Genomic DNA, 72089 nt, shown 5'->3' with positions numbered 1-72089 from the left:
TATAAACGGCAAATATGAAACAATATGCGGTAAAGGGTTAATACTTTTTGTAATTTAGATTTTTAATCTACACAAGGATTACAATGAGTATTCCATATTTCATGATTTTTGTTACTAAAGTCATCTTTTGTTGTAAATGTTTATCTTTTGATTAGTTTTTGTTGGAGTAATTTATTGCAAAAATGTTTTCTTATTTAAAACGTATTCACCACCAAAGATGTTATTCAAAGACAAGTATTTGGCACGTATGAATTGCATATTATGCCTTTTGGGTTACTTGAAGCATCATTACCACAACCCAAACAATACATTTTTTTAAGTCGAAATAGCTATAATTTTCTGATATTACATTTTATTTGCCAATCTTAACCTTAACTAAGTTATTTATTTGTTATCGCACGTATTGGCGAACCAAAAATTTCATCAATTCTCATCTGAGCGCCCCTCAGGGTCCCAATATTTCCCAATACCCGGTAATCGGCGTTTACTGTCTTGCTAACATGAATTAATATGGGGAGGGGGTGTTAATAAGGGGGTATTGTTATTGGTACACACGTGGGTGGGGAGATAAAAGTTTGTCTTGTGTTTATTATAAGTTCTTACGCACATGCAGTAGTCGAATCAACTTACTTAGTGACATGTCGGATTGTCGGAGTACAGAATTATTTGATTAGTTTGGAATATTACCATTTGATAAGTACATTTTACGCATCATAATTATTGTACAATAAATATTGACTGGTTTTTGAATATTAAATGAGACAGAATTATACTATTTTATCCAAATTCCCTACCTATGTATTATACCTACTTAAGAATGATTCACACTGGAACGGGACGGACCGGAACGGTGTCCTTTTTGTATGGAAAGACTACGTCATCACGGGCGCTTCGATTTAGCCCGCGCCGGCAACGTGCCGAAGGTGTGACGGATAGCCCGTCACGTTTTCTTGCTAGTCGGCCACGGTTAGCCCGGACTCGGGCGGGTGAGTGAACGGACGGCGCCTACGATCACCCCGGTCACTCCGTTCTTCTCTTCGCAATATGCATACCGGAATGTATTTGGCAAATTATAAAGGTTACAAAACGTCATAAATTAGTTTGCAAAATATGGTGGTATAGCTGATTCGTTAATTGATCGGTTTATATTAGTTGGTGCAAAGAGAAATTATCAATAAAGACTGTCACTCTTTATACATTTTTAGACAACATCAAAGAAAGCTCACACAGTTTGAATAGATGTAATAATGAACAAAATTAATATACTATATATATATATATATATATGTGTGTGTGTGTGTGTGTGTATATACAGTTTATTAATTAACTATAACGTTTTAAACATGTTTAAAGGGTTAATGCTATTCAATTTATTGACAGTACCGAGTAATTCTTATACTAAAATTATATAATTATGGGAAAGTGTGTTTGTCCATCTTTCACGGCAAAACGGAGCGACGAATTGACGTGATGTTTTAGGTGGAGATAGTTGAAGGGATGGAGAGGGACATAGGCTACTTTTTGTCTTTTTCTAACGCGGGCAACAGCTAGTATTAATATAATTAATAAAGATTCACAGACCAACCCCTATAGACATCTATTACAAGACGACTCGCGGTGGCCAGCCTTCCTAGTATTTGCACTGATATAAGCGCGGGCGCTCGCCGTGCCCGATCAGTATCGACCAAGTAACAGACCCGAAAGCAGCGCGTGTTTTTCGCACAAAAAAATTGGAAAAGGGTATTTTGATGCCTTAAAGATGTCCACCTGTAGTGTGAAATGATGTGGAAAGGTAACAAGAAGCTCAAATTTAAAAACAGACGGCATTACATTCCACAAATAAGTCTTATTTATAATTTATTCAGAGCCGGCATAGGTCAACTTACATTGGCCACTTACGCGTCAGTAGAGGGACAGTCATACTTCTGTCCCTTTTCATCTGGCGCGACTGCCCGCCGTCCTTGAAACGGCCAATCACAGCGCGCTTAACACATTCCCCGCCCGCTCCTCGCACCCCAAACACTGGTGACTCGTATCGCGAACCAAATATACAAGACTGCCACTCTATAGGAGGTTCTCTGTGTAAAGATTCTACAAACAACACTGCTATCCGTCAGTATCATCTACCTATATATCAGTCTTTATTATTTACTGCTCCATGTTAGGTGTTACCACATGAATGCTTCATTGCAGTACAGGCGACCCGGATTTATACGTCAAAATTATACAGGTTGAGGAATGTCTTGATTTATTTTGTTAAATATGGTGACGTTGCTAAAATATAATTTAGTCGGATTATAATAAATAAAAAACCTATCGGTGTTACTGCTTGTAAAAACATTCCATGAAAGACCATACAGGTTAATTTTATTATAATGAATATTGAGTAACTATTTTTTTTTTACAATTCGTACGAATTTCAGATGAAGTTTTATAAAATACCTCATTTCGATAAACCTATAAATTCTAACTCATATCCTGTCAATTTGCCTTCTCAGCCTTCAGTAGTAGATTGTGAAACTCGGGGCGTAATCTAAATATTGCAAACGACAGTATGATGAAATTACAACAGCCTACTGGAGCGATTCAAAGACTAATTTGCGATATTATTACGCTTCGAGTTACATTGTTTTTCATCACACTTGTGCAGTAAAAACTAAAGAACAAACTAGTGGCATTCGAAATTTCATAACTCCCTTGGGAAAATTACTTTTCTGCTACTCCCGCTACCCTTGGGAACAATGACACACTTACCGAGCAACTGTGATGAAAATATTAGATTACTGTATGACTGACCAAGATAACCTCCGTTGCATCTTATTGTCAATATTCTGAATTAGGCCTTGTGAACTTAACCCTTCGGCTGTGTCTGTCAAAAAATTGTCATAAAACAATTAACTTTGATATATTATTTTAAAGTCCAACGCCTTATGTTAGGATCCTTATCAAACACAGAAGCGTTAAGTACCTACATAATATACCTACTACATATAATTACTTTTTCCCCTCACTAGCTCGGAAACACGTGTTTTGTCCTTTTATACGAGCGGGTAAAAAAGCATTTTATCAACTAGTGGGTAAAGTAATTTGACCTTAAAATAAAGTCAAATCAACTGCTTTAAAATTTATAAAAGTAAGTGAATCTAGTAATAAAGATGATTTTCCTTTTGTGGAACTACTGGAAGCAGTGATAAACGCATTTTTTGCGTTGTAGTTCCCTTGCTATAGTGAGGGGAAAAGTTTTGTGTTTTATACCTACACGGGTCTAAATGTATTTTACTTCTCGTGTGTTAAAATACTCGCAAGTTCAGGATTCTATTCTCGAACCACTTGCTTCGCTCGTGGTTCAACTATAGAATCCTTTCACTTGCTCGTTTTTCAATTCCACACACAGCGTTAAAATACAACTTTGCCCACTGAAATAATACAACAGTATCTCTTTATATATTTTATTGAATTAATCTCTTTCCCTGGTTTCCCTCGTATTGTAATATGCTTGCCACAGGAGAGCATTCTCAGAGTGGGGCGGCGGCGACTGGCGTATAACGGCCTAGCCACGACATTGGTCTAAGCGCGGCAGCGGCGAGCGGCAGCCATACGTGCGAATGAAAAGTCCCATCGCTGTGTCTCGCTTCAATGTATGGCCGCCGCTCGCCGCTGTCGCGCTTAGACCAATGTCGACTCGGGGTCGTCTGCCGTCTACATCCCTGGGGCGGCCAGCACGCTGCATCTGTATCCCGCTATGTAGTAATACAGAGGGCATGTAATCCTCCACAGAATCTGTGGAGGATTACATGCCCTCTGTATTACTAACAACACATCTGGCCCCGTAGCCGAATGGCATTTCTCCGACGCCAAACGAAAGCGATACGCCGCTGGCTCTGTCGCGCCAATACGCAAGCGCGATAGAGATAGATATCTACTAGCGCTTCGTTTCGTGAGCGTTTCGTGAGCGATTGTGCCATTCGGCTAGCCACCCTGATGTGTTTGTGGTTGGCGAGGTTGCAAAGGAGTGCCGAAACGTGCTTGTGACCTCGTCTTCTAGCCCTGAGATGGCAGTCGAGGGGTTTTAGTGGGTAAACCATCGGTCACATTCACTAACCTGGATGGGTCTATCCATACTAATCCATACCAATATTATAAATGGGAAGTTGTGTGTGTCTGTTTGTTTGTCCGTCTTTCACGGCAAAACGGAGCGACGAATTGACCTGATTTTTCAAGTGGAGATAGTTGAAGAGATAGAGAGTGACATTTATGCTACTTTTGGTCTCTTTCTAACGCGACTACAGGTTTCCACTGAAAACGCCTACCATATATAACCGGTGGACACTATTTAATAATGCAAACATTGTAAAACATGAAAAGAATGGACCAGTTACATTTGCCTCACCTCACAGTCGAGATTTGCCCCGCTGCACGCTGTACCTTAAAGGAACTAAAGTGTGCATGCCGTGCATGCATTATATGGTACATTTTTTCTTGAGTGCACATTTAAAAGAAATTTTCTATTTTTAATAATCTATATGAATAAAACTACTTATAGCCCTTTACAAGGCAAATACAATTTGAAAACCGCTTAGTACCTACAATTACACTCATTTAGTCGACAATATTCCATAAACTCTCCTAATTTATAAAATACAATATTTAATTATATTTCCTCGCTTCATTGTTCGATATAACTATTAAGTTTACATTATTATAGTTTATTTAATCTACTGGCAACATATTGCACGAAAAAATAAAATGTAAACTTAATAATTATATCTTCCAATGAAGCGAGTCATATAATATCGATAGAACTTCGCTTTCGAAGCTCGTTTGATCATATATAAAATAACACACACACACTGCTAAACAAACTCACGTAACTAAGAACTTAAATTGGTCAAACAACCCACCCCGCATCGTTCCCGATGCAAAAGTTACCTATCACACTTGCCGCGTTCTCACGATGGATAACCTCTGCGCGAACAACGGACTTCGCATACCAGCACTCAGATGTCTCCACGGTAGGACTGCCGCCTGCTCAGCAGCTCATGCTGCCGCCCATACGGTACGATCAAGATGTATTGTGAGGCGACAAACATGCTAACACATGTGGCATCGGGTGGTACAAAAGGCTCTTACCCCGCTCGATCCAATGGCACCAGAGTTAAACCATCTGCCCTCTTGCCGTCAGAGCGGCTGTCGAGGTGGCTCCAGCACGCAGGGTGTCCGTCAGGATGGCGTTAGAGACGTTTGAATATTCACAAAATTTTGCACCAAACAACTGTATTTAAACTGTACTAAACTTTACCTATAGCGAAGAAAGCTGTACCTCAAGAAATTAAGCATTAAATAGATAATTACATAGACACGCCGTTCTGACGTCAGCTTGGCGCGCATAGCCGTGTATTGCCCCAACGTGTGGGAACTATGTTCTGAAACATATATCAATAAACTGTACCTAAACTGTACTCACTAAACTACCAATAATAACATTATAATCACACGAGATATCGGTCAAATCAACAACAATTTTTTTTACTGCTCTCATTTATTTAATGACATGTATGTTTGCCATAAATTTGCAACAGGCACTTATTTTCTCGTTATACATATAAAATTATTACAATATACATCATCATTAGGCCTTGTGCATCTTTATAGATGATTTAAGCAGCATCTCTGATCGAGCGACAGCGCCGCTTGTGGCTATATAATCCAATTTGCATGTGATCAGCGTAATTTACCACATCTGTCAATATTAAAACTAAAATGAGAGTTCGCACGAAAGCGATCCTCATTGTGCCTTACTGCCCGTTTTCGGGCTAAGTTTTGAAACCAGAACCTATCATGGGTTTAACGGCCTCTGAAAAGGCTGTACCTCCGCTCGTCGCAGTTTGCTGCTAGGTCTTCCCATGAGGCATAGTATAATAAAGAGTACTATCGTACAGTATGGCCACTCCCGCTCCCCGCTGAAAGTGCCACCCACCCTCTCTCGGTTACCTCACAGTTACCGCCTGTCAAAAACACGAACAGTCGACCTGTCATATTTCACTCATACAAGCATAGTACGCGTTCACCTACACGAGCTAAGACTGTGTGCTAGGAATGCGCCTCCTTCAATATATTTGATCGCCAGTGTCCGAGATGTGCATGAGGTGTAGTCAATGTTAAACGCTACCATTTCGCGTTTTACGCAGTCCTTAAAGCGGAGTAGTGGCCGTCCTACATTACGCTTGCCTAATGCGATTTGACTCAGCATGGTCCATCTGGGCAAACGAGCGCATTCCATACATGGCCCAGCCACCGCAAGCGCAGGTTTACACTTTCCAGCCGTCCATCTCGCTGGAAGGCGTACCCTTTGATGTAGTCGATAAGTTTTGCTACTTAGGGTCGACCGTGTCGAGCAACCTTTCCCTTGCCTGCCACATGCGCTGTCTTCGGAGTATACTCAACAATATAATAAATGCACATATAAACAGCAAAGAAAGATATGACTTATTTTTAATTAACAATTGTTCTTAATAGTCACTCCCTATTAGTAATAATTCCGGAGATATAGCCTACGGAAAGAAAGCGAACCACTGTCACAGTATAATAAAGAGTACTATCGTACAGTATGGCCGCTCCCGCTCACCGCTGAAAGTGTCTTCCACCCCCTCTCGGTTACCTCACAGTTACCGCCTGTCAAAAACGCGAACAGTTTACCTGTCATATTGCACTCACACAAGCATAGTACGCCTTCACCTACACGAGCTTAGACTTAGAGAGCAAACCTAGGAATGCGCCTCATTCATATATTTGATCGCCAGTGTCCGAGGTGTTCCACTGTCGACCTCTTCACCCTACAAAAGGATGCATAATTTAACAGTATTTTTCAGCGCGTGCGAAGACGCTTGCAAAAGCTAGTAATTATATATTGTGTTACGAGAAAACAAGCGCCTGTTGCAAATTGATGGCAAATATAGATACATGTCATTCAAGGATTAAATAAACCAGAGCAATAAAATTCGTTTTTCTTTTAACCCCTTGTTTGCCAGGAGTGGCCCTGAAGCTTTAGTGGTTTCATGTGCTCTGCCTACCCCTTTATGGGACACAGGCGTGATTGTATGTTGTTGTTAAACAAAAATTGGCAGTTTAGTGAGGTACAGTTTATTGATATATATATTATGTTCCAGAAATTTGGTTTCCACACGTTGGGGCGATACACGGCTATGCGCGCCAAGCTGACATCAGAACGGCGTATCTATGTAACTATCTATTTAATTTTTCATTGATTGAGGTACAGTTTTCTACGCTATAGGTACAGTTTATAGGTACAGTTATTTGGTGCAAATGTTTTGACTATTCAGTCATCTATCACGCCATCCTGATGGACACTATGGGTCTATGGGTATTGGGTACCTACTGGATCACATTATTATTAGAGATATTTAAATCGTGACTAATTATGCTATCCTGAAACTTCCCCTTTTGTTGGCATTTTACATTAAATGAGGATTTAGTACACAATTTATACTGAATTTGTATCACTCTAAATAATGTGTACCTTTTTAGTTCAAGAGTAAGTCTGGGCCTTACGAAGTTAGGGTTGCTATAAAGGTTTTTTTTTAATTAAAACCCTTTGCCATCGCTGTTCGTGCAGTGGTATGTTTTATACATCTGGAGTGACTGATGATTATGCTAAAGCCTGACAAGTTTTTATTTGACCCTCGCCACGTTGCGGATTTTCAGCTGAACTAATTTATTTTACTGGCAAGGATTAATATTTGACACCCGTCGTCAAAAGTCATTGAATGTCAGTGATGTAAACGAGAAGTAAATATTTTCAATTTTCTAACGGTTTCATCGCAAATTTGCCCAAAATAATATTTAAAAAAGTGAAAATAATTATACTGATAATTTAGTGATAATTTACTAACAACAAAAAAGGATGAAGGATTTCACAGTACATATTTCGATAACAATGTTCCGAAATCGTTTGTTGACATGTCCGGTACTGACAATTTATAGTGCGGTTGTCCTGTACTGATTATTTGGTTTCGATTTAGCTTAATTAATTTTTTGTTCCTAATTAAAGTGTCTGTAGCTCTGCCGTGAAAAATATTTATAGAAATAAGAAGGCCGTTACATCATTGACACCAGTATAAAAACAAGGTCCCACGCAAAAAGAAAATAAACATCGACGACTTCGATAAAGGCACAAGATTCATGGATTTTAGGCTGTGCGGAAACAAGTAGCGAGTATTTAAACCTTGCTTATTAAACTTTGATTCTCTAAAACCCTGTTTTCATTTTCTATAAATATTAAAGCGAAACCAGTACACGCTGTCCCCATTATATATGACGTCCGCACATTATTGCCATATGTAGCGACACTCTTTCAGGGTCAAATAAAATCTTGTCAGGCTTTACCTAAGTATTTAAACTCGTTCTATATTACTACTAATCCAGAATATAAACTATATTGTACGCCTGTACCTTTAATTACTACTAAGCCAGAATATAAACTATATTGTACGCCTCTCTGATGAGGCAGGACATGTAGACTATTGTACATACATTATAATAACATCTCTGTAACTCATGGCCAACGATAAATATTTTGATTGATTGATTTATTGAATTTTTCGAGGTAGGCGAGGTATTAGACGAGTAGAAATCTAGGTATTATCTTCACATTAGGTACCTATTTGATAGCACAAGAACGCCGTCATTGGACGATCTCCTTCTAACAGTTTCTCTGAAACAAATTATAACGAATGAACATCGAGAAAGATAGTAGTAGTAGTAAATAAGTCTATTAGCATCTTCTGGGCGAGCTCACTCCATCGTAGGCCACGTCTTTGCCTTTGGCTAGTCTGTGGTCAAGAGTAAGCCCATTTATAATTTAAAAAAAAAAGTAGTGAGTGCGGAGCTGGAGGGAGGGGGGGGGGGGCGCATCAGGTCCACTTTATGGCAATACTCGTTTTTGAGAGAAACTGCTCGAGTTGCTTAAGAAAACTCCGAATCACCATACATGTGCCTTTAAAATGTCAGTTCCCTCAACTCTTCATAGATCCCATCATCAGAACAGCTCCAGATTAATATGGGACTACTTTGGAGGTAGCTCATTTCAAAAAACAGAATTATTGTAATCTGACCACGGGTCTCGACGTAATCGGTGAACATACAGAACATACTATGAAACGTGGACAAATGTGAGCCCCAAATATGTTATATACCTACAACCTCCTACTTTTTCGGTAAAGAAGTCGGTTAATATAATTTAAAAAAAAAACCGCCGCCTTTGGGGTTCTGGTAAAAGATACTTGCGAATGTTGGATTATGTAGAAATGTGTAGGTATTTGTAAAAAACGGCTTTTAATACTTTCATTATTTGATGGCAACACAAATGAATATTATACGTATACCGTTAAGGTTTGAGGAGTTTCCTCAATTCCTCTTGAATCCGATTATAATAAATCGAAGCTTGACAAAATTTTCAATATTCTTAACAAACATATCTAAATAAATGTCACTGTTGCTATTCTTACAAAAATACCAAAGTAATAAGTGTGCCGTTTATACTCCAATTGCTAATTCGAGTCCAAAAAAACTACTACGATGTTGCCACTGCAATAAAATGTTTGTAAAGTAGTATAATCCTTTTTTATAAAAACACACGCCAAGATAAATTATTTATTATTTATTTCAATCCTTTGATTTATATATTTAATAGTCTTTTATTATTTACATAAATACTAGGTCGCTCGATTTTTTTTCTTTTTTTCCGTGATTTTTAGTTGTAAAGTTGGTATTGCGCTTGTATCACTTCAGGTATCAATAACATTTGGTGCTATATTTTGCGGTATAGAACAAACTATTGATGATATAGATATTGTGACCAATTTTTTATACATATATTTTACAATTAGCTAATCAGCGAAATAGTGTATAGTGGGCTTTATGGTTGCCACGGCCGCCATTGTTTTGGAAGCGGCCATGACACCATGGTCTGTCAAACTGTATTTGAATTTGAATGTTTTTTTGCTCCGTGGTGATGTTTTGCCTCGTTGAGTTTTTGTTTTTTGTTAAGTTTTTGTTTCCTGTTCAGTTACTGTTATTTCAAATGGTTGTTAAGATTGTGTTTTCTACGAGGACTTTGCGTGAGCGCAAGCGCAAAAGTACGAGTATGATGGAACCTGAACCAGGGCCTTCTCGTCAGGTGATTCTTTCCCCAAGAAAGAAACGCTGTACTCGTCCTCTGACCGTTAACGAAAAAACAATGGTAATGAACTGTTACAAATATGTCCAGAAGCATTCATCATTACCAACATTTATCATTAGTGGCGACCGGTGAAACTAATTTGACGTATGAGAATTAAAACAAAAAAACTAAAACGAATTTTCTTCACAATTTTATCATCAAGTATTCTTGGATTTCTTACGTACCAAATAAAGAATGTAGAAGGTTGGCGAAACCTGAAAAGTATTTTGACAGTGACATAAGTGACATTGACAGCTGTGACATTGACGTATCTGTCGTAGTTTTTTTGGACTCGAATTAGCAATTGGAGTATAGATTTAAGGAGTTCCGTTCTGACCTTCATCAGCAGGTTCCACTGCACCAAATGTCACTATTCTGGACGTAAGTGCATGCTGTTCTTATAAAAATACCAAAGTCACTAAAAGTGTGCCGTTCAGATTTGAGGAGTTCGGTTCTGACCATCAGCAGCAGTTCCGCTGCACTAAATGTCACTGTTCTGGACGTAAATGCATGCTGTTCCTTAAAAAACACAAAAATCACCATATATGTGCCTTTCAGATTTGAGGAGTTCCCTCGATTTCTCCAGGATCCCATCATCAGAACTGGGTTCTGAGGAAAATGGGACCAATCTGTATGCATATTGCATATACATTCGATCAAAATATTTTTTTTTTCAAATTCGGTCCAGTAACGACGGAGATATCGTGGAACAAACATTACAAAAAAAAAACCGGCCAAGAGCGTGTCGGGCCACGCTCAGTGTAGGGTTCCGTAGTTTTCCGTATTTTTCTCAAAAACTACTGAACCTATCAAGTTCAAAACAATTTTCCTAGAAAGTATTTATAAAGTTCTACTATTGTGATTTTTTTTTTAAATTTTTAAACACATGGTTTAAAAGTTAGAGGGGGGGGGGTACGCACTTTTTTTTCCTTTAGGAGCGATTATTTCCTGAAATATTAATATTATCAAAAAACGATCTTATTCATTTTTAAATACCTAATATCAGCCCCACTTTACATATAGGGGGGGTATCCTAATAAAACATTTTTTTTCATTTTTTATTTTTGCACTTTGTTGGCGTGATTGATATACATATTGGTACCAAATTTCAGCTTTCTAGTGCTAACGGCTACTGAGATTATCCGCGGACGGACGGACGGACGGACGGACGGACGGACAGACAGACAGACAGACAGACAGACAGACAGACAGACAGACAGACAGACAGACAGACAGACAGACAGACAGACAGACAGACAGACAGACAGACAGACAGACAGACAGACAGACAGACAGACAGACAGACAGACAGACAGACAGACAGACAGACAGACAGACAGACAGACAGACAGACAGACATGGCGAAACTATAAGGGTTCCTAGTTGACTACGGAACCCTAAAAAACCGACGATGAGGCGGCGGTTAAAAGGTATGACACACTTACCTATGATGATCTTATATATTTATTTCTCTGTCTTACAAAACATAAAATAATTAATCCATGATGTGCGTATCGTCAAAATTCTCGTTCCTTGCGATATACAAAAAGCGCGTTACAAAACACGGAGAAACTAAAAAGCAAAAAATAATAAACCTTTGAATTCAGATTTCTTATCGTATTGCAATAATCTAAACATCCAAATTATAAACAAATCCATTATTTTTGTAGTCGGTACCAGACCTGTTCGTCGCCTTGCTATTGCCTGTTTGCCCCACCCAACCATACGCAGGCTGGCACCGACTCCAAAAATAATTGATTTGTTTATAATTTGGATGTTTAGATTATTGCAATACGATAAGAAATCTGAATTCAAAGGTTTATTATTTTTTGCTTTTTAGTTTCTCCGTGTTTTGTAACGCGCTTTTTTTGAAGGCGGTTTTATTTTTTGTTAAAAAGTTAATTTATTTGTTGATTTTTAGTGATTCCTATTGATATTATATGTATCAGTCCGAATATATGTACACTAGTGAAAGAATTATCCTTTAACTCCTAACCATTGAGGAGTTGACCTTCCATCATCAGCTCAGCCACATAAAATTATTACCATCAGGCGTAAATACTGGTTTACCTTTGAAAAATACACTAAAAACATTACATGTGCCTATAACATTTGAAGAGTTCCCTCGATTTCTCCAGGATCCCATCATCAGACCCTGACTTGGTGCCAATGGGACCATCTCGGGGTTATACCCGTTCGATCAAAAAAAAAATTTTGAAAATCGGTCCACAATTCTCGGAGATATCGAGGAACATACATACAAAAAAAAAAAAAATAAAAAAAAAAACATTCAGTCGAATTGAGAACCTCCTCCTTTTTTGAAGTCGGTTAAAAATAATGGGCAAAGGTTACTAACATTGTAGTGCAGAGCATTAATATCAGCAGACACACGGCAGAGTTTCTGGGTGGGTATGAGGAGCAAGCAGCGACCGGAGAATCTGCCTGTGAGATTGAAATTACTTAGTAGGCTTTGAAAGTATTATAAATAAATATTAAGGTAAAAATATAAAGTACAACTTTGACTGCCTAAACCTACTTACTATCTACGGTAATATTACTAACAATTGGTTGACACTGTAGATTAGTTATCTATGTTTTATTATTTTCTGGCTCTCATCTAAAAATGAAAATTGCGTATACTTTACAATGCGATTTTTCTATGAGATGGCAGAAATAGTTATTGATAATTAGTAATAAGTTTCGTTACGGTGAACCTACATTGGTAATCCGGTTATCATGTAGTTTGTCAAAGCATAAGGAAACTAAATAAACCACCCATTTTGTATGTAGGTCTCTCCGTTTGTTTAAAAAAAACACTTACAAGATGTAGCGGGGTAATTAAAACTGGTCTCGATACTAAACAGTGATAGGAATTGTACTATACCTATTAGAAATATGTCGGTACTGTCCATAGATGATATACCGCGGACCCGCCCCCCCTGGCTTATTCTCTGTTCATAATCAGTACAATAGGGGCCTAAATGCTTAAAATAATCGATTATACACTATGACGTTCCATAAAATATAAATATATCCCTTTCCAGAGCCAGAACCGCTGTGTGTTATATTATTGTAATACTAGCTGTTGGATCTCCATAACCTAAAATAATGAAATAAATAAATCACGTATAAATATCGATGCAAAATCTTGAACCGAGTACATCACTACTTTTGTTGATTTTCATATAAAATATGGCGGGGCAATTAATACTACCAAATAGTCGACATTCGCTGCCATCGCAATTTGAGCGGAGTAATTTACTCGTAAAATAATATCAAAACATAAAAATCTCAAGATTGAGTTACAAATAAACATAGAATGGTGTATATGTATAATTATGCAACTAACTATAGAAAAAAATGTATTTTATAGAATGTTTGAGAGGCCGTCTTTCACGCGCATACAACCTATCTCGTCGAAAACTACACGAGCGTGTAGATCAAAGATCATTTGGTACTCGTATATCAAGGCCATCCACGCCACGGTGAAATTATCAAACAGCTTACACGCTATCTGGACATATATAGAAATACAGTGAATAATGTAAAATATGGAAGATATTCTGATTAGTTATTACTTCCCTGCAGTTACTATTGCCCGGCCTGGCCTTATAGCCATTATAGGTCTTCTTTTATAAATTATTTAAATACTTACATACTTACATAGAAAACATCCATGACTCAGGAACAAATATCTGTGCTCATCACACAAACAAATGCCCGTACCGGGATTCGAACCCAAATTATCATTGGTCTTATCTGTCTATCGCGTGCAACGTGAAACTTCTTTTTTGCTTTTGAGCTATTTTCCTATACTAATACGATATGAAACATGTCAAAATATATCAGGCCTAAGTGACCTGAAAAGGTAAATATGTATTGAAATCAGCCCTATAAAAAACCTTGGTGTCGCTTTTCTCTTATTGACTAGTGCTGTAAACCATGATGACTCATCACAATTTTTAGTCCCCTTACTCACACAACTCACTCATTACACACACAACTCACGCTCGTATTCCCAAAATGGATAAAAAGAGCACATCGACCTGCTCAAGTTTCATAGCCACACGTAGTAGTTAAGGGGTGGAAAGGAAATGAAGTCGTGAATCCTAGGGGCTGCCGGCTGATGCAGATGGACTGCAAATTGTATCTTAGGAACCGTACTTTCGTACAGACTCGAGTATTAGTGTGTGTAATTGTGTCATCCTCATCCCTCTGGCCACATGGTCCTACCGCCTTTTTCCGACCGTACATTATCGGGAGCGAGCCAGCGTCGATATTAAGCGGCCTATGATTGTCCAAGTTGTTGCTACAAAGAGATCGAACCCCACTCAAGGTATTTAATTTACTATTGATGTCACTACTAGATGCACGCATACGTACCCATTGTATATACCTACCTACGCACTTACTATATATTTTTGTACAGAACATACTTTATTCTTCATTAAAACTATACAAATCTAAAGGCGTGGTCTACGTTATTGCTGCTGATCCTGTTCCTCGGGCTACGAGCTGAACCCTGAGCCACATCTACACAGTGGTCGTATCGCTACAGTGGTCGATCAAATCTTTCTAAACCTAAGTCACTATAATACACACACGAGAACACAATGCATATAGAAAAAAATGCACTAGCATAACAAGCTTTTTCTTTTGATTGTTACTCTGCAAATAACAAATCTACAAAGCGGGTCTTCCTGATACAGGTATATTATAGTTAATAGGAAGCGCCAACCTTTAACTACAAATGTTTAATATTTATTACTGCAATTATTATTTTCACCTGCCAGCCTAGCAGAAGTGACAAATTGTTAACGCTACATGGCAAACAAAACGCAGTCTGGCTCTGTCGCGCCCCTACACAAGAGCGAAAGGAGAGCAGAGAGAAACAGGAGGCTAGAACAGTAACGCTCAGCTATATACATACATACATACACATACTTATACATATAAATAGGTATGCAATCCTGTATTCTCATAAGGGGCAGGTAGAGCACATGAAACTGCCTAAGTTTCAATACCACTCCTGGCAATCAAGGCATTGAAAGAACGCGATTGTGACTTCCATCATGTGGATTGTATGCCACCGACGTGGTATTTAAAAAAAAGACGACTCTATAGCTACATCACGATCCATTTACCGCCACCACTTACTTATGTCACGGCTTAATAAATAGTAAATACCTATAAACTTCATAGCCTAGAGCGCTTGTGGCCTAGCGGTAAGAGCGTGCGACTTTCGATCCGGAGGTCGCGGGTTCGAACCCGGCTCGTACCAATGAGTTTTTCTGAACTTATGTGCGAAATGTCATTTGATATTTGCCAGTCGCTTTTCGGTGAAGGAAAACATCGTGAGGAAACCGGACTAATTCCAATAAGGCCTAGTTACCCTTCGGGTTGGAAGGTCAGATGGCAGTCGCTTTCGTAAAAACTAGTGCCTACGCCAAATCTTGGGATTAGTTATCAAAGCGGACCCTAGGCATGAGCCGTGGCAAATGCCGGGATAACGCAAGGAGGATGATGAAACGTCATAGCCTAGACTTCTTGCGTATCGGGCCCCAGATATCTAACTTTACAACCTAACAACAAACTGAATACATTTTACTACGACGTAATTCACGTAATAGAACGTACGACCGAGTACGACGGGAATGACATCTACCTAGATAAACAAAGAAATATTTTAGTCATATACACGGTGTTTCCGGTATCACTCAAAACCTCAGACACCCCAACTGATTTTTATTTTTTTAAACTCATCTAGAGTATTCATCTTTTAATCTGATCGTTACTTTTTTTTTGATTGAATTTTTAATTTTCTGTACAGCTCTACTTGACTTTTAGCTCTACACTCAATAAAATAATTGCTAACTACCATCATAGACCATAAGACTATTTATTTGTGTACGTTACTGCAACGACATAAGGTTTACAAATAGACAGCTAAGATGTCACTGTAAAACACTTTAAAGCTTTGTCACAGTAAAGTTCAAATTGGACAGGTAATCGCAGTAAGCAAATAAACTCAATATTCAAAATGACAAGGTTGTAATTAGGTACGAGTTCAATTTGTTATGACTTATGATAAACATTAAGATTAAACTGACAAACAACGTCAAACTAGTAGCGGAAAAAATAATCTTCCAAGTAACCGGCCAGTATTAATACCCCTAAATACTGAAAAAAGGTAAACAACCTCTAGCAATGCGATATACACAATGTTGTATTACGAGTACAATAGAATGGGCACGTAAAAAGTAACTAATAATACTAATTTAAATAAAAATATTACCCCCATCAAGATATAGCTCAATCGATTCTACTCTCGATTCTGAACAAACTGTTTTCAGGTTTTTAGTGTTAAGTGAAACACGGTGTATTAAGGGTCGTATATACGAGTGTATACCTACCTACTTACTATACGTTCAAACTACGTACCTACTACTTTGTTTTACACATTCCAAACTGTAGGTACAACACAAACATATGGTGTTGAGGACGTCCATGGTTTCTGATCGCTTGCCTCTTATATGATAAAATTAAGGTCTGCATATAGTATGCTAAATTACTGTTTCTTTCGACATACTGTTATATTTAATGACATTACCTTGTTCGACGTCTTTTACGTAGGTATTATTTTATGTATAATGTTGAATTTAGAATTGATTTATGGAAATATCGCATAATTAGTGCGAAGACGTAGGTACCTAATGAACAAGGGCTGGAAAATTCCTAAGAAATACCAGTTCTCTAGCCATAACTACAAAATAATAAGCAACTTCCAGCCTCTCATAGTTGAACTATGGAATGAATTCTGACAAATACCAGACAAAACCAAAGATGTTCAACCTTAATTGTAAATATTCCTACCAAAAATCCAAGTTTACACACAAAAGCAATTACCTCAAAAAATGTGTGATATAAATCTAAAAAACCGGCCAAGTGCGAGTCGGACTCGCGCACCGAGGGTTCCGTACAAACCTAAGGTTTTCGGAATTTTTCCTTTATGTGTGCTATAAAACGTTACTTCATGCCAAATTTCAAGATTCTAGGTCGACTGGAAGTACCCTTTAGGTTTTGATTCCCTTGCGAGTACTTGCGAGTTTCAAAATATGCAGCTTAAATTGCTGTTTCTTTTGATTGCGTTGACATAGAAGTTTGATTTTGTTACAGCTTAAAGGTATTATAGACCTGAGTATTTGGTATGAATTTCAATTTAATACCTCTACGCGTTTATGAGGAAATGGGTAGTAAGGTTAAAATTATTAAAAAAAAATATATTATGTGATGTAACTAAAAATTTATGGTTTTCGTAATTTTTCCTTTATCTATGCTATAAGACGTTGCTTCGTACCAAATTTCAAGATTCTGAGTTCACGGGAAGCACCCTGTAGGTTTTGATTCCCTTGCAAGTGTCGAAAATTTGCGGCATAAACGGCTGTATCTTTTGATTGCGTTGGCTTAGAAGTTTGATTTTTTCACAGCTTCAAGGGACAGTAGACCTGAGTAATTGATATAAATTTCAGCTTCATACCTCCACGCGTTCCTGAGAAAAAGGGTCTTGACAGACGGACGGACGGACGGACAGACGGACAACAAAGTGATCCTATAAGGGTTCCGTTTTTTCCTTTTGAGGTACGGAACCCTAAAAACACAAATATAAAATAGACATACCATCAAGTTTTCATATTGACTACATATTTATTGCATCCATAATAATAATATAATAGCACTAGACCCTACTCATAGTGTTGTGTTCCTGTCGGTGAGTAAGGTTGCCAGAGCTCAACGAGGGTGCGGTGTGCTGATGACGGGAGTACTTACGGAACTAACTTGTTCCGTTTATTGTCCTTTGAGTCGTCGGCAACCCGAACCCTCCTTGGAACTTGTACACTCCTTTTTGCTGTGTACTTAACACAGCAAAAGGGAATGTACAAGTTTCTAATGGGGTGGCAACGCGCATGTGACACTGTTTGAGTTGCAGGCGTCCATAGGTTACGGTGACCGCTTTACATCAGGCGGGCCGTATACTTGTTTGCCACCGACGTAGTATTAAAAAAAAATCCATGGTCTTAATATACATGGTTACAATGGACTTAAAAAAGTACACTATTAAGGCGTGGCAACTTATTTATAATAATATATATTGTATACTATACTAAACACTATAACCATTTTTCTAGGTCACAGATGTTGTATGCATTACAAAAACAGAATTTGATAATTAAAGCCCTTACATAACTTATTCATTGTTAATAAGAGCGCGCACGTGGTGGCAAAAATAATTTGTCTTTAACTTTTTATTTCCAAGGAAATAACTGAAGAACAAGACAAGAACTAGCTGTAATCTAACAATTTGGATCTTTGAGTCAAGTTTCGTATCGTTACCAGGTAATTACATGTAATACTCATTTCTGTAGGGTTCCATAGCAAACTACGACGGAATATCACTGAATACAATAATAAAGCAATATTTAGTTTTAAAGCTAGTGGCTCTCGGAGCTGTAAACTTTCACGACATGTCGGACGAACGGAAAAGTGAAAAATACTTCATCTTAAAGTCATTATCACAGTCAAGTTGAACTACGAGTATAACATGGTACTAAAGCAGGGGAGAAGGGTACAAAGACAGTCTATGAAACAGATGTTTAAGGGTTAACTACATGTTCAAAGTAAAATAAATAAATTTTTGCACGTACCCAATATCTCATCGCTCCTGTTCTATTTATGACCAACTTCGTCTCTCGTTCCATCTTAGGTTCGTTCTCTAGGTTCTCCCTCCTTCATGAGTTATATCGTGGCTAATACTCATAATCTGAAAGCAGGTTTACAAGCAATAAGCATGGGTCTTTGATTATAGGGTTTTTATTATGGTACCTATGTATAATAATACGATGACAGATGATTTAAGCAGCATCCGCATTATTTCGAACGACACTTCCTGGCTGTGTAGCCCAATTCGAGAGAGAATCCCTCGTCCACAAACGCGGCAAGTGTATGCCCTCCCAGGTGGGTGGGGGTTGGAGACCTGCTCGTGGCACCTCATGCGTTTATCATTCAAAGAGAAGAACAAGGCATTGTCGTGCTTGGATTGACCGTCGTGGACAGCACGACGCCACATGGGCCGGTTTTCGGCCAGTTGCTGCCACTGGTACCATGGGATATCAAAGGCAACCATGTCACGCTTCACGCAATTTTTAAAGCGCAGCAAGGTATGTACAGGGTAGGAAAAACTAAACACACGTTTTAGCAAGAATGCTGGTATTTTCACAGATAGAATCTGTGGGTATCGTAGTTTTCAATGACACTTATAAGGAACCCAGTAGTATTTCATCTCTTTGTGTCCAGGAGATTACTTGCTTACTTACTTCACTGGCTCAGCGACCCAAAGAGGATCACACGAGATCCGACACAAGAGATCGTCACTCTGCCCTATCCTGCGCCAGTTCACGCCAGTTAAGGATCACCGAAGGCGTTCACAAGGGGTTCACAAGTCTTTTAGGGCCTCCTCGCACGAGCGAGATCTAGCCCGAAGATTAACTGGTACAAAATAGGTACCTTCTGTTTCACTGTTATGGTTTGGTTTGTCTAACTTATTTGAGTAATAAATGTATCCCTTTTTAACAACTTTACTGCCTATATTAATTTTACATAAATATTTATATTTTATACGCATTAGACTACATTGATAAATAAGCGATGAATTTGACATGAAATTTTGACAGATTGATGTGGCCAGTAAGAAGATAAGTAAGTATCAATGTTTTTTTAAAGTTGGTATAGCAGCAACATTAATCGTAAATCACAATTATAGAAAAAAAACATTATATTTGGTGATTGGATATGATATGTATGAACCGACGACGACTGGATCACTAGCCACTATGTAATACATATGGTGGGGGGATCTAAACATTATGGCGCGGAGTGAACAAGCGAAGTGAGCCAACCAAAGCAAACTCTTGGCTATTAAAAATATTTTACATACATACATACATACATACAATCACGCCTGTTTCCCAGAGGGGTAGGCAGAGATCACGGATTTCCATTTACTACGATCCTGACAAACCACTTTCGCTTCACACACTTTCATAACGTTTCTCATACACGCTCGTCGGTTTCGAGTACTTCTGACCTGGCCTTTTTGCAATATTTCCCCGATTTGATCAAGAAAAGTTCGCCTAGGTCTTCCACTACCAACTGACCCTTCCACTCCTTTTTCATATACTTTCTTCGTTAATCTCCTCTCATCCATCCTCTCTACATGCCCAAACCACCTTAACATACCCATCTCAATCTTTGTCACCACATCTACTTCCACTCCACACTTCTCTCTTATCACGCTATTTCTGATCCTATCACTCAACTTTACACCAGCCATGCTTCTTAACGCTCTCATTTCCACGGCATTCACTTGACTTTGAAGTCTTTTCTCCCACACCCAACTTTCACTACCATACATAAGTGTAGGCACCAAAACTCCTCTATGCACTGCCAGACGTGCTTTTTGCGACACTTTCTGGCTGCCCATAAAAGCGTTTAGTGCTCCATTCACTCTATTCCCAGCATTCACTCTCCTTTCAATATCTTTTCCATGTTTACCGTCCCTTGTAAACAACGTTCCCAAATACACAAACTCTTTCACTTGATCCAAACTTTCATTATTGATCTCAATTTCGCAATCTGTCATAATCTCATCTCTTTCAAATACCATTACTTTCGTCTTACTGACATTCATTCTCATTCCTTTCCTATATTTTTTGTTATTAAAATAGACTGAACCACTATTAAATGGACTGAACCACTATCAGCAGGTGCTACAATGTAGATATGTATTTGAGTTAAATGCCACAGCCTCAAATTCATCAGTTCGTATTTCAATAAAACGTAAACAGTCGAAAGCCCCATCTTAAAATTGAGGGACAGGGTTTCGAAGGAATCTCCGCGTTCAAAAAGCTGCAATAATAAGTTAATACTACCTATTTACTATATTTCCTCGTATTTATACGGAAGATCCCTATGATGCTGTTAACTATATTAGTTACATACATTTTAGTGCTTTACACAGAAACTGTCTGTATAGCATAAGTAAATGCGTTTTTACTCGTGTGAATAATAGTAAAGAATGACATCTTATCAACAGAAATAGGAAAAACAACAGATACTCTTTGTTTATCTTAGTTTCCCATTTTCCCTTCAAGACAAAAAAAAAACAAATTACATAAAATTAGGTTTACTACATGTACCATATATTCTCGTAAGAATAAGCACTGGTAGTCTAGTGGTTAGAGCGTGCTTCTTTCAACCCGGATGTCGCGGGTTCGAACCCCGGCTCATAACAATGATTTTTTTGAAATTTATTTGCGAAATGCCATTTGATATTTGCCAGTCGCTCTTCGGTGAAGGAGAACATCGTGAGAAAACCGGACTAATCCCAGTACGGCCTTAGTTACCCTTCGGGTTGGAAGGTCAGATGGCAGTCGCTTTCGTATAAACTAGTGGCTCCGACGCACATGTGAGTCGATAGTAATTTAATGTTTACATGACATACAAAGTCAGGACTCACATATTGTGCGTCGAAGGCACTAAAGGCAAAGTCACAAATTGGTGAAAGTAACGAAAACGCGTATATGCGTTGGTGGCAGTGAATGCGTTAAAACCTTGAGCAATTACCTTAAAGCAAAGAGCCTGATGGCGTTTGCTGGAAATGGGTTTCTGAAATGGTGTTCTTTATTTTACTATTAATTTCGAGATAATCTTGAGTCATGTGAAAATAATCACTGAATTTGTCGTCGTAGGTCTTAATGACTTTTATTTTTAACTAATGTTGCATATAATTAGTACTTACCCCTTATTCCGAACGAGTGCGCCAAAGTGAATGAACGCCCAATTGTCTTGTTAAAGCTGCAGATTCCTCGTTAGCTATTATTTCCGCAAGAGCCAAAATTTTGGTCTCGTACTTTGGTCCATTTTTCTCCTTAAAATGACATTTCCAATTTGACTGACATTTTACATAAACCAACAGTCCGTTGCTCGGGCGACTCAGTTAGGTCTGACAGCCCGCTACCGGACCGCCCCGTCCCGCGTCGTGAACGTGGACTCAACGGTTGCGTGTACTCGAATCGTATGGCCCGGTGCCGGGCAGGAGGCGATGGCGCACCGTCGAGCTGCCGTACGGCGTCGTCCCGCGCCGTTCCGTCGACGGTCCGCCCCGTTCTAGTGTGAGTCATGCTATCCTTGTAAGTTTTCCATAGTTATTGAAACCATAAATCATTTTAGGCCATATTATTATAGCATAGTTTTGAAACAAATATTTAACATACATTTAAAAATGGGAAAATATTTAATCTAGTGGCATCGATTGCAGACGTTTCTGCTAATCCAAAGATAAAAATAAATAACATAAATATCCCTATACCTAAATCTTCATGTTTTAATACTCGTACTTAGGCTATCCTTAACCTCTCAATAAACTATAATTTGATTATACATGGTGTTAATTTGTTTTCCGTGTCTACTTTATTTATTCCTTTTTGGTGTTTCAAATCTACTTAGTTTTGGTCAGATACTTTAATATCCACAAATGGATTTACGCGTCCCATATCAGCAACATGTCCAACCTCATATCGGAACCAATATGAGCCCACAACCGCCTAAGAGCACCATTACTAGAGACGCTACTAATATTCGGCAACTATCCGGCATTTGGCCTTGGCCGAGTAACGTCTTCTTATCGGCCGAATGCTAAATATCTGTTATATCTATTAATTAAGAAGAAAAAATACATTTGTTTATATGTATTTTTTAAGTGCTTTTGGAAAGTGCTGGAATCTAAGACTCTTTTAGAGTATTTAACCGATTTCAGATAATTTTAATATTTTTGTTTTGTTTTATTTGGTTGATTCTAAACGAATTCACTACGTTGCCTTTTGCTAGCGAACATTCGAAGCCGGATATTCGGTATTTCGGTTGGGAGAGATGGCCCGAAGAGGCCGAATATTCAGTATGCACCCAGAGAGGAAGCCAAAAACGATTTTTTGGCTTCCTCTCTGGGTGCGTTGGTTTCTATCATTGGTACCGATGTACCAATGATAGAGATTAGAAAGATGGCCGAATATCCGGTACTAGACCCAGAGAGGAAACCTAATGAACCGAGGCCGAATATTCAGTATCCGGCCGGAATCAATATTCGGAACACCTCTAGACATTACTTCTCATCATTACCTCAACTATCGGAAAAGACCCTATTATCTTATTAGGAATTACTGCCGGGCCCCGCAAGCGATAGTGGGCCCTATTGACAAGGGTCCTTGGGGGATTGGGGTGGGATTCCTTTGTTGGCGCATGGGGTTTATGTAGCATGCGGTTGTTATTACGGGTATCGGGAATAAGGGGTGTAGCTGGATGTGGCATTGAGAAGATGTTAACAAATGTTGCTTATTTATTTTTAAATATCTGGGCGACCGAGCTTCGCTCGGTTCTATTTTATTATATCACGTCTTTATATAAAAAAAACTTGTAAAAAAAAAACTTAATTTCTAGCCAGGATTCGAAACCCTGACATCTGCGATCTGTCTGCGAACATTAGACCGACCTCGTACGACTGAGCTAAGCGGGCTGCCGCGCGGGCGGCAAAATTAACGACCATATTTGACGTTTACTAACGCGAAAGAAAAACGCATGAAAACTCGAAAATTCGCGCTCTAAGGCTACGCTAGATCGATTTTTCGCCCCGAAAAACCCCCACATAACTTTAAGCGAAATCGTTAGAGCGGTTTCCGAGATCGTCGGTATGTATATCTTATACTTTTAAACGAGCAATTCTTGTATATTTATTTATTTATTTATTTATTTATTTATATATATATTTATTTACACTGACGATCTCGGAAACCGCTCTAACGATTTCGCAGAAATTTGTTATGTGGGGGTTTTTGGGGGTGAAAAATCGGTCTAACTTATCCTTAGGTCCCGGAAAACGCGAATTTTCGAGTTTTAATGCGTTTTTCTTCGCGCGCCATCTCGTGTGCAGTAGTTGTACTGTTAAGATAGAATTCTTTCGGTCGATGTAAGTACTATTTATTGCAAACACTAGATGGCGACACAGGTCAAGGCTAAAACGAATAGAACATACACTATTTGAGTTTTTGTGGCGAAATGCGCGCCATCTCGTGTGGAGTAGTTGTGTTGTTAAGGCTGAGAATTCTTTCGCTCGATGTAGGTACTATTCATTTTTGAACTAGATGGCGACACATGTCAAGGATACGAAACAGAACCGAGCGAAGCTCGGTTGCCCAGATATTATAAATAAATATACAAGAACTGCTCGTTTAAAGGTATAAGATTAAATTTGATTTTATGTTGTCGCTCACACCAAATCTTTAACCCTTTAACGGGCAAGACTCAAAAAAATCGTGAGTTCAAACCTCATCGCCATCCTGTAGTACTAAAAATTCTCAACAAGAAAAAAATACAAAAAGATAGTCATACAGGGTGGTCTTTTTGAGACCGGTGCCCTATAAAGGGTTAAACCCATTGCCAACATCGGCAATGAATGGGTTAACACATTTAGTGCTAAATCACACTACAATCGCGTCTGGTTGACACAATGAGGAGACACACTACCATTTTATCCCGCCAGGCGACGCCTGTGCAAGTGCCTATGCATGACACTGTTATTCATATGTGAGATAGAGAAAAAACATATCATTTTCTCGATCTCATGTATGAAATTCTTTATCTGTGCAATGGACTAATAGGGTGGCGCCATCTGTCATAGCCTTTGAGTGTGCCTCCTCATTGGTGACTGAAGAGCTAGAGACTTCACAATGTAACAGCATTGCGATACGATGTATAGAATAGAATAGAATCGCGGCGGCTTAAATGCATGGGATATCGGTCCTACATTCGACGGATCGGATAATGTGAAAATGCAAGCGTCCTTACCGTTTTGTAACAATCTTCAATATATTTCATGATTGTTCAAAAGAAATTCGTCTATATAAACTACAATTTTCCTGTTTCTTGATTTCATGCAATATACATACATACATACATACAATCACGCCTGTATCCCATAAAGGGTTAGGCAGAGCACATGAAACTACTAAAGCTTCAGGGCCACTCTTGGCAAATAAGGGGTTAAAAGAAAACGAAACTGTGGCATTGCAGTGACAGGTTGCCAGCCTCTCGCCTACGCCACAATTTAACCCATATCCCATAGTCGCCTTCTACGACACCCACGGGAAGAAAGGGGGTGGTGAAATTCTTAACCCGTCACCACACAGGCAATATATTATTTTAATTTTCTTTTTTTCATATACTACGCAAACATGCATACGGTCCGCCTGATGGAAAGCGGTCACAGTAACCTATGGATGCCTGCAACTCATCGGCAGCCTTACTCACCGGCATGAACACAACACTATGAGTAGGGTCTAGTGCTATTTGGATGCGGTGTTCTGTAAGGTACTTCCCCAGTTGGGCTCTGCTCTAGATTAGAGCGAGATGATATCCGCTGTGCTGTGCCCTACCACACAAAGCGGAATATCATTCGCTATGCCCTACCTCCTCCCTAATGTCAGGAAAACTTGTGTTTATGAAAAACGAATATCTAGCATAATTTTATATCTTTGGTCACAACATTCGGTTGTCTTGCGCCATATTACCGCTATCTCCAGCCGCCGCCTTTTTGTATCGATGGGGATGTGTCGACGTAATTATTGTTGTTTATGACAACTATTAGATTCTCTACGTCATCTATTCTATTGTTAATCCTTGTATAGGTTTATATACAAGGTGCTCGCGAGGAACCCATATAACTTTAACGGCATATTCTTGGTCACATTTTAAGACTAAAATGTCATATAAACTTTTCTAGATTTCGTCTAGTTTCAGAGTTATTGCCAATTTAAAAAAAAAACATTTCCGTATTGTTACTCAGTAGAAATAGTACATTACATCAGAGGCCGGGAAAATGAGGATTTCCGGCCAAGTGGGTATATACGGCCGAGCGAGCGTGCGAGCGAGGCCGGATAGGGATACGAGGCCGGGAATCCGTTTTCACGCCGAGGCATGTATAGTGCTTTTCTCAAACATACAATGAAATAAAAAAAATGCTCTAAAGGACAATATTTTATAAAAAAAAGTTACTTTGCAGGCCTAGGCCTGAAAAATAATATGAAATCCCTTTACAGTCCTCTCGAGTTGTTGCGCCCAAAAAGCGATACTTCCCAGCCCATTTTAAGGAACGTAAAGACAATATTTCATTGCATGTTTGAGAAAAGGTTTCTTAACGGCACTGATGCGCAATTGTGGAGCATAGTCTCACAGTAGTCATTGATAGATGTCAAAATGTGACAAGAAAAACTTCCAAATAATTTGGTTTTTAGAAAAATAAATGAAAAAACTCATTTTAATTGCCAACTTTATGGATAAAAAAAAAATTTTATGTGAAAATACGTCCAAAAAAGTAAAAAAAAACCAATTTTTATTTTTTGGCGAAAAATTTTAAAATTCATATAACATTTTTTCTTTCTTTTTGCCTCAGAAACGCGTGGTTCAAGTTATGCGGGTTCCTCGCGAGCACCTTGTATATACTGGCCTTAGCGTCTTTCAGACGATTTATGGTGCAATGTCCGAGAGACATCGCTTTTGATGACTAAAGAGACCTATGCGAAAGCGACATATTTTGCCACATAGCTGACAAGGGAAGCTCCAACCGATTGCGACGTTTCGCTATGGTGTCTTCTTTCCCTATTGTCAGCAAGTGCCGCAAACCAGGTCTCATCGACGAACTTGCGACCATCTCCAACGCACTTTCGCCATTCCGTTCGCTTCTCCGCAAGCTTCTCAGTTTTGGTAGTCAATTTTAAAGGCTACCATGTCCCTTTTGGCGCAGTCTTTGAAGCGAAGCAATGGTCTCCCAACATCTCTTTTGGCATAGGTTTATAGAAGATTCGTATTTCAAGACATATACTTCTAGTCTTCTATTATACAATTTGTTTTCTTATTTAATATCTATCCTTCCTCCTTTTTTAACCCCCGACGCAAAAACGACGGGGTGTTATAAGTTTGACGTGTATGTCTGTCTGTCTGTCTGTATGTGTGTCTGTCTGTGGCATCGTATCTCCCGAACGGATGAACCGATTTCGATTTAATTTTTTTGTTTGAAAACTGAATTAGTCGGGAGTGTTCTTAAGCCATTTTTCAAAATTTTAATTTTGTGGCTAAGTTATTGTGACCATGCGAAGTTGTTTTGCCATGTTGTTATACCTTTTTTTGGCACTTTGGCTATATTCATGGCTTTTTTGCTGGCTATACCATACGAAATAGGTAAATTCTCGTAACGATTATAGTGCTCAACCGATTTAGATGTTGTTTATCTTTGGTATTACTAAATACTAACGTACTTACTTCTTTTATTTATTTATTTAAACTTTATTGCACAGTAAAAAAAATTACAAAAGGCGCACTTATTTAATACCAGAAGGCATTCTCTACCCAGCGTACCAGCTAACCTTTGGGCCGAACAGAGATCAATAAGAGCTTATAGGTGCAAGAAATATAACAAGACGAGAAATTGAATATCTACTTAGTAAACCGAAATGGTTACGTACATAATTATTAAGCTTCCTTTTAAAATTATTTTATAAACCAAATCCCCAGCACAAGTACACAAAATGTAGAAATATCGTATGAATTATTCCAAAGCTCGATATACGCTCGTGTAGCCATTGCCTTAATACTCGCAAGCTTTAAGCAAAAATATAGGATAGCGCGCATTGAATGTAGAACTAAGTAAGGCTTAGTACCGAACGGTACTGTCTACATGTATATAATTTTATATTTTTTCCACATTTTGTAATTTCACAGTGCCTTGGTTTAGTAATTAGCTACTATAATTATTATGATTTGCGTATTTAAGTGATAAAAAAAAACATTAGGTATGCAAGTGGGTGGAACGGAAGTTGAATATTTTTTACGAGAGTAAGTAAATTTTTTTCGATTTAAAGACTATGGACAATTCTTAAGCTATGACATTTGATATTTGCCAGTCGGTTTTCGATGAAGGAAAACATCGTGAGGAAACCGGACTAATTCCAATAAGGTCTAGTTACCCTTCGGGTTAGAAGGTCAGATGGCAGTCGCTTTCGTAAAACTAGTGGCTTTCTTTTTATTTATTAACAGCACTGGTACTTTAACGTTTAGTACTTCTAATGCTCAAGCTATGAAATTTCATGTTCGGTATTCAAGATATATGTTTTTATCTCATACATACATACAGATTAAAATAATTGTTTATTCCCGCCTGTGTGTACCCAGCTTAAGATAAAACCAAACACTAATCCGCCTATACACATTAACAGATCTCCGCGTGTCCGCCGGGCTTTGCGGAATACTGAAATATAGAGATGTGCGCCGACTGACCGACAAATACCGACTAATTTATGTATGCGTACTCAGCCATACACGTTACACTGACAATTAAACTCTAAAAGGGAAATGGATACAAAACAAATCCTATCAACACATATTTGTAAGTGTGTTTAGTAAAACGTCCCACTTTGTCGGTACCATTAAGGCGAGATTTACTCGTATCTTTATATGAATTAACTGACAAAGCGGCTTTCAAGCAATCGACAAAGTGGGACGTTTTTCCGTGCACACTCGCATTTGTTGGACTGATTTGCAGAATTTAGCGAAATATAGAGATGTGCACCGACTGACCGACAAATACCGACTAATTTATGTATGCGTACACTCCCATATACGTTATACTGACAATTAAACGCGAAAAGGGAAAATAAGTACCAGTATTCGTTGTTTGACTGATCTGCAGAATTGAATGAAATATAGAGATGTGCGCCGACTGACCGAAAAATACCGACTAATTTATGTATGCGTACTGTAAGAGGTTTCGCATTCAGAATGAAACCTTTTACAGCAGTCATGGTCGCTGACTGGCAGTCCCTGATTTAAAATTGGAACAGTATAAGAACGTCAAGGAAAACAGACACTTCAATGGGGCATTCATATAGAAGCAGCGATTGAGAGTGAACGATTGTTATTAGCTCCTAAAATATAAAAAAATATTGATTCAAAGCGTTGTTTAAATGTTTGGATGCTCTCCACTGATAGGCCGACTCTCTTACATGGTGGAGGAGCTAACGTCTGAAAGTTTCCCCTAGTTTCGGTTTCAGAGTTTTCAGACAACGAACCCCGACCTCATAACGCGAGGAAGCACATGCCAAGCGATAAGCTTAAGACGCTGTAAAGAGAAGGAATACATATTGACCATCATCTCCAGTACAACGAGATATTCCGGGTGATATACTTCTTATATTATGTAATACTCATTATCACCCATTCCGTAGTTAAAATATAGCTGTGCAGAATTGACGTAAAAATGGAATGCGAGACATTCAACAGAGCAACGGGCGCTCAAGATTGTGTTATTCAAGAAACTCAACGACTCCTATTCGGTGACCATGGGCGTCGACGCAAATTGCGTGAACATCAGCTCCATCATACCTATATACTTAATCATACACATATGCAGTAAATCTTCCTAGATATGTAGGTTACATTAGATAGGCAATGTAAATTTAGTTTCAATCTTTTAATTATACATTATATTGTAGAACTTACGGAATAATTGTGATTAGTGAACTAAAATGTACATTATTTCAAAGGAAAAACGACTTGTGACAGAAAATGTCATTTGCCTATCCCTAATGTTAAAAAGGATAATTATTTGTAAATAACCACATAGAACTAATTATTTTGGCGCAATATATAACATGTAGAATACTATACATATTATTTATGCAATGTTTATATTAGAATAAAAACTATTTGATAGGCTTATTTATTCCATAATGTTTTCCTATAGCTACCAATAAGGCTAAGTTATATGAAAATATGTAAACTGTGGAATAAAACACACCCCAAACTGTAAATATTTAATAAATAGATACAATCGTTTAAAGTTATAGAGTAATGTCACAAAACCCTTATAATTTCCTGACTACAAAGAACAATGTTCATACACATTTCTTTTACATGTATCAAGACAAGGCCGACTAGATGACCAGTTGATCCAGCTGTTCACGGTGTGGCGAGATGGCTGGCGGTCATATGCAACCCCCACTTCGTCGTCATCACCAACGTGCAGCGCACTGCAGCTGCAGCAATCTTCATGAGCCGTTCGGGCTCCACTTCACTTCGCAACCGGCGCGGCGGGAAGATTGGCGGCCATGAGAAGCCCCCACTTCAACGCCACCGCCAACAAGAATCGGCATCTTCAAAATTTATTATGTTTTTTCATGTGAAATAAACGTTTTGCCTTGTTTTTTTACTTGAAGTTAGGTGAATTTGCTAACAGCTGTCATGTCAATGTCATCTAGTCATGGCCACAGACAATTAGCTGTCAGAAAGTTCAAAATAAAAGGGTTTAGTCGATGGGCAGGGGTTAGGTTTTTGCCATTGGTTTTCCTAACCATAGTCCATATCTGACTAATTTGCGAGGACCTTGGCTATAGTCCAACTATCCAAATTATGGCGGTCTCAACCGTGGACTAGGCAACCACGCAAAGAGCGTTAGATGTTGGCTACCTTGAATGAGGCTGTCACTATTGGGTGTTAGGAGATTTTTTTTTTTTTTTTTTTTTTTGTGTGTAGGGGGGCCTGGCTTAGGTAGGGCCAACCGGTAGTTAGGGTAGAATAGGATAGGATAGGGTGTAGTATTGTGAACAATGGCTGCTTCTAACATAAGGGGGAGGGATATGTAAGAGGTTTCGCATTCAGAATGAAACCTTTTACAGCAGTCATGGTCGCTGACTGGCAGTCCCTGATTTAAAATTGGAACAGTATAAGAACGTCAAGGAAAACAGACACTTCAATGGGGCATTCATATAGAAGCAGCGATTGAGAGTGAACGATTGTTATTAGCTCCTAAAATATAAAAAAATATTGATTCAAAGCGTTGTTTAAATGTTTGGATGCTCTCCACTGATAGGCCGACTCTCTTACAGTACACAGCCATATATGTTGCGCTGAAAAATAAGTGCTAAAAGGGAAAATAGAATTAAAAAAAGGTTAATATCGATGATGCATATAGTATTTAGATAGTGACTTATATCTATTTAAATTTCTGTTTTATTTTCCGCACCAATTTTAAGTTTCTGATTGGTCCAATGGTTGACTGGTAGAGAATGCCTTAAGGTATTAAGTTCGCCATTTGTACTTTATGTTGTGCAATAAAGGTTAAATAAAAACAATAAAAAACTTGACTCATCTGAAATATAGAGATGTGCGCCGACTGACCGACAAATACCGACAAATTTATGTGGCATAAATAAGTGATGATTTCTGTACCTTATCGCTTTTAATTCTTTGACAACTTCGTTTTTTTTATACTACGTCGGTGGCAAACAAGCATACGGCCCGCCTGATGTAAAGCGGTCACCGTATGACATTTCTAACAAGACGTTATAATGTGACAATTGACAAAGTCATATTATTATAAATCATCACGTAACGTTTATGCCGGTGACTGTAGTACACATACAGATGTAAATCAAAAGTAGACTAAAAATTGGGTACAAAAGGGGTAAATGGGGTACCTATTTATAATATGGGACACATTCAAAAGCACACATTTTCTTATGACCACCTAATTCGTACTTTAATATTTATATTATAGTAATAATATTCATCGAATATAAAGAGATAAAGATAAATTTATTTCATTTTAAATATAAAGTCACACTTACACAATTTAAATAATTAGTCGCCGACCAAAATAATCTCATCACTCAACAAATTCTCTTTGAAAAGTGTATTTAATTGAATACTCAAAAACCGCCGAACTACTAAGTGCATCGCAACGCATCGCTATATTTGTTGCCACCGTCCGCATATCCTGCCTCGTCTATAAATTACTGGTACAGGGTGGCCCAAAAATACGTTGACAAACGTTTGTTTAATTATTTTTTCTGTCTTTACACGAATGATCGTCGTACAAATTAAAATCCCCGCTCCGAATCGTTCCTGGTGCAAAAGCTGTCCATTGTAATTCAACGCGGAAATGCTGCGAGCGTCATGGGCACTTTTGCACCGGGAACGACAGGGAATAGTTTATTTGGATATTTTTATGTTTTTATTCTTATTAGTTATTAGTAAATTGTAAATAAATCTTGAATTAAAATGTGAATCATTAATAATTTTTGACCAAATAAATCGAATCATCTTCAAAATATCCTCCTTTGGCTTTGAAGTACAAACGCAATATTAGAACAAAAAATTAACGATATGCCGCTGCACCTATAACTTTTGTCTAAGTCATTGTACGTATAGCTTGTATAATAACATAGTTTTTGTAATCAACAAACGGGCTAGGGTTGATTGATTACAAACTATAATTTATAGTTTTAAGTTATGTGAATTTACGTAAGTACGCTGAAAGGTATCGAGCTTATGAATCTGGAAAAAATGTCTTCACACAATTGGTCTACATTGCAATCCTTGCATGGACATGAATGAGCTGTTGAAATATCCACGGTGAATGTAGAAATAAGTATAGAATATATATATGTATACTTAGGTTCAAAAAATATTTTCGGTAATTTAGATATTTTGGTTTATTTCAACATTTCCCTATTCTTTGTCAACGTAATTTTGGCCCACCCTGTATATTTTGTTATTTTAACTTTCATTAACGATCAAGAACGGTAGTTAGTGACAGGTTGTTAAGAAATTTACAAAACCCTGCACAATGTTTACTAGAAAAACCACTACCCAATAGTTGTAAATAAACGAATAAGATTCTCTTTTCCTTCCACATGTTTATATGTATCCGGATATAATCTTATTTATTGAACGTGGATGTATTCGATGAGCAAAGGAGCACTTAACGCTTTTGATGTCCGAACACCATCCCCTTTATTTTTGCTATGGATGAACTACAAGGCAAAAGAGACAGCGAAAATTTTTGTTACATACTTATTAATCTTATTCATCAATCAGACGACCGGTCTGGCGCAGTCGGTAGTGACCCTGCCTGCTGCGCCGCGTTCCCGGGTTCGAATCCCGGTAAGGGCATTTATTTGGGTGATGAGCACAGATATTTGTTCCTGAGTCATGGATGTTTTCTATGTATATAAGTATTTATATATTTTAAATATCGTTGCCTGAGTACCCACAACACAAGCTTTCTTGAGCTTACCGTGCGTGGCTCAGTCAATCTGTGTAAAACTATCCTATAATTTTTTTTTTTTTATGTCTTTCCCATCACGGAACAATGGTATTCCGGACCTTTGGGAGGCGTGCGCGGGGCCGACAACACGTAGAGGCCCTTTCGCCACTTTAATGAAATGTAAGGGGTACACCGAGCGGATGTTGCCCTTGCCCGTATCATGGGACACACGCAGAGACAACACCCGCCAGGGTGTAAGGACTATTTGAGAGTTAATGGAATCTAAAATGAACTGGTCTATTTTGATGAAAGTGATGGACTAAATACTGGGCTATGGATAAAAAACCGGACGCCTGCCTAATAAAACGGTATCCAATTTTATTTCCGGCAGACGGTGACTCGTCCCCACAAGATGGGCCCCCACAAAAAGCGACATCCAAGATGGCTCAAGGGCAACACCGATGTGAGAACTCAAGAGTGTCGAGAGGTGTACACCGCTTTCTGCCCAATGGCTGTTAAGCCCCTCTACCAACTCGCGTCTTATGCAAATTTTCACTTCCACCCCTGGGGCATGTAGCCCTAACGACTCCACTCTGGACGGCCAGCCAAGGCAAGCCAGAGGTAGAGAGTACTGTCCCAACCACCCGCCTTACGGGTAACAGAACTCCCCAGGAGCACTCGGGTACGTGGGGTCGCTGTTCCCCAACAGCTCGCCACAAGCTGTCCTGAAGAAAGAAATAATAAGTAACTATGTAACAAAAATATTCGCATTCGCATATATTAATTCTTATTAATTTCTAAATTTATAAGTTGGTCCCTACCATGAATAATCAGTCAACCAAATAATACTTTGATGACTAATTATAATTAAACACCATAATAAAACGGGATCTTAGCCACCAACATTTAAAAAGTGTCTTAAGTAAAAAATGTAAGTCGTTATTTCAGTATTCGTAGTCACTTCTTACTTAAACGCTTGAATGAAAATTTGGAGCTTGAATGATGTCCAGAGGGAGTGAATTCTAAAGACGACTAGCCTGGATGGCAGCGGCGAAAGAATTTGTAATAAAGTCAGTTTGAGAGAGCGGGATGTACGCAGGTCGCATCCTAAGAGCAAAAGGCCTAAACAAGATGAAATTATAGGACAAAAAAGATTAAGAAAAACCTTCGGTGACGCATAGTAAGCGAACTGAGATTTTTACGGTAATAACCTAACCACAAAATTAAAGTTTTGACAAAACCCCCGACCGAACCATAGTAGACCGATTTTCATAAAACATGGCTAAGAACACTCCCGACTTGCTCAGCTTCCAGACAAAAAAAAACTAAATCTAAATCGGTTCATCCGTTCGGGAGCTACAATTCTACAGACAAACAGACAAGTCAAACTTATAACACCCCGTCGTTGCCGGAGGTTAAAAAGAGGCATGTTAATATTTACGAAGCCTGAATATAATAAATAATGTATTTTGTAGTGACCTTGCCTGCTACGCCGCGGTCCCGGGTTCGAATCCTGGTAAGGGCATTTATTTGTGTGATGAGCGCAGATATTTGTTCCTGAGTCATGGATGTTTTCCATGTATATAAGTATTCAAATATCGTTGTCCTGTCCTGAGTACCTGCAACACAAGCCTTCTTGAGCTTACCGTGGGACTCAGTCAATCTGGTAAGAATGGCCCATAATCTGTGTAAGAATGTCCCATTTATTGAACCCGCTATCGCTTATGCCCTACACCCCCCACACCACATGTGGCTGCCCAGTTTTTCTCTGATTATAAGCCGCCATTAGACTCATTTTTCCGCTAATATATGATTTAGGGGTAGTAATGCTGTTAAACACACCCTCTGAGGGTCGGTTATGACACATAAATAAGGATTTCGGTAAGTAAGGTATTGATGATGCTGTAATGAAACAATATGGGGCTTATTTTTCTTTGATCGTTAAGATAATGTTTGATTTTCGCTGTTATAGCGCATTAAATGTATTATAATAGCGAAGCAACCGGAAGCGCTGGTAGCCTAGCGGTAAGTACGTGCGAAATTCATTTGATATTTGCCAGTCGCTTTTCGGTGAAGGAAAACATCGTGAGGAAACCGGACTAATCCCAATAAGGCCTAGTTACCCTTCGGGTTGGAAGGTCAGATGGCAGTCGCTTTCGTAAAACTAGTGCCTACGCCAAATGTTGGGATTAGTTGTCAAAGCGGACCCCATGCTCCCATCATGGCAAATGCCGGGATAACGCAAGGAGGATGATGCTCACATTAATACACGGTGAAATAAAAAGACAGTTCAAACTTTGCAGAATGAGTCATATGAACAAGATTTTATTACGGGACCAATTAAATACTGAAATTGCAAAAAAAAATTGTCTGTTTCGTACATTTCGACTGTCATGATGCCGCTCATTTCTATGGAATAACCAATTTTTTTTTCGAGATTTCAGTATTAGTCTCACGGTAAAAGTTGTTAATTATGACCTCAAAAGTCACTAGAGTTTGAACGATCCTTTTTATTTCAACATGTATATCGCTATTGGCGATATGTTTCGAGTCATATGGAGACCTAATAGGTCGCTTTTCCCGAAGGTTTTTGGCCCAAAACTCTGTATGTTATCTATTCGTGTCAGAATTTCACCTTCAAGCTAATTTACAATCGCGTACATGCAAGTTGTGAACAAGAAGCGCCAATAATCCAAAGATCAATCAGCAGGCATGTATTATGTACACCCAGCGAGCGCTAAATATTAGTGTTAAGTTTGCATTATTAATGGTCCATCACCTTTAATATTCTCTCTCTTATTTAATTGTAGATGTCCAGAAGTGGTATCTTTGGTATTCATACTAATATTATAAATGTTAAAGTGTGTGTGTCTGTTTGTTTGTCCGTCTTTCACGGCAAAACGTAGCGTTGAATTGACCTGATTTTTTAAGTGGAGATAGTTGAAGGGAAGGGATGGACGTCGGCTACTTTTTGTGTCTTTCTAACACGATCGAAGCCGCGACCAAAAGCTAGTTAGATATAACTTAAATAATATTTAGCTATGTCCTTTAATTTTAAATCACCTCATACATGCAAATGACGTGATCCAAGTCCTTGGTAGCACCAATAATCCAAAGATCAATCAGCGGGCATGTATTATGTACACCCAGCTAGCGGTCGTGTATTATGTACACCCAGCGAGCGGTCGTTTTAAGTTTGCATTATTAATGGTTCATCACCTTTAATATTCTCTGTATATTTAATCATATGTGTCAACAAGTGGTATGGTATACTCACTATCTTAAATAATATTATTTATGTCCTTGTTTAAACTAACCTTATAGAGGTACATACAAATGACGTGATCCAAGTAGCACCAATAATCCAAAGATCAATCAGAATCAAATTGTCGCCCGACATCATAATTGGCCACGACATCTTAGCAGATGATTGTTGCAGTGACTTTATTGTGTGGTGCCGGTACATCGTCTTTGATGGCTTAGTAGTTCGATGGCAGCCCGACTCCTTTTGCCACATCTGTCACAGGTGAAACGCGAGTCAAGAGGAGGAGGAGCTCTGGAACAGAGCTTTTTCTGCTTGTCGAGCCAGGCTTTGTCGTGCTCCGTCGCCCCGTCGGATAAGTCACGGCGCCATTCAGGTCTCATGCTAGCGCGTGTCTCCCAAATGTCTAGGTTTATACTAAAAGATTGCATATCCCGTTTACAGGAATCTTTGAACCTTAACATTAGGCGGTCCACAGGTCTTTTGTAATATTTTAGTTAGTTTAGTTATGTAATATTTATGAAATCACCTTACACATGCAAATGACGTGATCCAAGTAGCACCAATAATCCAAAGATCAATCAGCGGGCATGTATTATGTACACCCAGCGAGCGGTCGTGTTAAGTTTGCATTATTAATGGTTCATTTACTTCACACTAACCGGGCGGCTTTCTCGATCCCTTTGGGTTTGGGGTAGTGCTGAGATTGTGGGTATCGACTGTTTTGATTTTGGTACTGATTTTGAGTTTAGCTGTCTTTTGAAAAGTAGATTGCTTTGACACGAGGTTCTTCAAGAAGCAGGTATTTAGCCTTTTAGGGTTCTCAAGGGTCGGCAACTCATAAGTGGCTCCTCTGATGTATCTTATGTCCATGGGCGGCGATGACTCCTTCCCATCAGGCGGCTCCTACGCATCGTTGCAGGTTATATTATAAAAATAAATAAATAACTCTAGAAAATGCCTGAAACTGGACGCACAAAAAATTTCGACGCCATTTATTCATGCTTGTCATCTCATCTACACAGAATATAGTTGAAACAAGTCTATTAGAGATGTCTGCCTTTCTTTTATAAAACTAAATATGTACATGTGACGTGTAAAAGTGCTCCTGTGGCCTATTTGCCATCGATTTAAACTTCGATGCTATTTGCTGAATAAATTATTTTGATTTTTTATTTGGATTTTTTGATTTTTTTGATTTTACAATTTATAGGAGATACCTACAACTAGAAATCAAACTCAAATTTCTTCGCTATGAATTCATTAAATCACCTATCTCCACCATGATATTTAGACATTTCAATCGAAGATCTGATTAATTATTACCAAGAAATTTCATCTTTTTCTCTTCTGTTACATGAATATTAAAACTTTTTACCCTTTTTAATCTTTTTTTCATGATCGTCTGTTCGTTTATAGGAATCAAAACTAGAATAATTCAAATATTCTCGATATCGATAGCTTTCAGTGTCCATCCGATGATCCTTGCACGATGTTTAGGGCATTTACCAATCTGATTAATAGTGTTCAGTCCTTACCGTGATATTGCAACTCGTAGCACTTCTGAATCTATCAATATCAAACTTTTTTCTTTGCCTAATACAGCTTAAGTATAGTAGATTCTTTCTCCTTTTTTTAGTACTTTTTCTATTGTCAGTTTAAAGAAACAAAAAGAAAACAATACAAATACTCTAATTTGGCCGAGTACCCACAACACAAGTCTTCTTAAGCTTCCCGTGGGACTCCGTCAATCTATGTAAAAATATCCTAATATTTATTATTATTTATTATTCTCGATATCGATAGTTTTATCTTCCCATCCCTAATCAGATGTTTAGTCAGTGCAATCACCGATCTGATTAATAGTGCTCGCGCGAAATGTTTAATCTTTACCGTGATTCACCCCTTCTGAACTATCGATGTTTGTGTTAATGTTACAAATAGCCTGGGCGCAGTCACATGGTAGACAATGGGGGAGATGAGAGAGATGGTACTTATAACTCTTAAGTACTTAGGTACTTTGTGGGATTTATATTTTAAATTTATTTTTAAAAACTGCCTATATCAGCCCTATTAACTTGTTGCTCACAAAATACAACTACGCTACGTTACAAATTTTGTTAAAATATTAATTTTTAGTTTTCTACAAAAAATGCTCATTCAACATAGGGACAGGGACCAGATGGACCTGACGAAATTATAGGGATTCCATTTTTCCAGTTTGGATACGGAAATTTTAAAGTAATTTTTAGAGGGAAGCTTTGAATATTACTTTTCAATTTATTAAAGTATTTACTCTCTAAAATCCTGTAATACACTTTTTAAATACAATAAAACCGGCTAAGAGCGTGTCAGGCCACGCTCAGTGTAGGGTTCCGTAGTTTTCCGTATTTTTCTCAAAAACTACTGAACCTATTAAGTCCAAAATAATTTTCCAAGAAAGTCATTATAAAGTTCTACTTTTGTGATTTTTTTAATATTTTTTAAACAGGTAGGTTCGTGGGAGGTAGGGCATAGCGAATGATATTCCGCTTTGTGTGGTAGGGCACAGCACAGCGGATATCGTCTCGCTCGAATCTAGAGCAGAGCCCAACTGGGGTAGTACCTCCGCCTTACAGAAGACCGCAGCCAAATAGCACTAGACCCTACTCATAGTGTTGTGTTCCTGTCGGTGAGTAAGGCTGCCAGAGCTCAACGAGGGTGCGGTGTGCTGATGACGGGAGGACTTACGGAACTAACTTGTTCCGTTTATTGTCCTTTGAGTCGTCGGCAACCCGAACCCTCCTTGGAACTTGTACACTCCTTTTTGCTGTGTACTTAACACAGCAAAAGGGAATGTACAGGTTTCTAATGGGGTGGCAACGCGCATGTGACACTGTTTGAGTTGCAGGCGTCCATAGGTTACGGTGACCGCTTTACACCAGGCGGGCCGTATACTTGTTTGCCACCGACGTAGTATAAAAAAAAAAAAAAACACATGGTTCAAAAGATAGAGGAGGGGGGGGGGGACACTTTTTTTTCCTTTAGGAGTGATTATTTCTGAAAATATTAATATTATCAAAAAAATATTTTAGTAAACCCCTATTCATTTTTAATACCTATCTAACAATGTGTCATACGTTGGGATTGGAATAAAAAAAAATCAGTCCACACTTCACAGTCATGTACCCTTACAAAAATTTTTTTTCCTCTTTTTATTTTACCACTTTGTCTGCGTGATTGCTGCAAATATTGGTACTAAATTTCAGCTTTCTAGTGCTAACGATCACTGAGATTATCCGCCGACGGATGGACCGGACGGACAGACAGACATGGCGAAACTATAAGGGTTCCTAGTTGACTACGGAACCCTAAAAATGCTGTTTTCTAGAGAATATTTAACAAAAACATTACGAAATAGTCTCAATGAAGCGTAATTCTTTTGTTTCAGCGAATTCCGGAAACTTTGGAAGTAACTGTCCAGCCCCAGATAGTTGGCGAGTTAATACAGTAGTCGATACGGCTGCTATAAATAATGCAGAAAGTAAATATGTGCGTTTGGCCGAGCTTCGTTCACTGGACTTAAGGATACTGGCACTGGAAGTGACCAGTGGTTAGTCTGTATGTCTGTCTTTACTTTAGAGGATAGTCGCCTAGCACCCATGGTACAAGCTTTGCTTAGTTTGGAGCTATGATGATTTGTGTAGTGTCCCTAGCAATGCACGGACGAGAAGTTTCCAAAGACGCAGAACTTTCCTCATGAGAATTTTTCGTAACTTCTGAGAATAAATAAAATAAATAAATATTATAGGACATTGCTACACAGATTGACTGAGTCCCACGGTAAGCAGGCAGGGTCACTACCGACTGCGCCAGACCGGTCGTCGCCGGAGAATGTTCTTCGTAGTTTATACCATGATTTCCTTTCCTTAACTTCATGACGAGTCAACCACCGACATGATGAACTTTATGCCTCATACTTAAATGTCAGAAAATTTTCTGTTCAATTCGATTTACGTCACGCATAGGCAACCTATAGATTAACATGGCTAATGTTGTTTTTGCCTGATTAAGTGAAAGTGTACTTTATAAATGTTTTTTTTTGCGGTTTTCAAGTCGTAATATGGTAGTATTTTTCTTCGGTTAGTTGGACAGTAATTAATAATATAAGATAAACTTTAAAAAAGGGTCAAGTAGCCTATTGTTTACATGTATCTTAAAAATAATAGTGTACAAAACTTAACATTTTTTGTCATTTCCAGTACTTTAGCCACCCGCTGTCCAGAAACTTGGACAATAATCGCTAATGGAGCGATGCAGTGGCCACAACTCATGCCGTTCTGGCGTAATGGCGTTACTCGAGTTACGATATTCTTAGCCAATTTTGTGTCATGGTCTGCTGGAGATAATAATTGCTAATTTATGGCTCACGTATATGTTTTTAAAAGTTGAAAAGTCAAATACTAATATCTAAAATACTATTATAAGTACTTTCATTGAAATTTTCTAAATCATTTTTTTTTGCTGTCATGTGTTAATATTACATCCATACTAATATTATAAATGGGAAAGTGTGTGTGTCTGTTTGTTTGTCTGTCTTTCACGGCAAAACGGAGCGACGAATTGACGTGATTTTTTAAGTCGAGATAGTTGAAGGGATGGAGAATTGGAGAGTAACATAGGCTACTTTTTGTCTCTTTCTAACGCGAGCGCAGCCGCGGGCAAAAGCTAGTATTATTATAACTGAACGAAATTCGAAATAAGACGACTTTCGAAACTACCCCAATGCAGGATGCATTGGTAAATTCGAGTATATTCAAACAAGAGTGGTTCCGAAATCCTGGAAGCTTGCAAACGTGCAGCCAGTACCCAAGAAGGGTAGTCGTGCTGATCCCTGCAATTACCGACCAATCGCCATTACCTCCATGCTCTGTAAAGTCATGGAAAGGGTACTTAACGGCAAGTTGCTGACTTACCTCGAGACAAACGATCTGCTCAGTGACCGTCAATATGGCTTTCGCCGGGGTCGGTCTACTGGAGATCTCCTAGCGTATGTCACGCACCGCTGTGGCGAAGCCATCGAGAGGAACGGTGAAGCGCTTGCTGTTTCACTGGACATCTCGAAGGCCTTTGACAGGGTTTGGCACGCAAGTCTCCTTAGCAAGCTTCCTGCATACGGCATCCCTGCTGACCTTTGCAGTTGGCTATCTGACTTCCTGAGTGAACGGTCGATCAGAGTGGTCATTGATGGCTGCTCTTCGGACCTCATGGCCATTGACGCCGGTGTTCCTCAGGGGTCTGTTCTCTCCGCAACCCTTTTCCTGCTTCACATAAACGACATGCTGCAACCCAGCATTGTCGGCTATGCAGACGACAGTACGGTTGTTGAGAGATACTTAGCTGGTGCAGGGGACAGCAGGGACGACATACATTCACAGAGAGAGGCCATGGTTGAGCGAGCGAACTTGACCCTTAGTCGCGTTTCCCAGTGGGGGGACGACAATCTGGTCAAGTTCAATGCCACCAAAACGCAGGCGTGTCTGTTTTCGGCAAAACGGAGTCTGTTCGATCTGACTCCTACTTTCCGGGGTGCATCTGTACCTATTACCGACAGCCTAGAACTCCTCGGTGTGGAGTTGAGTTCAGTCCTCAACTTTGGCACCTTCATTGAGTCTAAAGCACAAACTGCGGCCAGAAAGCTGGGCATCCTAAATAAGGTGAAGCGATACTTCACACCTGGACAGCTTCTAACACTCTATAAAGCTCAAGTCCGATCCTGTATGGAGTATTGCAGCCACCTGTGGGACGGCTCAGCCAAATACCAACACGCAACAGCCAAATACCAAAGACCGTGAAAATGTATGGGATGGCATATACAGAGTTATAAAACAGACTGAAAGAAGGACGGAGGACCTTCCGCTACGGAAAGAAGGAACATTACTGGACCTACAGGAATCGGTGGAATGGATAGCCCAAAAATTCTACCCAGAGGATGACCAGGAGGAAGAAATGGAAGAACACACAGAAACCAGAAGACTGGCACTTGTAGTAAATGACCTGGAGCATGCTGAGATACATGACCCTCCATTTACTATAGGCGAAATGCTGAGTGCCACAAAGAGTTTCAACCCCAAGAAGGCCCCTGGTGAGGATGGCCTCACTGCAGATATTTGCCAACGAGTAATAGGAAACCACCCCCAAATCTTCTTGGCCATTGCGAATAAGTGCCTAGAATTAGGTTACTTCCCAGGGGCATGGAAGAAGGCCGTGGTGGTAATACTGAAAAAACCTGGTAAAAAAGACTATTCAGAAGTGAAGTCACACCGACCTATAGGGCTATTACCGTTACTAGGCAAAATCTTTGAAAAGATGCTAGTAGCCAGGCTAAAACATCACTTAGTACCAAAACTTAGTCCCAAACAATACGGGTTCATGCCGCAACGTAGCACGGAGGACTCCCTCTATGCCTTAATGAATCATATTAGGCATCTGCTAGATCAAAAGAAAATAATAACCATAGTATCATTGGACATAGAGGGGGCCTTTGACAGTGCATGGTGGCCCAAACTAAAGACCCGACTTGCAGAAGAAGGATGCCCGGTAAACATCAGAAGGGTTATGAGCAGCTACTTGGAAGATAGGAAAGTAGAAGTTAGGTACGGAGGAAGAAAGTTCGTAAGGGAAACGCAAAAGGGATGCGTCCAAGGCTCAATAGCCGGCCCCTTATTGTGGAACCTTCTCCTTGACCCACTCTTGCAACGACTGAGCACAGAGAGCTATTATGTGCAGGCCTTTGCGGACGACGTGTTGATGGTATTCGGGGGGGACTCGGGACTGGAAGTCTCACAAAAGGCAAACAGAGCACTCTCCCGTGTATGGGATTGGGGTGTCGCAAATAAACTTAAATTCGCTCCCCACAAAACAGTAGCCATAACAGTGACAAGAAAGCTAAAATACGACACTCCAATTCTAGTCATGGGAGGGAGTGACATCGAAATGTCTAAAGACATGAAAGTCCTGGGTCTCACCATCGACGACAAGCTCACCTTCAACACGCATGTGACAAACGTGTGTAGAAAGGCACTCAACATATATAAAATCCTCAGAACGGCGGCAAGAGTGAGTTGGGGACTACACCCGGAGGTCATAAGAATCATTTACAACGCAGCAGTTGAACCCGTCATCACATACGCAGCAGCGGCGTGGGCACAAGCCGCAAGCAAAATAGGCACGCAAAAGGAACTAGCAGCAGTACAGAGAGGCTTTGTTCAAAAGATCTGTGGAGCCTACCGCACAGTATCCCTCAACTCCGCGTTACTGCTGACCGGGATATTGCCCCTAGACCTCCGTATACGCGAGGCAGCAGCCCTGTATGAGGCAAGAAGAGGGAATACCCAAGCGCTGCCGGATGATAGGGAGGTGGAAACGGCGGTCCGGTACGCAGAGACCCCTCATCCTGCTCTGACCGTTGATCTCGTTTTCGAAGCAGTGGCAGATCAAGAAACCTTGGATAGGTGTGCGGTGCAGGAAGCCAAAATATATACTGACGGAAGCAAAATTGACGGCGAAGTCGGCGCCTCCCTTTCTATATGGAAAGGAGAGAGCGAATACAAAGCCGTCAAAATTAAATTAGAAAAATACTGCACCGTATACCAGGCCGAACTTCTGGCCATTCACAGAGCGGTTCAGGAGGTCCTCAAGATGAAAGAGGCAAGCTTCGGCATTTTCAGCGATTCAAGGTCGGCACTTGAGACGCTAACGAATCGAGGAACATATCATCGTCTCGCGATTGAAACTAGAAAAAACATTAAAACAGCTCTGACCCAAGGCAAAACTGTGTATTTGTTCTGGGTCAAAGCACATGCTGGATTACCAGGCAATGAGCGAGCAGATGAATTAGCGAAACAGGCGGCGGCCTTGACTCGCAGAAGACCGGACTATGACATGTGCCCCATTTCGTTTGCAAAGCGCTTCATCCGTGAGGAAACTATCAGCGAATGGGCCAAAAGATATAGATCTGGAGAAACAGCCTCAGGAACAAAACTCTTTCTGCCCGACGTGCAAACAGCATTTAAATTGGTTCGCAAAATAAGGCCAACTGGTCTTATAACACAATTAATGACGGGGCATGGTGGGTTCTCCTCGTACTTGCATAGGTTTAAGTGCAAGGACAGCCCATCGTGCATCTGTGACCCTGACAGAGACGAAACGGTGGAACATCTACTTACTGAATGTCCGATACACGAGTATGAAAGGATGAAGTGCGAGATAGAGATTGGGGAGAGGATCGAAACAGGAAATATACCACACATAATAATGAACAAAAATAAAAGGAACACATTTTTGGAATTTTGTACAAAAATAGTTCAAACAACAAGAAATAGAAATAAGTAGCAAATCCATGTACTCACTTGTATTATAATGAATATGTAGGAGATACATGGTAGATATAATAATGTAAATAGCGTCATAAAATTGTAACAAGATATGTAACAATAAAGACTCTGACTTTACCCACGTCAGAGGATGTCGGCAGCTATGCGAGAGCCGCCAGGTTTTAGCCGGTAAGAGTCCGGCACTGTCTGGGCCCTCCATTCCCAGTCGTCCGATGCAGGATTTTTCCTGGCGGTTCAAACATATCTGACCTGTAAAAAAAAGAAAAAAAAAAAAAAAAAACCAACTCGCTGCAAAATCAAAATCAAAATAATTTATTCAGCAAATGTACATAGGTATTTAAAAAAATATTTAAAATTGAGTTAAAATTACAATTGATACTATTATATACTAATTCTAAGTTCTAACTAAAGTTAACTCTATACAATTAATTAGAGATGTAGAAGGTCTCTAAATGTCGAATTACAACCAAGAACTACACTAAATTTTAATATAAAAAGTACAAATACAAAAAAAAAGTCTAAAATTACTTTAGAGGTGCAAATGACTCTAAATGTCACAACTAAAAATAAAATGTATATCTACTTAATCTAATTCTCCTTAGAGATGTATATGGTCTCCATGAGTCAAAATCATATATTTAAAATATTCACTAAAAGAAAGGAAACAAACGACAACCGAACAAAGTGTCCTAATTTAATAAAAATTAGAATTAAAGTTACTAAGTTATAACAGCCCCAGTAAGCTTAAACAGACCGGTCTTCACAGACGGCACCCGTTCACGAGTATGACGCGTATCTCAGCCATCGCCTCCCTCAACCTTTATTCGGGAAGGTGGCGACCCGATCAACGACGCCACCGCAGCAAAGACTTTTAAGTGTGCATGACATGTTCAAGCTGCCAGGCTAAATTAAATATTCAAATAATAAAACATAGCTGTAAGACACTATATTCTGTGCTGCTTTGGACTCAGTGGAGCGCAGAGCCAGGAGGATGATTGGCGACAAGAAGCTAACGGCCAAGCTACAGTCTTTGGCCCATCGGCGGAAAGTCGCTAGTCTGTCGGTGTTTTACAGGTTGCACTTCGGTGAGTGTGCTCAAGAGCTACACGAGCTTATTCCACCGTCCCCATTCTACCATCGGACTCTTAGACGCACGGCAGGTCTCCATCCTTACTTGGTGGATATTCCACGAATCCGCACGAAGCGCTTTGCTTCTTCTTTTCTTATGCGCACTGCCAAGGAGTGGAATTCCTTGCCGGCGGCTATATTTCCGAGCTCATATAACCCGGCAACCTTCAAATCAAGAGTGAACAGGCATCTTCTGGGCGAGCTCACTCCATCGTAGGCCACGTCTTTGCCTTTGGCTAGTCTGTGGTCAAGAGTAAGCCCATTTATAATAAAAAAAAAAAAAATATTTATTTTTAACCCCCGACGCAAAAACGACGGGGTGTTATAAGTTTGACGTGTCTGTCTGTCTGTCTGTCTGTATGTTTGTCTGTCTGTGGGTGTGTCTGTCTGTGGCATCGTAGCTCCCGAACGCATGAACCGATTTCGATTTAGTTTTTATTTGTTGGAAAGCTGAGTTAGTCGGGAGTGTTCTTAGCCATGTTTCATGAAAATCGGTCCACCATTTCGCGGTCGGGGGTTTTTTCAAAATTTTATAATTATTATGTACGAGGTGCAGTCCAAATGTCTCCGGCCCGACAAATATGGCGGAAGAGTTTAAAAAAAGTATGGATATCATTGTGTTCGTCATTTATTCCACTTTTTTGGTGTATAGTTTCTTTAGGTGTCTGTTGGCTGTAGGCTTTTTTTACGGTGTTTAGTTCTAGGTTAGTGCCCAAACTTTTATCGTGCTTACAGCGAGATGAGTGAAAAACCGTGAGTTCATGAAACTTGAGACCAGCATAGACACCGCGTAGCGAGTTTTATGAATGCAATTGCTACTGTAGATGAAACCATGGTTATGTAAGACGATACTCTATACAAAAGAAAATTAATGGAGTGACAACGTCATGGTGAAAAGGCGCCTAGAACAACCTCGGTCACAAAATGCACGAAAAAAGATAAAGGCTACGGTATTCTAGGGTTGTCACGAAATTCTAACGATTTAAATAAAAGAAGGGTAGACTACGGTAAATAGCAGGTACTACGCAATATTTATTGTCCAGTTACGATAGCAGATTATGCAGAATAGTCTTTAAAAACTTAGCAGAGGCACAAAGGCATCTCCGCAACAATTTCCCCGTTCACGCTGCTTCATTTTACAAGGTTGCTATGACAAAATGTGTCTTCAAAAAAATTCGGCACCTACCTTATATTCGAAACGTGACCCCAAGTGATTATTATTTGTTCTAAAAACTTTAGGTAGACTGAAGTAGAAAAAAAAAATCTTCGGTTGACGAAGTGACCCGTGCGGTTTAGGCCGATTTTGAGGATAAAAATCTTTATTATTTTTATTAGGTGATGGAGAGGCTTTTAAAGAGATTTGAAAAGTGCTTTGTGACAGAGGAAGACTATATTAAAAAATAAAAATAAAATTGTAAAGATATCTAAGCCCTTTCTTTGTTAGGCCGGAAACTTTTGGACCGCACCTCGTATTTAATATCGGATAGTGCAACAAGCGAAGCGCTGGTAGCCTACCGGTAAGTGCGTGCGACTTTCGTTCCGGAGGTCGCGGGTTCGAACCCCGGCTCGCACCAATGAGTTTTTCGGAACCTATGTTATTTGATATTTACCAGTCACTTGTCGGTGAAGGAAAACATCGTGAGGAAACCGGACTAATTCCAATAAGGTCTAGTTTACCCTTCGGGTTGGAAGGTCAGATGGCAGTCGCTTTCGTAAAAACTAGTGCCTACGCCAAATCTTGGGATTAGTTGTCAAAGCGGACCCCAGGCTCCCATGAGCCGTGGCAAATGCCGGGATAACGCAAGGAGGATGATGATAGTGCATCAATAACTAGAAAGGTGGACCATCCTGACATTATTTTGCGTCGCGATAAGTAAACATTGTGGAACATCACATATTGAAACCTGAAAGTGTAAAACATACAAATAAAATTTTGCAGCTCTCACTAGTCGAACGACTGTAGTACTGCCGTGTCATACCTATGTCATGTAACTTGAGTTACATGATATACGCGTAACAAGTTTAATTCGTGTTTTTATGAAAGTCTTTACCTACCAAGTGAAAAAAAAAATCATAAATCTCTTACCAATTCCTCATACGAGCTTGTCACTAAACTCGTGTAACTCCGTTTTTGCCCTAGTGAGCTGTGGCTATCTCCCGTAACTAACAGTTACAGTAGATAGCCACGACACGCCTTTTACGCATCGAGCAATTTGGAACTCAGTTACAGTACTTAGGCACGACAGACTTAGTCTTATATTATAGGCAGTCATAGAAGACTATGCCTTATATTATAGGCAGACATAGAAGTTTTTGTGGCAAAATAAAGTGATTGAAAAAATTAAATATTAACAAATATATTATCGATATGATAAGAAGCTAGCTAGGTACCGTAAACGGCACGCGGTTTTAGTCGCAGTGTAGTTAATAACCTAACCACAAAATTAAAATTTTGAAAAAACCCCCGACCGCGACCTATTGGACCGATTTTCATGAAACATGGCTAAGAACACTCCCGACTAACTCAGCTTTCAGACAAAAAAAAACTAAATCAAAATCGGTTCATCCGTTCGAGCGCTACGATGCCACAGACAGACACACACACAGACAAACAGACAGACAGACAGACAGACAGACAGACAGACAGACAGACAGACAGACAGACATACATTCGTTTTTGCGTCGGGCGTTAAAAGCAACTATCATGATAGTAATAAGGTTCAAATCCATAAAAAGTCATTTCGGAGATAACACGTTTTGTCATCATCTTCGAAAAAAGTTACCTGCATACTGCGAACTGTTCCATAAATTTGAACCTTATTGCTATACGGTAGTTGTTTTTTAACTACACTTAGACTTCAGCGCGTGCCGTTTAAAAGGGACTTAGCCACGTGAATAATAAAAACAAAGGCTTTTGTTTAACAGATAACGCAACAGCTTACGAGTCATTGCTCCTTTCTTTATTATCTATCCATCCCATTGTATTGTTGAATGTGGGTTACTAGGCCAGTAGTAATAAGGAGGTCACTGACCCATATTTCGCTAAACAATAGTACGGATAGATAACAAAAGATTTGGGTCAACCTGCTAACAAAAAAGGTGCATTGTTTATCTACAATTTAGGTCAGTAGTACAATGCTTTGTTAAGTTTATGCCGTAATTTATAAGAACGTAATAAATATAAATTTAACATCATATTAAGGCTAGATCTAGATGTGATCTAGATTACATACCTATATAGTTATCTGATCAAACATTCAAATACTATATACAACGTGCTTTTATTGAATTCCGACAACTTTAAGGGAAGGTTTGTTTATTAGGTCAAATACATTTTTTTAAGAAACTGCTGTGTTAACTCTTATTCACAAAAAATAATTAAATTACTGAACACGGGTGGTTCAACATTTACCACTTTCTAATGTTATTTGTTTTGACATGACGTGCCGTCAGACAATTAACACGAATTAATTAATTTATTATGTATGAAAACGAAAAAGAATTTATTTTTTATATACTGCGTGTTTTCTGTTAATGGGCCTAACTATGTGTTGAATTTAACGGGAAACGAAAAAAACACGATGTATAATTATTAATTGATTAAATTACAACATTACTACAACAATAAACTTGTATCTAAGCCAACTGAGAAAAATATTTTAGTAAACGTGTCGTGCCAAACTACTGTAACTTGAGTTACAAGACGTCGCAAAACAGACTTTGTATGGGGAGCCTGTCGTGCCTAACTACTATATAGCCTATAATTTTAAATATATCCAAAAAATATGTTTTTTTTGTGCATCTACATCAGCATTACACTTACTACAATGTAACTGTGTAGTTTTTTCTTTATATTTCCACACCAGTATTGAATGCAGATCGAATTACCAAAAAAAACTTTAAACTGATTTTACTCAAAACTATGTTTTTCGAGTTACATGAGATAGGCGTGACACGGCAGAGTAACCATAATATTTAATATACACCGTTTTTTTTCTGTTTTCCGTTAAATTCGACACTTAGTTAGGTTAATTATCAGAAACCACCCTGTATATCACTTTTAGTTAAATTCACCAAAAAATTTATTTTATCTTTTTCATAATACCTAATTAATAAATTAATTTAATAAATGAATTTATTAGTATGAGAGACTAATAGGAATAACATTCAAGTTAGTGTCAAGTGATTGACGGCACATGTCAAAACAAATAACATTAGGAATTGGTATAGGCTGTTACACACATATTCAGTAATTAAATAAATAAATATTATAGGACATTCTTACACAGATTGACTGAGGCCCACGGTAAGCTCAAGAAGGCTTGTGTTGTGGGTACCCAGACAACGATATATATAATATATTAATACTTATATACATAGAAAATATCCATGACTCAGGAACAAATATCTGTGCTCACCACACAAATAAATGCCCTTACCGGGATTCGAACCCGGGACGGCGGCGTAGCAGGCAGGGTCGCTATCGACTGCGCCAGACCGGTCGTCCATCGGTCGTTATCTTTATTTTTTTAATAACTCAATAACCGTAAGAGTTAAGACGCTAGTTTCTTAGATAAATTAATTGTATTTGATCTAAAGAATTTTTCCTTAAAGTTAACGGAATTTAATAAAAACAGGTTGTATATCTAATTATTTATCATCAGATAGTGCGACAAACTTGGACAAGTCCAACAATAACTAGAGAAGTGGACCCTCCCGACATTATTTTGCGTCGCGATAAGTAAACTAATGGTGGAGGGGATATTGGACGTCACGGGGCAAGATGGCCGCCAGAGACGTCCGGTTTTTGAGCGATTGTCATCTGATGACACGGCTAGGGTTGCCTCATTTAAATTAGTTCCGATATCTATAGCAAAATTTGTTGTGAAATTTAAGCAAATACACGGATATCTATCTATCGTTGACCAATAAATAGACTGCGGAACTAAATTAACTCAAATAATTTGAAAAACATTTTATTTGATATAACTTTGTTTGAACTTTTGTAAATAATACTAATAGTTACGTGCTCTGTTACACAGAAAGGATATTACCTAATAACACAGCTATCGTGTTTTGAACATACTTAATTCCAATTGTGAATTTATGTAGGTAAACGAAATCAATCAAACTAAACTCATAGCACAAAATTTCCTAAACAAGAAAATGTTAGGCGACTATTAGAATATTTTGATTTAAAATCAAGCATAAAAAAGTTAGACAGACAAATAAATAAATATTTTTTATTGGTCATGAAAATAACAGATCATATATTTATACATGGTTAGATTATTGTACATAACTTACTTAAGAATGTAATTTAATGATTGCTAGCAAAATCTACTCTCTAATTCGATTAGACATAAATCCACGTCAATATGTGGAAAACTTACACTTAGGCATAATAGGTACGTTTTCTTCACGACGAATGTTGACAATAATTTATTATTCCTCGCATTCTACACGTCACTTTCAGACCACTCACAAACAGTTAACCAAATCCAATAAATTCCCGAAAACCTTTAAAAATCCATCAATCCCCGTCCCCCTAGCAAAAAAAGGAATTCGTCCAATAAATATTAGTGACAACCCTGGAATTGTTGCTGTCCAAGCCCTTTTCAAAGCCCTGACAAGCGTCCGCCAAATAGTGTCTTTGTGCCCGAAAGATATCATTTATTTGAATGTTTATTCAATATGAGAAACTTGAGAGTTTCTGAACGGACGTTGGACGATACGCGTTGCTAGGATACTTGAAATGATGTAGGGAATTACTTGATTACATTACGGCTGTCATTTATAACACTACTGGTGTTTCTGAAAAAAAAAAAAAGAATCATAGCTCGAATATTTTGTACCTTTTTTAATCAGTACCGATAAATAAACATAGTTTTACTATAATTATGTACCTAATACTTTGATGTTGTAGCTAATTTAAGATATGCCTATATTACTTAGATGATTGATTATCCTTTATCCTTCTCCACAGTGCATTTTACATTCAAAAATCGTGTCCAATGTCTGCATTCCTTAATTTAAAAGCGCTGGCGGCCTAGCGGTAAGAGCGTGCGACATTCAATCCGGAGGTCGCGGATTCGAACCCCGGCTCGTACCAATGAGTTTTTCGGAACTTATGTGCGAAATGTCATTTGATATTTGCCAGTCGCTTTTCGGTGAAGGAAAACATCGTGAGGAAACCGGACTAATTCCAATAAGGCCTAGTTACCCTTCGGGTTGGGAGGTCACATGGCAGTCGCTTTCGAAAAACTAGTGGCTACGCCAAATCTTGGGATTAGTTGTCAAAGCGGACCCCAGGATCCCATGAGCCGTGGCAAATGCCGGGGTAACGCAAGGACGATGATGATGACTTCATTTCTTAATTTCCGTCTCCTCCGTTCAACCATCGCGATCCAAACCGGAACAGATCGGGTCCGATGAGCGATGGACGCAATAAGTCAGGCCGTATTAACACCCAGTGGGTCATGTGAGCGATGTGCTGGAAATGTCGCAATTCTACTGGGTACGCAATTTTCGATGGGAAATTTGTCCGATGGAGGGGGTTATTCTGAGATTTCTAGAAGGGTTAAACAAGGTCATAAGTGGTATGGCTTAGATGACAAGAGATTACCAGAAAATGGCAGTTAAAAATGAAAAAAAAAACATAGGCAAAACAAAACTAGCCCAGAAAAATGATAAACGAAAAAGGCTATATCGAAAGATAATAGTTATTTGTTTAAGAAGGGGGCAAAGTAGTTGTTTAACCGCACGTGCCAATATTGAAAAGGTTCAAAAAGTGGAATCTTGAGCGTTGCGAGGGTTTCAAGGCACGAAGGTTAAAACTTTGCCACCGAGTGAAACACACAATTTCACCACACCGACATGAACAAAAGACTGACTACAAAACATCAAATTAAATCAAATCCATCAATTTATTCAATATTTATGATCAAAATCATCATTTATAAGTAAATTCTACCAGACAGCTAAAATTTGTATGAAATTACTTTGCACTCTTGTGGATAAAATGCAATTTTGCTATCCGTTTTCGAATAGCAAAGTTGATCTTTACCAGTTGGTGTGGTGAAAATGTTTTTTTTTTTATATTTGTAGTATCTGAAACCGACATAAATTCACGTCTGTGTTCCAAACGGGGTAGACGGAGCACATGAACACTACTCTTTCGTGCCATTCTTGGCATTATTTTATGTAATTAAATATTCATTTGCAGAAAGCCCTTCACACAAACACAAAGCTAAATTCCAACCCACACATGCTACATTACTAATGACATTTTTACCAACCATGACAAATCGTCCAGAATAACCCCCCACTATAAATAAGACGATATCAAGGAAGGGGCGATACGAGGATTTGCTTATAACAAATGATGGAATGGACATGAAAAGGGTTAAGTTAGGATTAGGCCTAATTGATGGTTAGTTTTTGGGTGATTGACGTTTGTGTGTGTGTGTTAGAGTGTCATATTAGTGGAAATAAATATTAAAGTAAAGAATAAATTAAAGAACTTACCTATCTTTAAAAAAAGTCTTAACTATGATCTAGTATAACCTAATCACAAAATTAAAATTTTGAAAAAACCTCCGACCGCGACATAGTGGACCGATTTTCATGAAACATAGCTAAGAACACTCTCGACTAACTCAGCTTTCAGACAAAAAAAAAACTAAATCTTAATTGGTTCATCCGTTCGGGAGCTACGAAGCCACAGACAGACACAGACACAGACAAACAGACAGACAGACAGACAGACAGACAGACAGACAGACAGACACGTCAAACTTATAACACCCCTCCGTTTTTGCGTCGGGGGTTAAAAATTAAAATTTTGATAAAACCCCCGACCGCGACATAGTGGACCGATTTTCATGAAACATGGCTAAGAACACTCCCGACTAACTCAGCTTTCAGACAAAAAAAACGAAATCTAAATTGGTTTATCCGTTCGGGAGCTACGAAGCCACAGACAGACACATGACACAGCCAGACAGACAAACAGACAGACAGAAAATTGCCAAGAGAACAACTCAGTTAAAAGATATTTCGAAAAAAATTATAAAATCGAGGTTCCACTCTCGACTGTTTCCTCCTTCAAAACTTAATCAATCGTAACGAAATTTGAGAATCTGAATAACAATGAAAATTAAATGTGTCGGACCGTTTAGCTTTTTGGCTAATCGTTACCAATTTTGAAATTACACCATTAAACTGCACCATTTTTTGCGCCATAAACAATAAAGCCGTTTTTGGAAATTTTTGATGGGCTCTAAAAAAAAATTAAAACTGACCGATACATAAGAAAATTATAATAATCTGTGTTGAAAAAAAAAACTCTTGTTCCTCGTAGATAACCAAGTTTGATAACTGGTTTTGTATGAGGAAAAGTAATTGAACTTCCTAGCTAACTGGGTTATGAAATAGGATTTTTTTTTCTTCGTAGAAAACCATTAACTTTTGCAGTTTTCTACGAAGAATTTTTTTTTCTTCGGCAAAACGGATTGACGTGATTTTTTAAGTAGACAAAGTTGAAGGTATAGAGTTTTTTGTCTCTTTCCAACCTTTTTTTTTTTTTTTTGACGGCTTCCCTAAAATGGGGGTGAAAGTTTGTATGGACCATTCCGCAATTTTTCCGCGGGCAAAAGCTAGTTTACTTTTAAAAGCCTTAAAAATATTCTCCCCAAAATTCAGTCCCACACTTAAACTAAACAACAACATATCCGATATGTCCATTTTTCTTCTGCAAATCCTTACAAGTGACGGCGGGCAAGGGTTGGTGATAAATGACCGGACGGATAACCGGATAACCGGGTCACAGCCGTGCGAGACACCGGTACGCGATTGATGTAAACTGTGACACGTGACAACTTTAGGGTTAAACAATTATAGTTGTAAAAAAACGGAGGAGAAAATAACCGGATGAAAACCGGGTAAAGGGTAATATCCGGATCTCAATGTGAAAAGCGAGCGAATGATAGGAATAAATAAATAAATAAATATTGGGGGCACCTTACACCTTATGGTTGCTAAGCGACGATACTTATACATACTTAAATAGATACATACATACTTATAAACATAGAAAACATCCATGACTCAGGAATAAATATCTGTGCTCATCACACAAATAAATGCCCTTACCGGGATTCGAACCCAGGACCGCGGCTTAGCAGGCAGTGTCACTACCGACTGAGCCAGACCGGTCGTCAAGTCCTTATTGCAACATTTTAAAAAGTCAATAACTCTTCTTTTTGATGAAACTAAGAAGCCTCAAAAGTAATCCTGTAAAAAATGAGCCAAGTAAGTCAACATTCTAAGCTCCATAGTCCGATAAAATCTCCCCTACCACATTTTGACAAAATCAAAATGTGACATAAAATAACGTACTAACAGAAACACTTCTATAGTAAATCCTATGCCTTATAAAATAAGGTTGTACGATCGTCATCAGAAATATCTGAGCAGCCAAAGCTCTTACAAATATCGAAACGTACTCGAAGAGAGGCGTGTTCTGATGTTTCTGAGAGCTTCGGCCGCTCATTTCTATTTAAAAAAGACTGTACAGTCAGCAACCAAGCTGTGGATACAAAATGCCAAAATGTATACACACCTTAAGACGATACGGTAGGGGTCAATTCTCCATACAAACGCTCTCGACTATTTCCTCCCTGGTTTTTGAAGATAGAGCAATGAATTTTTCAACACAGATTGTTATTATTTTTATCTATATCGGACCGTTTTGATTTTTTTGATATTCTGCTTTTTAAAGACTCTAGAGCCAATAAAAAAATTCCAAAAACGGCCTTTTTCATTGGGGCGCAAAAAAAGGTGTGATACTCAAGATTGGTAACAATTAACCAAAAAAGCTAAACTGTCCGACATAGATTATTTCATTGTTATTCAGATTCTCAAATTTCGTTCCGATTGATGAAGTTTTGAAGGAGGAAAGTATCGAGAGCGGAACCTCCATTTTATGGGTGATTCTCTGTAAGGATGTTCAACAAACAATCCCCTGGCAATGATTTTTTGAAATCTTTATTAATGAAATCCTAAATAGTTAGTATAATTTAATAAAACCCATTTGCCTTAATTAAATTATACAAACTATTTCTGATTTTATAAATAAATATTTTAAAAAATCATTGCCAGGGGACTGTTTGTTGAACATCCTTACAGAGAATCACCCTTAAATAGATTTTTTTGAAATATCTTTTGACTACCCGTGTGGTGACGGGTTAAGAATTTCACCACCCCCTTTCTTCCCGTGGGTGTCGTAGAAGGCGACTGTGGGATATGGGTTAAATTGTGGCGTAGGCGAGAGGCTGGTAACCTGTCACTGCAATGTCACAATTTCGTTTTCTGTCAACCCCTTATTTGCTAAGAGTGGCACTGAAACTTGAGTAGTTTCCTGTGCTCTGCCTACCCCTTCATGGGATACAGGCGTGATTGTATGTATGTATGTATCTTTTGACTGAGTTGTTCTTAATGGACAATTTTTTTTTGATAAATCTAGTTAGTAACACTTGTATATTTAACTAAATTTCCCAAGTTGAAAGGGGGGCTCCTTTCCATTTTAGCATTTTCGCTACCGTATCCCCTTAATGTACAGGCAATAAAGTTCTGTATACTTTTAGCACTGGCTGTATACCTTTGTTGTGGATTGTACATCAGTGGTGCTTGTGCAAGACATCAGTCTACCCCGATTTGCGAGGGTATGACAATTTATGAATGTCACCATTTGGATGGATTTCCTTTGTACTGTTTATTTCAATGTATGCAGATATCTCTTGATGTATTGGCTGTAGTTTATATGTTGGTAGATATTTATATTGGCAATTTTAGATTTTTCCTTCTGAAATGATTTATCTTTTTGTGACTGTTCATAAAAAGTATTAGTAGTTTTAGGCATATTTGTGTACATGCAGCTGCAAAATTGCAAGGAGAAATTATGAATTAATTAATTGATAAATTCCCCATGCACTTTTACATTTCACTGTACTTACATATGATAACCGGTAAGTACCTATTTATATTTAGTAGTCTGACTCGCACTTGGCCAGTTTTTTTTAACACAAATCTTTAGTTTTTAAGATATTTTACTAGAGCCAATTTAAGTATGTGACTGATAAATCGAACCAAATGAATATCATGTTCAGAATGACTTTTTCTAACTTGTTTTTATTTAAATCATTGCAATTTTACAACAGGCATACGTTCCACCTGATGGAAAGCGGTCACCGTAACCTATGGACGCCTGCAACTCAAGGAGTATCACATGCGCGTTGCCGACCCATTAGAAACTTGTATAAGGTGGCATTAGAAACTTGTACAGCGGGGCAAATCTCGACTGGGGGTCAAAATGTATAATTGGTAAATTTTTTTCATGTTTTACAATGTTTGCATTATTAAATAGAGTGTACTATGGTAGATTTAGCATCATAGTGTAATAATGGAAAAAATGGATTAGTTACAATTGCCCCCCAGTTGACATTTTCCCCGCTGTACCTTATTCCTTTCATGAATTAAACTCCTTTTTAAATTTATTTTGACTTGTGTATTGCTTTTTCTATTAAAATACCAATAAAACGCAAACACCAGCTTTCAATTACGCAGAACGTTTCGCCGATTCGATTGCGAACTATCGGACACCATGTGTCCGGATCATTCCGGATGACCGGACCGAATGTCCGGGTGCGAAGCCACTCGACCGGACAATTGACTGCCGGGTAAAGGTTGTACACACTAGCCGTTAAAAGTTATAAAGCCTTTGAAGTTACCGCACTTACAAGTAGCAAAGAAGCTCGAGTATATAAATTATAAATAGATATTGACAACCGGTCTGGCTCAGTCGGTAGACCCTGCCTGCTAAGCCGCGGTCCTGGGTTCGAAGAAGTAAGGGCATTTATTTGTGCGATGAGTACAGATATTTGTTCCTGAGTCGTGAATATTTCTATGTATATATGTATGTATTTATCTATTTAAATATGTATATCGTCGCTTAGCACCCATAGTACAAGCTTAGTTTGTGGCTAAGTTGATCTATGTAAGTGGTCCCCAATATTTATTATTATTATTTGTTTTGTCTTTTCCAGTTCTCGGGACTATGGGGTCCAGGACTTTTGGGAGGCGTGCATGGGGCCGAAGCCAACAGCGCAGAGGCGCAATTATTATATTAACTATGCACTGTCAAAGTAAATGAGTACTTCACAGTAGTCTTTAGTATGAACCTGCGTGCGCATGCTTTCAGCTGCTTTCCGATGCGTAACGCCGTGGCTTGCGTGGGCGACGGCGATGCGACGCATACGAAATCAAACCTTATCGATATGGAAGTATGAGACGCGACGGCGACGGTCGCGCGACGCAAGACACGGTGTAAGAGTCTTCATACTAACGAGCGATTTCTCATACATAAAGTGCGGTTCGATGCTGATAAATGTGACTTCACCCAAATTTCACTTAATGGTTCCGATATATGATTTTTTTTAGGATGGAAAAAATAATAGTGTTAATAGTACAGTGCTTTCAAAAAATCTTGATCCTTACAGTGTAAAATCCACTTTACCAATGCATCGGAATCGAAATTAAATACACATGCAGTTCTCATTTCCACCAAGCAATGCATACAAACAGCCAGATCATTCTCAACCTTATTACTATAGCCATAACCTTTAAGTTACTGCAAATGAATATTGGCAAATTCGCGATTGATATAGTCCGATTGATGTATGCTTTTGAATTGTGGAAATTAAACTGTATTTTCACAGGAATAAGAGTGAAGATAAGTGTAAAATGAAAATGGTTTTTGATTGGTATTGGGAAGTGATCCGTGACGTCACAATGTGTTGCTCTTTATTAAAAGCAATGTCATATTGTAACATTATTTTGTTTCATGTGATTTTGATTCAAAATGAATTAGTGAAAGCTTTGTTTCCATAAAGTCACTCCATGTCAAGAAAGTGTGTGTGGCTAAATAAATAAAATCAAAAACGTACTCTAAAGCTATCAAGCCTATAAAGTTCGTTTGTCCTTTTCTAGCACACCAATACGTCAGAATCTTATTAAAAAGTATTTTCAAATAAATATAACGAATAATGTTCAATTGATATTACAATAAATCTGGAATCCTTCGTGGTTAAAGGGTGACTGAAGAAAAATTACAATGTGTAAAAACTACTTACTTAAAAAAATTCAAAATAACTAAAAACACTATGAGATATTTAAGACCACTTGACACAAAAAAACTAGCTAAAAAAAATTATACCCAACTCCTTACAATAATTATCATTGAATTATAAAAAAATAAGAACCTATGTGAAACATTCTATCCAAGTAAAATCTACAATCATCGGAATAGGCTAGTTTCCTACTAGTCAAATCAGCATCTTTTTAAGAACTGTCAAAACGATTTGCTAATATGGAATTACTATGAAATACTGAGGAGTGACGTCACGGTCAATTCATTTACTTTATATATTTCTCTTTGACTTATAAAATGGAAATTATGTTTAAACATAACTACTTTCCATAGTTTTCTTTTAATTATGTGGTGCTTTATTTCGTGCACTGCATAAAATATTTTCTTTGAAGTATAGGAAACTAGCCTATTCTTATTCCTGCCGTCTTACAAAGTATAATCAGCTTTTTGTAAACACCTTGTTCGGAAAGTTTACTTTACCCACCGAGGGCGGAAACAAACGGAATTGCTTGTAAGTGTGAAATCAAGTGCATAATCAGCCCAAATATTGGCGGAACAAAGAAAACAGGGGTTTCTTATAGGGAGGGGTAAAATGGCGCTTCGAATTCGGCGGTTTCCGCATAGGGTGTTTTTTGTGAATTGGCTAAAAAATTAGGTCGTATTGAAAATGAAAAATGAAAATGAAATATTTATTGAAAATTACTTAAAGTAGAACCAATTTGGAAGATACCCAATACATATTGTTTTTTTTATAATTTCATTATTTGAAGTAGCTGAAGCTTTCACATTTCTATTTAGCCTAGTTTATTCAGTAAAAAATATATTTAAGGACCTATTTTATTTTTTGATGACACCTTTCTGCTGAAAAATGGAATTTATTTTTATGGACTGGTATCAGCGGCACATGCCTGAGCTTACTGCAGAATTAGTTTAGCTGTATGTACGAATGTCCTTATTTTTATTTATTTATTTTCTACTCAAATAAAAAAAATCTGCCTGTTATGGAAATCAGACAATATTTCACAAATATGAACTTGTAAATTAATATAAATTAAATTAAATTTGGAAAATACAATCTAACAAAATGTCAATTAAAATAAAACTATGGAAACGGATTAAATCGCGTATAATGAATTTAATTATACGCGAAATTCATTATACGCGATTTAATCCGTTTCCATAGTTTTCTTTCATGAGTAACTATCGCGGTAACCGAAGACAATAAAATGCCAATTCTTGATCAAATGCTATGAAAATAAAAATTTGTGCGCACAACATTTTAGTGGCCAATCAGTAAGGCGGAAAGATTTAAAGACCTTATTTGAGGAGCATAAATTCGTTGATATTTCAAGATTTCCGATGTTCAAATATAACCGAATTTATTAATACCCTTAAATCTTGTGTTTACTTTGATATTGGAAAATGGTATTGACTATTAAAGTCTATAAGTTCTATAACATACAATACAACACAAAAAATAACACAATAATTATTTGAAGTACCACTGTATGATTAAACATATTCAGTTTTTTTTTATGCCGGACTCCAGGCTCCCGTGAGCCGTAACGAATGCTGGGATAACGCAAGAACGATGATGATGGTATTTTCATTATTATGATGATACTTTTTTAAGAAATACAAACCTATTTATTGAACATAAAAAAATGGAATAAGAAAGTGTTAATAAAAGAGCATGTGCCGTAATCTTATATGCTCTTTTTCATAAATAAATAAAGGGAAAAACAGTATTTCACCGATACCCTACCACATCATTTGTCAGAGTAACTTTCAATAATAATCCGATGTATGACTTCATATTAAAGATTAAAGAAATTTTAGATGCGTGAATAGTTTTTTTCTACTTTGTCTTTCAAAATGTGCACGTTGAAAAACATGTTAAAAACGAAGTGTTTGATGTTAATTTTACTTTTACTCTCCGACAACTGTCAAAGTTAACTTTGTTAAGTTAACAAAACGTTAAACTTTACCAGAGTTTCTTTTCTTTGATTATCGTATGCTGGTCCACAGGAGATAAAAAAGACGATAAGGTACAGCGGGGCGAATCTTGACTGGGGGACAATTACAACTTACCCATTTTTTCCATTATACACTATGATGTTGAGTTCTACATGTATCCACTGAACACGAACTATATATAACCGGTGGACACTATTTAATAATGCAAAAAAATTAAAACAGGGAAAAAATGGACCAGTTACATTTGCCAGACAGTCGAAATTTGCCTCGCTGTACCTTATTTGTTTTTAAAAAAATTCAAATTTTCATTCTCATATAATCTACAGAGGCACCATTTATCATCACAAGTATCACAACATTATGTTTAAATAACAATCACCCATAAGTATAGTATTGAGTATTATATACTCAAATGTGTACAAAATTTGTACTATGTTAAGAAAATAATATTCAACACATGTCAACTATTCAAGACTAGCAAACTTACGCATCTATCCCCTCAACACATCTATTTTATATCTGCATACATGAGCTGTACCTTCGAAAAAATTTCAATATTATGATTTATGACATAATACCGAATGGCATATCCCTACTTATTCCCCCACCATTACCTGACCTCTGATTTCAAACTATAAGTTTTCGTCTAGAGGTCAGGGTATTTTGGTAAATAGTACAATAAATATTTCGGTTCCCCTAAGGTATGCAAAAATATCACCCAGATATTTTCGGGTATAGCCTCGTATTTTTTGTATAAATCTTTTTGTTTAATATAGTTGAGTGGTGGAGATATTTGAACAGATATGCATTGATTTGCAAAACAGATATTTTTTGGGAAAGGGCTGTGTCATTGGTTGTTGTTAGTTAACCCTTATATTGGAAGTATTTGATTAATTTTAGGAATTTTGTATAGCTGATATTAATAGTAGCGGATGAAAAAATTTACCGGAAGTATCCTTGAAAATTTTAAAAATTGGAATACAACACCATACTCCACGTTCTAGTATACGTACAATATATATACTTTTTTTTTTAATTATTTCAGGATGGTACTTTTAAATGATTACACGTGACTAAACTCCAAATACATTTGAATCAAAAATCATTGAGTATTATAGAGAGTTACTGTCAAAGTAAAATCTTAATCACTGTGCATAGACTGCCATCTCTCGGCATAAGCTTAAATCTTTTAAAAATCAGTTTTGGTAATTTAGACCATAATTATTCTTAGCTTGATATGTGTTAAAATGTCTAGCCGAGCGTCCCCCAAAGGTGTATCGCCATCTAGGTCAGCGAAGCTTTTTCTGTATGGTTTTGAGGTACGTTTTTTTATGGACTTTATCAAAATACAACATTATGTATCTTTGTCAATATTGTACAGAAGTAGTGCAGCTATGTCTCACTTTATTATTCGTATACATTATTCACGTCTACGTTACGCTACGCTGTAGTACCGTAGAGTCGTAGCCGTAGACAGTATGATACGTAGACAACGCTACGAGCCGATATTCGCTACAAAAATAGAATAGAATAGAATAGAAAATATTTATTTGGCATACAGATACATAATAAAAACAAGTACATAATACTTAATAACTAGTACACCAAATAGGATGCCACTCAGCGAATACCGTGTCTTATAGTGACGGCTTAATAAAGTAGACTGGGCATCTTGTATACAATGTGTAAAGCTAATACGGGAAAATATCTTAACGGTGTTTGGTATAGTATAAAGATAAGGTAAGGGTGTGACTAATTAAAAAAAAATAGCTTAGCATAGGTAAGCTGCATACCCCTTATCCATAGATCCAGGCAAAAAAATATCTTCATTACTGCTATAAAAAAAAATATGTACACACAGGCCATCGTTAAAAAAAATCATGTAACTTTTAAAGTCATTTTTACTTTTTCCATATTTTGGTGTACAATTAATAGTGAAAAATAGAGTAACTGTAATCGAATAAAAATATATGAATAAATAACAAACGAAGGAATCGAATGTACATAACCACGGAATAAAAATTTTGAAAATATCCCCGACATAGTGGACCTACGATGCCACAGACAGACACACAAACAGACAGGCAGAGACGTCCAACTTATAACACCCTGTCGTTTTTGCGCCGGGCGTTAAAAATAATATAAATAACGTGACATAAATACATTGGTCAAACTGTCACAAGTGACAGTTACTTATTGGTAAAAAAAATATACCTACGAATCAAATGTATTAGGGAGCGTACTTTTCATGTCGATGACATTAATCTGACGTCACGCTCCATATAGGGTGATCCCAAATAGTTTTATTGTAGTGTTGTGTTGTGTATAGTTTTATTGTAGTTTTATTGTGTTTTGTTGTGTTGTTGTAGTTGTCCCAAGTAGTTTTGTTGTTTAATCGTATACAAATTACTTCAAATACAGTAGTCCATTTACATGTAGCATAAATATTACCTACTTGAAATGTGAAACGTGAATAAAATTTTTTGATTTGTTTTTATAAATAAATTTAATTAAATAGTATTGTTAACAACACATTACAATAAATACGTAGAAAAGAGAATTTCTCTCTAACGTAAAGCACACCATCCTTCTTGCATTCATTACCATGCAAAGAAATTCATAAATTAAAATGATTGATGACTAATGATTAATAATTAACAATAAAACAATTTGTGATCACCCTATATGGAGCGTGACGTCAAATTGATGTCATCGGCACGAAAAGTAAGCTCCCTGTGTATTACCCATGCTTAAAATAAGAATAAGTAAAACCGCAAGTTATGATGCAGCAAGCTTCATCATCCCTACTATTTTTTTTTTTTATACTACGTCGGTGGCAAACAAGTATACGGCCCGCCTGATGTAAAGCGGTCACCGTAACCTATGGACGCCTGCAACTCAAACAGTGTCACATGCGCGTTGCCACCCCATTAGAAACTTGTACATTCCCTTTTGCTGTGTTAAGTACACAGCAAAAAGGAGTGTACAAGTTCCAAGGAGGGTTCGGGTTGCCGACGACTCAAAGGACAATAAACGGAACAAGTTAGTTCCGTAAGTCCTCCCGTCATCAGCACACCGCACCCTCGTTGAGCTCTGGCAACCTTACTCACCGACAGGAACACAACACTATGAGTAGGGTCTAGTGCTATTTGGCTGCGGTCTTCTGTAAGGCGGAGGTACTACCCCAGTTGGGCTCTGCTCTAGATTCGAGCGAGACGATATCCGCTGTGCTGTGCCCTACCACACAAAGCGGAATATCATTCGCTATGCCCTACCTCCTACTAAACTATTAATTTTCCATACTCATTCTCCTTTCCATTGTATCAGACATTCCCACATTAAAATTAAGCATGTAACACATTCGTTAAGAAATCGAACCACCCTCTTAATTTATTTCTTTCCCCGTCTTATTCCACATGCAAAACACTTCGTTACGCTCGGGGGGTAATTTCAACCCTTACCCGGGGTGGCGATTTATCAAAGAATAACACCCAATATATCAGGTTTCTTTACATGTGGTAATTTTGCGGTGTATGGTTTTAGGGGTACGCTTGAATCTAAGTAAGACATCGTATTTATTATCAGTCAAAGAGGATCGAGTATTATAGAGTACTGTCAAAGTAAAATGTATAATCACAGTGCATAGACTGCCATCTCTCGACACAAGCTTAGAACTTTTGAACCTCAGTTTTGACAATTTGGCCCATATTGTTAGCTTGATAATGACTGTGTTAATGTCAAATATTAATATTAGCGCCATCTAGCCGAGCGTTCGCGTTCCCCAAAGGTGTAACGCCATCTAGGCCACCGTACTTATTTCTGTAGGGCTTTGAGGTACGTTTTTTTCTTAGACTTTATCCGTCTATACGGAGTTACATATGGCTTTGTTATCAGTATACATTTTGTGGAAGCGCTGGTAGCCTAGCGGTAAGTACGTGCGAATTTCATTCCGGAGGTCGCGGGTTCGAACCCCGGCTCGCACCAAAGTGGTTTTCGGAATTTATGTGCGAAATGTCAATTGATATTTGCCAGTCGCTTTTCTGTGAAGGAAAACATCGTGAGGAAACGGGACTAATTCCAATAAGGTCTAGTTAACCCTTTGGGTTGGAAGGTCAGATGGCAGTCGCTTTCGTAAAAACTAGAGTGTATGCCAAATCTTGGGATTAGTTGTCAAAGAGGACCCCGGGCTCCCATGAGCAATGGCAAAAGCCGGGATAACGTAAGGAGGATGCTGATACTTTTTGTAGCAATTTTTAATAGCTTACCTAACAGTGTTTGTATTTATTTTCTTTTTTTTTAATTTGACACGCAATTTGGTTGTTAATTATCAGGAACTACCCGGAATATCGCTTTTTGTTAAATTCAAAAAAATTAATTAATTAATGAGTGTGAGACGATCTTAATAATAACATTAAAGTTAGTGTCAAGTATCTGACGGCACATGTCAAAACAAATGACATTAGGAAGCGGTAAAGTTAGTCACACAAGTGTTCAGTAATTCAATTTATTTTTTAATAACTCGCTAACCGTAGTAAGAGAACACTAGTTTCTTAAAAAAATGCACTAGGGTAATTCCGAATGAGAGAAATGCTCGGATAATTCCGAAAGGGGACTCTTGATAATAATATCAAGATTCCATCAGGAAATAATGGTGATTTTTATGCGACTTTCGTAATTAGACGACTTTCGGAATTACCTTAATGCACCTTATTTATGTTTAGGTATCATCTGCTACTCCTTGAATTTAATAACCTTTCGTACAAACATACATACAAAAGGAAACGAGCACCAATTAAATATGACAAAAATCGTTCGTTCACGCTCGAGGGCGAATACGGGTGTCGGCACATGGGATCTCAGCTGAATATGCGATGAAACTTGTGTGGAGCTGATAATACCACTTTAACCCCTCAATTCATATACGTACACTAAAGTTATCAAGCAGATAATAGTCATTTGTTATACAAGGGGGCAAAGTTGTATTTTAACGCCGAGTGTGGAATTGAAAAACGAGCAAGTGAATGGATTATATAGTTGAATAGAAAGTTCGAGAATAGAATCCTGAACTTGCGAATTTTTTAACACACGAGAAGTAAAATACATTTGCACCCGAGTGTGTCACAACACTTTTCCCCTCACTATAGCGAGGAAACTACAACGCAAAAAATGCGTTTATCACTGCTTCCAGTAGTTCCACAGGTGGTAAATCGTCTTTAACTTTTATCAATTTTAAAGCAGTTAATTTGACTTTATTCAAGGTCAAATTACTTTACCCACTAGTGGATAAAAAGCGATTTTACCCGCTGGTATTAAAGGACAAAACACGTGTTTCCGAGCTAGTGAGGGGGGATAAGTTCGTTTGTCCCTTTCCGACGTATTGTTCTGAAAAGGGACAAACGAAGTTTATCGGCTTGATAACTTTAGTGAACGTGTATAAATAAGTGGGTAAGTATGTAAAAGGGCGTTTTAGGATACATTCAGGCTACAAGCGTAGCTGAGCGGATTGGAAATGTGTTAAGTTTCAATGCGAAAATTGGCACTAGATATGTTTAGTGTACAAAATCCGCAGACCGCTGCCGTGTCCCTGTTTGCCACTAACGTAGTATTCAAAAACAAATGAATATGCCTTAACCACTCTATACACTTCCCCACATCTCACCAAGTATCCCATTAAATGATTTATAAACAAAATGTGCTAAAATAAATCGCCACGTTGGCAGCCGCGATACCGCGTAATGCGCGCGAGTAAGTAGAGAGGCACCCTAATCTTGCCGAGTGTTTAAATTCAAGATACATATCATATTTGTGTATATATGTATGGACGTATAGGATGTTTTGCCCGTGTTAATAATTTCACCACCCTCTTTCATCCCGTGGGTATCGTAGAAGTCGACTGTGGGAGATGGGTTAAATTGTGGCGTAGGCGAGAGGCTGGCAACCTGTCACTGCAATGTCACAATTTCGTTTTCTTTTAACCCCTTGTTTGCCAAAAGTGGCACTGAAACCTGAATAGTTTCATGTGCTCTGCCTACCCCTTTATGGGATACAGGATATTGAATTGGAATTCTTATTTGTTATGTTGCTTCTGTCTGTTGCTGCATATAAATAAATACACATCCACCATTTTTAATACTTTTTTTTTTGGAAATTGAAATATCAGTTTGAGTTGGCATGTGACTTGTAACCTCTTGATGTAGGGAACAAATCAAATAAAATTATTTTATTAAATATTTTTTGATTTTCTGTTTTAAGTAGTAACACTACTACATTCTACTTAGTGTATGGTATCTATTTCAGTTTATAGCTGTAACCTCTTGATTTGATAGTTTAAAAAACATTTAAGAGCATTTCTTTTTTTTGCCAATAATTTGTTTTTTCAGTACAGTTGGTGTTTTTATTACGCACTAGTGCGAGAAGCGGTTCATTATATGCCAGGTCGAAACTTCGGAGGCTCATCTGTACTGAAAAACGTCGTACGACACACGTGCGAAAAGGAAATTCGTAACTCGTGTCGATTTAAAAGTTTTAAAACACTCCCTTCGGTCGTGTTTTAATTTATCGCCACTCGTTTCGAACCTCCTTTTTTACGCACTTGTATCGTAATGTACTATTATTGTTTTAGGGAATTTTAGGTCAATTGTACTCAGAATCACGAGTAGGTACTTTCAATCTCACTGGGAGACAAAAAGTGTTTCAGAATTCCCATACATTTTTGTTACTTTCCTCTTTTGTTACCCCATTACAACATGTACGGAAAATGGTAACAAAATAAAAAAAATCGTATGGGACAATTTTTTTAACTACTAGGATTGAAAAGGCTAGTAATTCTGAGTAGAAATAGGATATATTTTTTTAAATATCACACTTCATAAAAGTAGCAAAAAAAAGAAATGCTCTTAAAATACAATGCCCACGTCTTTTAAAAAAATTGAGATCACATAGCATCCTACCGGTTATGCTCCTCAGTAATATTGAGTAGATAATGTACGAGTATATACCTATTATTTGCAGTGTGGTACCTACTTACGTGGAAGTTGCTTGGTAGTGCGCCTTTGAGCTCAGCTCGCCACGGGGCATCGGAAGAGCCAGTAATGCATAGACTGGGCTAAGCCCGGAGAAAATCATAGCTTGTATCATGAAACGCATGACATTTTTCAATGTTTTGAAAAACGTTACTTGATGGACGAAGGGAGGCCTATGCTCAGCAGTGGGCGATTAATGGCTGAAATGATGATGGGCAGATAGAGTGGAGGCAGATCTCCGTGAGCTCGGCGTCAACGAGGGCTGGCGAGAGGTCGCTCTGGACCGCGTAAAGTGGTGTGCCCTTGTGTTGGTGGCCAAGACTCACTTTGGGTCGTCGCGCCAACAAAGTAAGTGAGTGAGTGAGTGAGTGAGTAAGTGACTGATTGTATGAGTGAGTGAGTGAGTGAGTGAGTGAGTGAGTGGGTGAGTGAGTGAGTAAGTACTTGATAGCGTATCTAATCGTCAAGGAAACTGATAATAGAAAATGTATGTTCACAAACGGTAACTTATCCACTAGACCCAGAAGTAAGATATTCCTAAACGTCAAAAATGTATGGTTGAGACTAAATAATGTATCCCAGGAATATGACAATCTATACCTAAATATTTTATGACAAGAAACGTTCTCTAATGATGGCTATTTACAACATATCATTTTCAAAAGGGGATATATTGAACGTAGTAAATGTGATACCGTATGTACATATAAGTTTTTATATCTAGCGACCGGTCTGGCGTAGTTGGTAGTGACCCTGCCTGCGAAGCCGCGGTCTTGGGTTCGAATCCCGGTAAGGGCATTTATTTGTGTGATGAACACAGATATTTGTTCCTGAGTCATGGATATTTTCTATATATATGTATTTATCTATATAAGTATGTATATCGTCGCCTAACACCCACAGTACAAGCTTTGCTTAGTTTGGGGCTAGGTTGATCTGTGTAAGGTGTCCCCCAATATTTATTTATATTCCAATCACTGTTTTGTCATGTGCATGAAAGTTTTAAATAAGTTACAAAAATCTTTAAGAGAGCTACCTGTACATAGATTTACGCCGTGGCTTGCGTGGGCGACGGTCGCGCGATGGTCGCGCGACGGCGATGCGACGCATACGAAATCAAATCTTATCGATATGGAAGTAGACGATGCGATGAGACGCGACGGCGACGGTCGCGCGACGGTCGCGCGACCGTCGCCCACGCAAGACACGGCGTTAGAAATAAGTTAATGCAGTTGTTGACTAAAAAGAACTATACAGGGTGGCCCATTCAAATCGGTCAGTATGGGAAAGTCTGAAACTATAAGACATACGAAGATTTGTTCTTAGGAACCATGTCACCGATTTTGATAAAAAGAAAAACTGCATTCATACAATTAAAAAAAAAAGTGTAGGTACCCAGCTGGGGAATCGAACCCGGTTGTTTTGAAAAAATAAACTTACACTATTACTATTCAGATATCGTTTGTGTAGGTCTTAAGCAGTAAATATCTCTAAGAAACATAATGTCTAAAATTAATAAAATGCATTTTTTTCACATACTTTAATTTATCATAGTAGGTGTTCAAAGTGACCACCGTTACAATATTCAGCAAGTTCACTTCATCTTTACAACAGTGTACAAAAATAGCTATAACACCGTTGAAGACCTAAAAGTAGCCATAGAGTCAACATTAACGCAGATTCACCACATGAAGATACAAAATGCAATAGTAAGATCGTTACCTAGACGTGTTGAAAATTGTATTGAAAAAGACGGTGGTCACTTTGAACACCTACTATGATAAATTAAAGTATGTGAAAAAAATGCATTTTATTCATTTTAGACATTATGTTTCTTAGATATATTTACTGCTTAAGACCTACACAAACGATATCTGAATAGAAATAGTGTAAGTTTATTTTTTCAAAACAACCGGGTTCGATTCCCCAGCTGGATACACTTTTTTTTTTAATTGTATGAATGCAGTTTTTCTTTTTATCAAAATCGGTGACATGGTTCCTACGAACAAATCTTCGTATGTCTTATAGTTTCAGACTTTCCCATACTGACCGATTTGAATGGGCCACCCTGTATATTACAGTGTAAAAGATTTCCTCTTTGAAGATGTAGAGATAGAATAAATAGTAGTTATTAATTTAAAATTTTGCATTCTAGTACAACCTGTATAGTTCAAATAGCAGAAGAAGTAACCAAATGTCACCTACCAGCAAAGACGCTAATGTATGTAAGGTGCATTAGGGTAATTCCGAAAGTCGTCTAATTACGAAAGTCGCATAAAAATCACCATTATTTCCATCATATCAAGATTCCCCTTTAGGAATTACCAGAGCATTTCTGCCATTCGGAATTACCCTAATGCACCTTACCTACTTATTCTTTGCAAATTAACTTACTTACTTACTGTATTAATTTAAAGCGTTACCACACTCATAAATATTATTTGTGTTATTTTTAATTTAAAATATCATATAATTTTCAATAAGAAATAAAGAAAACCTAATCTAATCTATTAAAAACCTGTTCTGAGGCATGGCGATGAGTTGCACGGAAAGCATGGTCGCGCGATAGACGATAAAATATCAGGCCGTCCCTATCGCACTTACAAATAGTGCGATAGGGACGGCCTGCTACTTTATCGTCTATCACGCGACCATGCTTCCCGTGTTGGTAGCATTGTCTACATAATAATTCGTATATATAAGTTTATGTCACTTCTATTCCATACATGTGCTAGCCCGTTTGATCCCACTATTATGCTAAGTGACGTGTGGCTAACTTCTTTGTCGGACATCGAGCGATAGTTCGCATAACTTTCAGCGTAACTCTCGTTAGCGGTTAGTGATTTGATACTCAACTCAATTCGAACTATGAGAATATGATAAGACTTTGATATGTCACATTCAGCTCGCTGTCAAAAGAATATATCTCTCTCTCTCTCTCTCTCTCTCTGCCCCCCCCCCCCCTCCCTCTTTCACACGCACGCATGACGCACGCAAGCACGTGCGATTTGGAGTCGTAACGCTTCTGAGTAAGACTGTATTGGCGAATTCCATTAATGCAGTCGAGTGCATTATAGTCAAAATATTGCATTTCTTTAACTCAAGCTTACACTCAAACTGCACTTTTTGCCATATTTTGACATTTTTCTGCAACAATGCAGTCGGATACAATGTCATGTGAAAGCAGTAACGCTGGTGTAACCTAAATACAAACGATACCATACCACACTTAGCATCCAACACGAAGTCCTTACCTAAACTCCACTTTACCTCTTATCAAATGCCTGTAAGATTCAGCACATTGGCCGCACTTTACCAACTTTGGCCCAAACGTGGCCAAAGTCCTTCTAAAGTGGCCCAAAGTTGGCCCAAAACCGGCCAAAGCTTGCCAATATTGGCCCAGCGGGACCAAAGTTTACGTAAAGGCATATTTGGCGCGCATGGCGAACCAAACGTTTGTATTCTGTAATCTTGTTATGGAAAGTTGGGATTTATAGAAAGTTGGATAATTTGATAATTATTAATACATTAGGTTTAGATGAGGCTACTGTCTAGAGATTAAAAAGTGAAGGGAGATCAAAAAAATAGTAAAATGTACAGAAAAGAAAGTTCGAGCTAAAATTAATTTGACACTAAAATTAATGAGTCATAACTGATCGGTTATTTAGAAGTATTGTT

The sequence above is a fragment of the Leguminivora glycinivorella genome, chromosome 19 (assembly GCF_023078275.1).
Source record: "Leguminivora glycinivorella isolate SPB_JAAS2020 chromosome 19, LegGlyc_1.1, whole genome shotgun sequence".
Taxonomy (NCBI): domain Eukaryota; kingdom Metazoa; phylum Arthropoda; class Insecta; order Lepidoptera; family Tortricidae; genus Leguminivora; species Leguminivora glycinivorella.
This window is presented reverse-complemented; position numbering follows the sequence as displayed.